This window comes from Lissotriton helveticus, chromosome 6, assembly GCF_964261635.1.
Source record: "Lissotriton helveticus chromosome 6, aLisHel1.1, whole genome shotgun sequence".
Taxonomy (NCBI): domain Eukaryota; kingdom Metazoa; phylum Chordata; class Amphibia; order Caudata; family Salamandridae; genus Lissotriton; species Lissotriton helveticus.
The window spans coordinates 1,748,716,892-1,748,788,980 of NC_136067.1; positions in this window are offsets into that span (position 1 = coordinate 1,748,716,892).

Here is a 72,089-nt window from a genome sequence, read left to right on the forward strand (position 1 = left end):
GGTAATCAGCTCACCATCAACTGCTGCTAATAATACTAGGCCTAGATGAGAAGAAGACACAACTTTGGTGTGTCCAAGGTCACCATGGACCATGTGGAGAAGTGTGGCTCAGGGGTTAGAGGCAGCAGACCCGGAAGCTGAGATCGGTCCTCGGCCAGGGTTCAATTCCCCGCCTCGGCGGGTCTTGGGCTAAAAATTCCACGGACTCGATAATTCTCGCCCCGGTGCCTCCTCGACTCACGGGTTCACACTCTGCGACTCTGGGCAATAGCTTGCTTAATCTCCACAACGGCCCCTCGCGGCGGGATGCCTGACTTTCACCTTGTGGATACCCTGCTATCTCACAGGGGAATACCAGGAAGGGTTCCCTAAGCAAGCGCCGGGAAACCCACTGCGGGTAGCTGTGCGCTATATAAGCTCAACTACATTTACATTTACATTTACATGGACACTCTCTCGTTTTACTGATTGAGCATGAGAAAGTAAAAGAAAGTCTTCTCATCTCAACAAACATGAGTAGAATACCAATCTGCACGACTTAGTAGTAGTACTAGTATGAGTAGTATCAAGGACTAATGGGTTTTCTGAGTCCCACAGTACCACCACTAGGCAGTCCACAAAATATATAAGGGGAGAGGGAAAGATGACTGAAAAACCAGAAGAATGCAAGAACCGACAGAGTAGTACAGAGGCAGTTTTTTGACAGGAAACAGCAATTGCAATACCATTGACCTTTTCTAAATCAGATCGACTAGTACTAGACTAGTATCTTGGTCGTGGACCGTCCTATCTTTATTATTCTACAGTTTCAATTCAATTCCATATTGCATATACAAATTGGTTGGTTGCTAGTCACTATATTAACTACAAAAAAGGTTTCACTAAGGACTGAAGTTATGTTAAGGGGATTTTGTATAGCGCACTGTCACCGGAGGTATCATGGCGCTGAAAGGGTGCTGAGGAAAAAGAGGGGATTAGCAGGATTGTGGGAAGAGCCAGGTTTTTAGTGATTTGCGAAATTGGAAGAGAGTGCCGGAGGTCCTAACTGGGAGAGGGAGAGAGTTCCAGAGTTTGGGGCCGAGGAAGGCGAATCTTCGACCCCCAGATCTACAGAGTTTAAAGGAGGGGACCACCAAAAGATGTAAGTGAAGTGATCTAAGGTTACGTGAAGGAAGTGAGAGGACGGGGCCTCTAAATTAATATTACTAAGTAACTAAGTAACTAACTGCTTAGTGACAGGACCAAGAATAGGAGTCTATCTAGTCTGCATTACCTACCTTAAATTCTTATATAATCAGCCCAAGCAAGCACAAAGTTGCAAACAAGGACAATTAGGTAGCTCTGAGCACCTGTCTAGAATATAAGATTTGTTAACGTAACTTACCTGCATGTGGGCAGCATGCTTGCTATTTGGGAAAACAATATTAGCAATAACATAGACCACACAAGCAATAATAATAATATTAATAATTAGCTACTCACCAAGCCCGCGACCTCAACTCCTAGCAGGTCCAGCAGGTCCTGCTCTTGGTCCAGGATTTTGGACCATCAGTGCGTCAGCTGATTGTGGGTGCGCCATACCCCAGAGCAGTGATACACTGCCTGGCACACCGGTGCCCACTGCTGCTAGTGGTACCGGAGTCCATACTCGGGGCGGTGTGGTGGAAAGTATAAAAATTAACTGTGAGAAGAAGGGAGGAAGAAAAACAATTTGGAAGGAAGGAAGTATAAAGAAAAAATATATAAAAGAACAAAGCACTAAAAAACACAAAAGGTAGAAAAAAATGCAGAATATACATTTAAGAGACATAGATAGATAATAAATAAAAAAAGATCAGAAAAAAGGTTTTGGGAACAAAGGATTGGAAAGATTTAAGGATTCAAAACAGGCCCCAGAACAACGAAAAACAAACTGGCCGTGCCCATGCGCGACCGCGTGGTGCAGTTTGCATGATATTTCCCCGAAACACCCAATCCGTGTAACCATATGGCGGATAACGTCATGTGAACGGGGGAGACAAGAAACTACTCCCGTTCCCAGAACTTCGTGTACCGTGGCAGTTTTTTTGCCACTTTGCAGACTTCCGTTTAGTGCCGCTACGAGAACTCTGCCCAGCCTTAGCCATTTCCTGTCACAGGCACTAGGCCTATCTACACAAGTTGAAGGAAGTGGCGCTTAGGGACCATTCGGGTTACTTACAACCAACCGCTATGCCTTCCCAAGAATGAAGAGTCGGTCCGACAGTAGAGAATACAAACATATTTATTAGCAATACTCTGCAGAGGAGTCCAATCTGACCTGCACCCTAAGATGTCTACCAAGGGACTAATCCCCCAACAGTCTGCAACACGCAATGATTCTTCCCAAGAGCCTTTAACCGTGCCCACAATGGAAAGTTACTGGCCTGGTCAAAGCATGAACAAAGAAGGCACAGAGGGATGAGCTACCACCTGCCAGATGGGTACATGCTATCTGTAACAGAAGGTTACCAGGCTGAGCCTCAGCGTCTCCTAACGTGGGAGCAGAACTACACACTCAGATAGGTATGCAAGGGCAGAATGGCCTATTCATTAGTAAGTCGGGAAGCAGCCTTGAAGAGAAAAGAAAATAATAACAAAGTACAGGGCTCTGCCGAGGCAAGCAATACTAAATAATGAGGCGTAGTTCGGTCATAGCCTAAGCAGCCTAATAGGGACTACGAAATACAAAATGGAGTCACATTTGCTAACTGAGGCCTGCACATTACGGGGATAACTCAGTGGGTTGCATAACGTGAATGCAAATGGCATCTATTTAGCCCCACACTGCTAACCTAATATAGCATGAAACGACTGCGGTGCATTTTCATCTTCGATCTAGCTGTCTCCTTAGCTGTCTGGTCTGCAAAAGAATTTTCCCTTCCAATGTCATCTGTTACTGCTTTAGGCTTGCTACATTTTATTATTGCCAACTTCTCATGAAGAGTCAATGCTGACAACAGTCTATGTATGAATGGACCATGCTGTATTCGCAACCCATGTCAGGTCAAGAACCTTCTCTCCGCCCAGAGGCGCCTGAAATTATGGGCCACCCCAAAGGCGTACTTGCTGTGGGTGTAGACATTAACAGCCAGTACCTCACTCAAATTCAAATTTCAAAGCTTTATTCGATTATTTGTAAACAATCATAAAAGCATACAGCAATAAAAATTTACAAGTTAAAATGCAAAGAAAATAAAAAAACATAGGTCATAATAAATGGAACAACTCGATTAAAGACAAATATTCGATCATACAAGAGAATTTTTACAAATAGGTCAGATTAAAAAACCAGACTTTTCCTATGAGACACAGCTTTTAGAATAAAAGTAGCGGTGGAGAAACTCACTCAACTCACAAGCACTAAGGAGGGCAAACAACTCTACAGCTTGGGTCGATTGGTATGGGATGCGCAATGTCTCATACAGTGTGTAATGTCGTGATTGCATAGGCTGCAGTGGTAGTGCCATCTGGTAGTTTGGAACAAAAGCCATCGATATATAGTTCCCCTTGGGGGTCAGATAAGGGAACATCAGTCAAGTCTACCTGTCCTTACGTTTCTTCCTCTGTCCAAAATAAACAATCATGGACATAATTGTCCTTTTCTTCCGAAGGGGGGGTAGTAGTGTGGCTGGGTTCAGAGTAGCACATCATTTGATGGTAATGTGCGGCGCAAACCAAGTTAATTCTTATCCAGTCAGACGCGCACTAGTAAGGTGCTGCCTATTTGTCTTACTTAACAGCATATCCACAGTACCATTACTGTGAGATCAGTATCAAGGACGAGCCCTGCCGATTGTCTGATAGAAATTTCCACCACCACAGCAGCTCAGAGGAAGCTCAGGGGAGCTCTGGCAACGTAATCGAGAATAGCAGAAAAATAAGCGCAGGGTCTCTGCTAATCACCGAAACCCTTTGTTAGAAGAGAATGCGGGCAACCATCTGCCTCATGTACGTAGAGCACAAAAGGCTTCTGGTAATCAGGAGTACCCAGCACAGGAGCAGAGCAAAGCGCAACCTTTAATTGCTTGAAAGCTTGCTGGCAAGCAGATGACCAAGGGAAGGGGTTCATGTATTTCTTTGGTGGTCAGGTAAAGAAGGTGTTTCGTATGTAAGAAATAGTTAGGGATCCAGTGACGACAATACGACGTTATGCCAATGAAAGTGCACACCTCGGGTTGGGTCTCAGGAACAGGCATATTAGTAATAGCAGCTATACGTTCAGGTGTTAGTCTGCGACCCTCCTTCGACAGTAGGTGACCTAGATAGGTGACCTCCTGTTGTCAATATTGACATTTTTGAAAGTGACACCTTGTGTCCATGGTGGGCCAAATATAACAGTAATTTAACCGTGGCTTTTTTACAACCATCTTCAGTGTCAGAAGCCACAAGCAGATTGTCAACGTACTGCAAGAGCACATTACCAGTGGGAAGTTCCGAAGAATCCAGTTGAGTCTTTAAAGCTTGACTATAGATACTAGGGCTCTCCATAGAGCCGTGTGGAGCACAACAGAATTTAAAGCTCTGGCCGGCTATTGTGAATCCAAACAGATATCTGCTATCTGTATGCTGAAGAAAGCGTTCTTTAAGTCAATTACAGAAAATAATTTTGCTGTTTAGGGAATCATTGTCAAGATCATGGTAATGTCTAGAACCCCAGGGTACTAGGGAACCACTTTTTTGTTTACGTCTCTAAGGCCAATTTCAAAGCGGTAAACATCAGTGTTGGCAACAGGTGAATCCAAGGGTGTCTTTTTAAGAATAGGAAGAATAGGGCTATTACACACATTTGCCACTGTCTCCTCAACCACACCAGACGTAATCAAATCCTGTATTATTTGCAATAAGGCTTTTCTCCTGCCTGGGATATCTTGTACTGGTGAATACGTTGCAATACAACATTGTCCTTAATCTGTATAGAGACTGGTAAGATCTGGAGTAACCCCACCTTTGTGTTTCCTGTAGCCCACAGAGTGGGCTACAGTGTAGCACATCTTTAAACTCAGCATGGAGGGGGTGTCCTTTTTGAGACATACCTTGGCACAGGCCACTTGCAGTACAATAGTCATGTAAAGGTCATCTAGAGAACAGAAAATCATCGCATGCAACCTCTTTAACAAATCCAATCCCAACAAATTCTCCCCACAATTTGACGTTAATAAAAATGGTAAATCGACCGTGACTGGGCCTATAGTGAGAGTAAGGGGCTTGGAAATGGGGCTAACAACCGGCATTCCTGAGAAACCCACGCAAACATTGTTTTGGCCAGACAGAGCTGCCTGCGGGACCAGTGAGCGGGAACAAGAGCTATTCATAGCCCATGTATCAATTAAAAAGTTCTCCGTCATACCTTGTAAATCCGCTGTGAAATAGGGACCGGGTTGATCTACAGGCACCAGAACTGGTCCCTTACCCTGTACCTGGCTATCCTTGATATGAGACATCCCCGTCACTTTGTCCATGTCATAGTCATTTTGATAGTACTGTTGGCCTCGGGGTCGTCAAAATAGTTCCCACTCTGTCAATTGTGTGATGTATTCTATGACAGCATCTCCCCTCGGCCTCCTACTCCTCTAGAGAACACAAAGCCCTCTAAAACATCGACCTCTCGGGGCCTCACCTTTCTGTAACAACTCCGGACACTCATTCCGCTGATGTCCCTCCTGCTTACAATATGCACATTGGTTGAGCCCGATGAGTGCACTCGAAGTACCACCCCTGTTAGACTGGGCCAGCCGCTGGGCCGAACCCAAACCTCTTCTTCTTCCCCTTGCAACTTGCTGCATCAACACCCTCGTCTTCAAATCCTTTTCTCTATGCTTGTGGTACTGTACCATTTCAAAATCACAGATGGAGATGAGGTCGTCCAAGCACTTTCCACAGCTTGCAACCTAGTTGCGATCTCAGAAAGCAAGTTAGTAACAAATTTGTTAACATACAAATGAACACCACCATCCTACGACAGTTCCTGACCACTGCAGTCTAAAAACACCCCTTCAACTCTACTAAAGATAACAGACACACTTTCATCCTTCTTCTAATGACACGCAGTCAACTTATCTCAATCGACTCACCTAGGCGGGATAAGGGAGTGCATGTGAGTGATAATACGCCCTGGCAAAGCTAGAAGCTCCGCCTTCGGCTTCTCCCTGGGCTTACGCTCCTTATTCCAAGCCTTGAGCTCATCCCATGTGCCACCCAACTCCAGTGCATGGTCCTGCGTATGCACCTGCCACCATATATCTACCGGCACCAGCAAGCCGAAAAATAACTCTATAGAAGCTAATGTCTTCACTGTAGAGGAGGCCGCCCCGTCAATTTTTTATAATATGCAGTAGGATTTTTCCGAGGGTCCGGCAGCTGGCTCTTCAGAAATAGAACCTCACTCCTCTTCCAAGAAGTATAGATCCACTGTTTCTGAAACCGAGCGTCGACTAGTAGTCTAATTACAGTGTCCATAGAGTCACGCAGTTCTGGTATTTCAGGATGGTAAATGGGATGGACCTCCCTCATGGGGCACTGGGTCACCATCATCTGAACATTTTGGAGCAATCTGCCTTGGTAACCCACCAATGTTGTTACATTGCTAAAAACCTCATTGAGAGCCATACCTGTAGCATATACCCTGTCCCGTATGTCATAGATATTCCGGGGTGCAACAACCTGAAAATACTGCTCCAACAGTCCTATCAATGTAGACGACATGTGCTTAAGAGCAAGCTGCTGTATGACTGGCTCATAATCTTTCATCACACTCTACGCATCTTCCACACTATAGATCACATTCCGGGCCCACTGAGCTGCTTGATTTGCTACCATTCGCTTTTCCTCATCCCCCACAGCAGAATGCACCAACACTTTCTCTATGCGGTCTCGCGCCGCTCCCAAATTCGCTTCATGCATCCCGCGCATAGGTTTTTCGACATTTGACAATGTTTGGGGTGTCACACTCAAGGGGGAAAGAGCGATACAGAGACAGGTACCATCATGTAGGGCGACTGTGTTTTAGGGGTGAAGGGGGTGTAGCAGTCGAAACAGAACCAGTAGACAGTTTAGTTTAGTTTATTTTGTTAGCATAGTTCATTAAAACCATTGCAATAATAGCACTACAATATTCATAAAACATAATTAAAAAATCATCTAAAAGCTAAAGTAGAAAATTCAATGCAGTTAAAACACAATTGGATTATGCTAGTTGGGAAGAGCCAATGGGTCACTAGATGCTGTAATTTTGTTTCACTCAGGAATCTGTGCTCCGGCAATGCTTGCCCGATTATCCAAGCGAAATTGTCTCTGCTTATTACAATAGTATTCCCGCTGCTACTCCTAGTTCCCATCTGGCAGACTGTTTCACAGTGATGGGCTTTGCGAAGCATTCTTTGATGTTAGCAGCATTTTTTGTTCAGCCATCCTCATGCATTTTACCAGTCTGCAGTTTAATTGAGCATTTGCCGGGTTTAAGCAGGCCAGCACTGCTTGCCTTCTAGTGCGGATACCTTTCTGTTTGAATTGATCTTTTAGAAGTTGTATCTGCCCTTGGTGCAGTTCTTCGCATAGGCAAATTAAATGAAGAATATCACCGTTCTTGATATTACACAGCCTGCACGTATCTTGGCCTCTTGTCCTCAGCCATGGTGGTAGATGCTAAGTGTATGGAAGGATCCCCAGTCTGTACCTTAAGAAATTCATTTTTATCACCCTAGGGTAGCCCTGATTGAAATATAGTTGTGGGGTGAGTAATTTGTAGGAGCTGAGGGTCATCCAGGTATGTGATCTTTTCAAGAAGGTTGCCTTGTCCTCCAATAAGGAGGGAAGTTTTATGTTTTTCCAGACCAATTTTTCGAAATTGAGATGGCCGAGTTGCGCATCCCAAAGTCCAGAGAGTTTGGTGGAATCTAAGGCTAGTTTGAGATAATTTCTTGCCAGGGAAAACTCCCTTTGTTGTATGTCATGCCACAGCAGATAGTTAAGCGTGTTTGTATTGGCCTTGCATATCTTATGCCAACAGATGATATATGCACCATATCTGGCTAAGACTTGTTGTTGAAGGCTAAACTCCAGCCTTATTTGTGCAGCTGACGTATAAGACGGAAGACAGAACATAGTTCTGTAAGCTTTCACCAGCGTCCTATCCAGCTCCTTAGCGTCTCTTCCCCGCATTGCCTTGCTGCCATAGGTTATCGAGGGGAGGAGTTTAGCCTGAACTACCTTCAATAGTGGAGTCAACGTTGGTCCCATCAATTTGTTTGCAAGATTTTTCATTATTAAGGCAGTTAACAGACCTTTCCTTCTTATTTCCTCTTTTTGGCGCCAAAAGGAACCTTCCTTTGTCAAATACGACTTCTAGATACTTATACTCCCTGGCGTGGTCAATTTTAGTTCCGCCAAGGAACCAATGTTTCTGTGTGCTCTTTTCGCTATTGATTGACATTGTCTTCGTTTTGCTCAGGTTTATTTTTAAGTTATTTTCTGTTGCGTATTTCTGCATTTCAGTTAGTAGATGTTGAAGGACGACATAAGTATGACTTAGCAGAACTACATCATCTGCTTACATGAGATTTGTTAGAGTACTCCCTCCCAACCTGGGAGCGTGAGAGTTGCAGGCATCCAGCACATTTGGAAGGTCAGCCATAAATAAATTGAACAGGGTTGGTGCAAGCACACAACCCTGCTTCAGTCCTTTTGTGGTTGGCACTTTCGAGGAGAGATGGGTGCCTCCGCATAGTTTCACCTACACTCTGGTGTCCATATGTAGAAGCATCAGCATGTTTAAGATGGTCTGTGGGATGCCCCATCGTGCCAGTTTCCCCCATAGTCTGCTTCTCTCGATATTGTCAAAAGCAGCGGTAAAATCAATATAACATAGGTGTAAGGGTAACTTGGAGGCTTTAGCTGCATCAATTATTAGAGAAATTGCAAGGATGTTTGTAGCTGTGCTACTCATTTTACGGAAACCGGTCACATTCAGCGGTATCATCTGATTCGTCTCGGCCCAGAGTGTGAGCTTCTCTAATATAATGCCTGCAAAGTATTTCGCTTCATTGTCAATTAGCGCAACTAGGCGATAGTTGTTGGGCTCAACCTTGTCACCTTTTTTGTGAATTGGGACTATTGTTGAGCCCTTCCAGGCTTATGGCATTCTATGTAGCAGCCTAATTTCCAGGAACAGAGGTTGTAAAATATCTGCCCATTCTTTACGCTTCGCTTTGAACAAGGCTGGCGGTATACCGTTTGGTCCCAGGGCACCTTCTTTCCTCCCTTTGGCGATCTGCTTTTGAATTGGGAGTGACAGCGGATGGTTTGCTGCGCCCAATGGTTTACTTCCTGTGGCTGGCCACTCCTGCTCCATTATCTCAGATATACTAGTTACGGCTATTCGCTCTGAGAGCCGTCTGTTGTCCATTTGTTCTCCTGAGTTTTCCATGTGGTTGTTAAAGTGGCTAGTAAGATTATTTTGTCCAGATTGCTTCTGAGATGTGAGACCCGATGTCCTTAAATTTTGGGCGCATTATCCCATTCGCAGTTTTCCAAAACTGGAGCTGTTATTGCAATTTATATCATATAGGAGTTTTGCCCAGATTTCGTTCTCACAGTCTCTATTGATGTTCCATTTTAATCTTTTTAGGGCTACCCTTTGATGATTCAGGGATGCTCGTGCATTGACGTTTCCTGGAAATCTTCTTAGCCTACGCAGGCTCGAATTTATTGAACTTTTCAGTGACTTGAGCTGTACTCTCTGCTTTTTCTGTATTTTGTTCTTTCCCCATTTTTCCTGAAGATTAACTTTAGTGGGGGAAGAACCTGCAAGCTTGTGTGGCAGTATAGCTGTGAAATGCTCCCAGTGAGCAATTAGATCAGCTGTGCTCAGGGTTTGCGAGTTGAAGAAGTTTATTGCGGCTTCAGACAGCAAGTTTGAGTTATTTAATGTGCATTTAATCCTTTTTTGATCTTGGGTGTGAATAGGCCCCAGGGATATGTCTGGCCTGATTGAAGTAGGTACAGTAGCTGTTAATTGAATTTCGTGGGGGCGCTGGTCGCTATCACCTTTGACCCCCATTCTAAACCCAAGGATGTAAGGGAACAGCTCGAGACTAGCAAAGGTGTAATCCAGAATAGAGCTTGTAGTCGTGAACCAGTAGACAGGACAGGAGAGCCAACGACTCCCACCCCTATGGCTGGCGTGGGTAGAGGAAAAGCAAGTGGGGCCGGGGCTGAGGCAGGAGCACTAGAAACAGAATAACTAGAGAGAGCGGCACTAGGAACCGAAGACTGAGACGTTGGAACTGTCAGGTATAACCGTTCAGGGGCATAAGGAGGTGGGGGGTGAGAATCTAACAAGCCTTCAACAAGAACATCTTTCTCTTCTCTGGCGATATAAATGTTATCATTCTGTAATCAAAACTTCATATCTGCACATTCTATTCCTTTCTCTATCTTTTCCCTGTCATAGGCCACTGGTTTCTGCATTATCGTTTGCTTCTGTCTTTTTGGGCCTCTTTCTCTGCTCTCATACGTCCCTGCTTTGCTTCCTACTGCCATTCTCTCAATCAAACATTGACTGCCTACTCTTCTTGGCAAACAATATGACCTGCAATTAATCAATCAATCAATCATAGCATTTGTAGAGCGCACTACTTACCCCTGGGGGTCTCAAGGTGCTGGAGGGGGAAGCTGCTACTGTTCGAAGAGCCAGGTTTTGAGAGGCCTTCTGAAGGTCAGAAGGTCTTCGGTCTGCCGTAGGCGAATGGGGAGGGTGTTCCATGTCTTGGCGGCAAGGTGGGAGAATGATCTACCACCGGCGGTTACTTTTCGGATGTGGGGGACGGTGGCGAGGGCGCGATCTGCGGAGCGGAACTGGCGGGTGGGGGTGTAGAGGCTGAGTCGGCTGTTGAGGTAGTCTGGTTCAGTGTTGTGGAGTGCCTTGTGTGCATGGGTGAGGAGCTTGAAGGTTATCCTCTTTTTGACAGGGAGCCAGTGCAGGTCTCTCAGATGGGGCGTGATGTGGCTGCGGCGAGGGATGTTGAGTATCAGGCGTGAGGAGGTGTTATGGATGCATTGGAGCCATTTCCGGAGTTTGGCCGGGGCTCCTGCAGAGGGCCCTCCAGTAGTCCAGTCTACTGCTGACGAGGGCCTGGATGACCAACCTTCTCATTTTGGTGGGCATCCACTTGAAGATCATGTGGAGTATGCGAAGGGTGTTGAAGCAGGAGGAGGAGACGACGTTAACCTGCTTTGTCATGGAGTCGAGGATGACTCCTAGGTTGCGTACATGGTCGGTGGGTGTTGGGGGTGTTCCTAGTGCAGTTGGCAACCAAGAGTCCTCCCAGGCCGAGTGTGTGGATCCGAGGATGACGACCTCCATCTTGTCCGAGTTCAGCTTCAGTCGGCTGTTCCTCATCCAGTCGGCGACGGCCTTCATTCCTTCGTGGAGGTTGGTTTTGGCGGTGTGGGGCTCCTTGGTGAGGGAGATGATCAGCTGGGTGTCGTCGGCATAGGAGATGATGTTGAGGTCGTGCCGTCGTGTGACGTGGGCGAGCGGTGCGATGTAGACGTTGAACAACGTTAGGCTGAGGAATGAGCCTTGAGGTACCCCGCAGATGATCTCGGTGGCTTCGGAGCGGAAGGGGGGGAGGCGGAAGCTCTGTGTTCTGCCAGAGAGGAAGTAGGTGGTCCAGTTAAGGGCATTCTCTTGGATTCCAGCGTCATAGAGGCGTGTTCGTAGTGTGCGGTGGCAGACCGTGTCAAAGGCAGCTGACAGGTCCAGGAGGATGAGGGTCGCAGTTTCTCCATTGTCTAGCAGGGTCCTGATGTCATTGGTGGCGGCGATGACGGCAGTTTCGTTGCTGTGGTTGCTGCAGCATCCGGACTGGGATGAAGAAGGTACCGAGGGATGAATAATATTGAAGTACAGAGTTCTGCTGAGGCAAGCAATACTAAATAAGGAGGCCTAGTTCAGGCGCAGCCTAAGCAGCCTAATAGGGATTATGAAACGTAAAATGGAGTCACACTTGCTAACTGGGGCCGGCACATTATGGGGATAACTCAGTGGGTTGCATAACGTGAATACAAATGGCGTCTATTTAGCCACACACTGCTAACCTAATATAGCATGAAACGAGTGCATTGTACGAATGAGATTTTCAAGCCTAACACAAGTGATGTTGATTCATAAGACATAGGGGCACATGCATCAAGGGTTTTTGCATTCGCAAACGGTGCGAATCGCAAAATTTGGCCGTTTGCAAATGCAAATCCCTTTTTTGGGATGCATTAAGCTTTTTGCTTTTTTCGCAATTTAAGAAATCGCAATTTATTTGCGATTTCTTAAATTGCAATTGCATTTAAGAAATTGCAATTTTGCGATTTCTTAAATGCAATGCATGATTTTTTTTAAATTGCGAAATCGCAAATAGGTAGTGGTAAATTACCATGAAGTTAACCTTCATGGTCATTTGCGAAAACTTACAGAAGTGCACAAAAGTGCATTTTTGAAAGTTTCATTTTACACACACACATGCCCTTGGGGAATGTGTGTGTGAAAAATGTACTTAAAGGTACATTTCAGGGGTGCAGGGGGGGACCTTTGGACCCCCCTGCACCCTTGAAATTGCATTGTCATTTTGCGATTCCTTAATTGCGAATCGCAAAATGAGAATGCCTTCACATTCATTCCTATGGGCCTCTAGGCCCATGGGAATCAATGGAAAGGGATTCCTTAATTGCGATTCGCAAATTGTGAATCGCAATTAAGGAAAATTAAGAAATCGTAAAGAAAAATGCAATTTCTTGATAGCCGTTTGCGAATTCTTAATTGCGATTCCTTAATTTTCGAAAATTAAGAATTTGCAAACGGGAACATTGATGCATGTGGCCGATAGTACTTAACAAGGCTCCTCTGTAGAAACATTCAAGAGCACAAAACAGAGAAATGGTTTCAAAGCAGATAAAAATTATTCTCTTTGAGGAAAACAACGTTATCGGGTGACCGGATCGAAATTGATTGTCTTTGTTACTATCTTGATACCTGTTAGCGTAGAATGAAATTAGTATGTGTATCAGTTCTAGTATTTCTCTCCTGTTCTAGTTCTTTGATGGTGTGGTAATAAGCACAAAGCATTTGGTCATTGTTTGCATTATTTGGAAAATGTGTTTATATGTTTTTCGAAAATGTGAGTTGATTTGGCCAAGGGACGTTCTGGGAAAAGATTGTCTGTTTCTAAGACATTGTCAATCAATTTTGTATGCAAAGTGGGTTATTGGTCTTTGGTTTAGGATTTTTTTTGTATGATATGATATATGCGATCTTTTAGGTATTATATATGTTTTTGCTGCCCTGAAGAAGTGCAATTTTTCAGTAAAACCCGTTGGCTGTGTTTGATTTTATACAAAAAAGAACAAGATTTTGAAGAAATAAAGAAGATATATGCACTTAAAAAATACAATTGGACTTCTGTTCTTTATTATTTTGAGTGCACCAATATGCCGAAATTCTTAGTATTGTCCAAGTAGTGGTGGTACCTTTGGCAGTGAGTGCGAGATATAGAGTGTGCATCAATTTCTGGATATTTGGAATGACTTGGGTGGTGCGACTAGCAGGGCCTGGCTGTCAAAGTGTATAATGTAATTGGGTTACTAGACATAGTATCCTTTCCAGATCATAGCAATTATTTCTAGTAATCAATGTGAGTTTCAACTGTAATACCACATGGTCTCATAGAAACCCCTTAAGGATCCCAGAGATTAATGGGGAGTGCTAAGCAGTTTTTTGTTGCTATTCATCAGTATTTCTTAAAATCTCTAGCCATGTACTCAATATTTAAATATTGGTTGCCTATAATATGAATGCAGCCTTATAGCCATCTCTATGGGCATAGTCCAGCCATCAAAGGCCACTTCAGTGTTAAAGGCCCGCACCTAAAGCGAGGGCCTTCAACAAGAGAGCAGGCCTTTAATGGCCGGTATGGCAGGCTATAAGACCATTAGAACATTCTGCTACTAGAGGGAAGAATGTTCTAACAAAGAAAACAAAGGCCTCAGTGAGGGTGAGGGGATTTAAATCCTCTCGGATTCTACAAGGCCTTTGTTTACTGCTAACATCTGTGAACTACAAACATTGGAATATACAAGCAGACCTCCAGCACACGCTAATATATAATGTTATTAACAACAATCACATTTATTTGTATTCCTTTTTGATCTAAAGGAATAAAAAGAAAAAGACAACTACTAAGCTTTGATAGTTCTTAATAACATTATATATTAGCGTGTGCTGGAGGCCTGCTTGTATATTGTTATGTTGTCTTAGACCACAACATGGAGATTAGCGTGGCTACCTCATTAGCACCCAATTGTCCTATACAAATATAAGTAACTTTTGTGGATTTGTTTTGAACACTATTTCCTTACAGCCCACCCCATATTCTCAGAAAATTCCAACATTGGAATGTACCAGCTCCTAGCTTTTACCAGCCATTAGAAGCCAGGGCACTCCATTGTATTCAAGGGCGCTCCCAACAGTTCATTGTTTTAATACAGTATAAGACATTTCTGTAATGTGTTCTACATTGGGAGTATAATATTTATTTAATATATATTCATCATTGTTTATGATCTGGACTAAGTGTAGCATCTGTTCTTTTTGTGAAAAATTAATTTGCTAAATTATGAAGTCAGAGCCAGACCATTGTCAGGCCTTCACTTGTAGATCTTTGGGTACGTTGTATTGTCACATGCTGTTAACCATTCTTCAGTGATGTAGCTGAAATTGACCAGTATCTAAACAGCAGTATTACATAGGACTTTAGGCATTGCACTCTGTAATTTACTTACTCTTTTTCTTTTGCGGTTGTTTTTTCTTCAAACACCAGTTTCCAATTTGGCTGATTTTCATCTCTTAATTTTCCTCTGGGTATGAAGCATATGTGGTTTTCAATGATGAATCTAGTAGCTCCTTTTTGTTTATTCATATTTGAAGCACAAATGTTTGCTTCTTCTTCATTAAGTTGTATTAAACTGTTATAATAACTATCATTTACTTCAATTAAATAAGTATCCACTCAGAGCCCACTGTGCTTCAATTTTGAGTCTTCACAGGCCTTTAATCCTTAGGTTTAAACATTATTATGACTACAATTTGGATTGGCAATACCTACACCCAGGGGCATATTTATCAAGTATGTATACAACGTAGCAAGCCACATTGCTGGGCTGCACTGTGTGAGAGGGCAGGAATGCACTGCATTTAACATTAGCCTGCGCATTCCTGCTCTCTGCCTTCTTACCGCCAATGCAGGCACCCTTGCATTATGGTGCAAGGGTGCCAGCATTGTAGGCAGGATTGTTTTGTGTAGCTAGGGACGATTTTCTGCACAAAAACAACTATCAGAAGCTTTTTCCTCTTGCTATGTGTGCTGCAAAATGTGCAGTATATAAAATAGAGGGGAAATACACATATGTCTCCTTGTTACACCTCCCCTGGGGAGCCGCAACATTTTCCCTGCATTTCCAGGTCTACCACTAATGGTAAATCTGGGAATGTGCCACAATCCATGGGTGGATGCATGGGAACACTGACGCTTCACCCATGGAATGCCCCCCTGGGGCAGAGTTTTGCAAGGTAGGAACTTGTGCTGCCTTGCATTACTCCACATTTACCAAGCTACGCAGGTTCATGCAAGGTGGCCTTGCATGGCTTGGTAAATGTCATTCTAGGTTTTGTGTCGCCCTTGCACCCCCATGCATATCACAATGGTGACACAGAACCACTTTATTCAAGCATTTAGATGCAATATCCTTTGTTGGATGGATTACATGGATAGACAATGTAATTATCTATCTTTAGTCAGTGTTCGCTCGTACTCTAGGGGCCAGATGTAGGAGGCCATTTACTGACCGGTAACGGCCGATTTCGGCCATTACCGACCGGTAAATGGGTATTTGGGATGTAGGGGACTCATTTTACAGATTCGGTAAATTTACCGAATCGGTAAATTTACCTATTCTGTAAAATACCGAATCGGTATTTTTACCGATTCGGTAAATCTCAGATGTAGGTGGGACTCTTCTGAGTCCCAAAGGCCTTACAGATTCGGTAGTTTACCACCCAATCCAATTGGGTGGTAAAATACTGAATCCAGGTGTGCATGCACATGTGTGCATGCACACCTAGCCATGTGACAGAGAGACATGCCCTAAGGGCATGTCTGTGTGCCACATGGCACACATGCCCGTCTTTGGGGTGCTAGAGGGTGTCAAAGTGACACCCCCTGCACCCTTGCTGGAATCGGTATTTACCAAATCGGTAAATACCGATTCGGTAATGCCCATTGATTCCTATGGGCTTCAATGCCATAGGAATCAATGGGCATTACCGAATCGGTATTTACAGAATCGGTAAATACCGAATCTTAACGATTCGGTATTTACCGAGTCTGTGTTACCTACATCCCCCCCCTCTATTTTACCACTTCTTAAATACCGAATCGGTAAAATTCGGTATTTAAGAAGTGGTAAAATAGAATTACCTACATCTAGCCCTAGGGCCCTGATTTTGAGTGGCACGCTACTGGGGTAAGGATAAAATGACATGCCATTTCACAGATACCGTGTAGTAATTTCCAGTAACATGTAATTACAAGTAGAACAACATGGAATGGGGATTTACATGAGAGACCAACTTTTCCGCAAGGAATTCATCATTTCATGATGTTCCACTGAATACATTAACCACCTGCTCTGAGCACATGGTCAATGTATGTGTGGACATCTGGGTGGGGTGGAAAGGGTAGGGGAATGAAGGCTGAAGTATGGAAGCTGCTGCAGCCAAAGTCTCATGAAATTTCCCAGATGGTTTACCAACGATTTAGTTTTTCCAACACCCAAAAAATCAGGGGGTTGTAACACCTAACTACTAAGATGATGTGAAGCACAATTTGTTGAGGTAATGCCATACACCCTGACTCACAATCAAATCCTATTTGGTCATTATATTCTTGTTTTTCATGTTTTAATTTAGCCTTATAGCCCACCATAGCGGGCTATACCGGCTATTAAAGGCCTGCTCCAGCATTAAGGGCCCGAGCCGAAGGCAAGGGACTTTAACAAGGGAGAGGGACTTTAATAGCCGATATAGCCCAGCTACGAAGGGCTATAAGGCTATTAGAGGGCAGAATGTTCTAACAAATTAAACAAAGGCCTCTTGGAGTCCAAGAGGATTGAAATTCCCTCGGGCTCCGAGAGGCCTTTGTTTTAACAACATTGGAATGTTGCTCTGCGGGCCTTTACCGGCCTGTAGAAGCACGGAGCACTCCATTGTCTGCAATGGAGTGCTCCACATTCCAATGTTCTAATTGTATTTATAACATTGGAATGTTGGGAGCTTCACTGAAGAAAATGGAACAGCTTTGGGCTTATAATGGCTGGTATAAGCCTCCTGCTCCAGCATTCCAATGTTTGTCTTTCTGTTTCTCCCTTTTTAAATTAGAACATTCTACCTTTAGTAGGTGGACTGTTTGAATGACCTCATAGCCCTTCTGCCTCGCACTATACCCGATACTAATGGGCCTCTTTAGGTATATACCCTCACCTGTGGCTCAGGCTTATAAGTCAGGTTTAGAGCTATTAATAACTAGTATAGTCTTTCACAGAGAGCTATAAGGCTATGATAGAAAATGAGTTTAGTTGAGCAGACGGTTGCAAAGGAGACGGAGGATTGGGGTCATTTCCTTTATTACCGTTGTGGCCCATTCATTCTTTGCTATGCCGCAGTCTGTGTTTTGCTGCCGAACTGCATGGATATAAATAGGAAATTGCTGACAAGAGAAACAACTGTCTTGCTTCTACCCTAGGACTCACTGAAAATGCCCTGGCTCAGCACTTTTAGCAATAATCGGCTCCATGATGCACTCTGATCATTTTACATTATTTCATTCCTAATATGGTAGCTGTTTCCTTGAAGTTTTTATTTTCTGTTTGGGACCACCCTCCACAACATCCAAGTTCCATGATTGAGCACTAATGAGGATTTTCCTAGCTCTAACAGAAAGGAAAGCCAAGACTTCCTTAGAGACCTTGACGCAGATATAATATGGAAAGCTCATTAATTATTGTCTCAACAGACGCGGTAAAGAAAAGAACAAATTATTTTAGTAATTCACTATACATCTCAAGAAAAGAGAGGAGTCCCTCGGCAACTGCCTCATCATAAAATTTGAAAATATAAACATAAAAGAAAGCATTTGGTGAACTCAGATAACCCAATTCATGAGAGAATTATTCAACCACAATTCATGAGCAAAATCTTTTATAAATACTAGGTGAATCAAGATGGAGAAAGAAGTCCCAAAGTAGAAACTCAGTGCTTAGAATGAAGACAAGTGTGTAGTCTTCCCGTGATCAGAAAAAGAAATCTTCATTCCGAAAGATAAGAAAAAGTATTCCTACAATTATGAAGGCATAAAGAAGCAGAATGAAGAGAGAGTGATATAAGAACATGGACCCAAAACCTGATTGTGCAAACATATGTGGTAACCAGTGTAACACACAATCCTTAGTGATAAAATTCACGTGACCTCCACTCCAACATCTCAACTTCCAGATCCATGCCAGCCCCAGAACCACGCTAGGCGGGACCCTCATCTACAGACTGCCGGGACCTTGCACTCAGTCTGCAACCACCATCGCCGAGCTCGCCACGCTCCACACAATAACCTCCATGTACTACATCCTGCTCCGGGACCTGAACTTCCACCTCGACAACTGCAACGACCCCAACTCTATCACTCTCCACGACAACCTCGCCAACCTTGGACTGAAGCAGCTGGTCAACACGCCCACACACAAAGCTGGACACACCCTGACCCTATCTTCGCATGAGGAACAAACATCCGCTTCAGCCACACCACTGAGCCCCACTGGACAGACCACCACTGCGTCCACTTCACCTTCAACACCACCTCCGCACCCAAGCCAGCATTGTGTCCTCCACAAAGGAACTGGAGCAAGGCCACAGAGGACACTAATTCTACAGCCACAGAATTTCACTGCTGGATCCCTCGCTGCGCTAACAAGCGCGCACCCCTCCGCCACTCTGCCAAACAATGCCCTCTGAAGGCCGCCTGCTTCACCACAGAACTACAAGAAGCCAGACGCTTCTGCAGACACGTAGAGAAAACCTGGCGAAACCTGGAGAAGCCACGGAAGCACAGAACAACCACAGAAGCACCCTGAAGGAATACTACCAGCACATAAGAGACACCAAACGGACCTTCATAAGAGGCCAAGTCCAGACCAATGCGTCCAATGCTAAGGAGCTGTTAAACATCATACAACAGTTCACAAAACCCCCCAGCGAAGTCGCAGACTTCACACCTTCCCAGGAACTCTCCGACAAGCTCAGCTCATACTTCCATCTGAAAATCAAGGCCCTCTACGATGACTTTTGCGAACTGATGATGGACAACACCCCCCCCAACTCTGCAGACAAGCCAACCATCATGGCCTCGAAACCCGCCACTGTTGAACACATCTACGCCACTGTGAAGAAAACCCACTTAGGAGTCCCAACAGACCCCTGCCCACCACACATATTTCACAGGGCCGCCTTTGCACCCAAACTATGATTGACCATCAATGCCTCCTTCATGTCCGGCATCTTCCCAGACGTCTGGATGTGGGCGGAGGTTAAACCCCTCCACAAGAAACCCACGGCAGGGCCCAACCAATGTGAAAAATGACAAGCCCATCTCTCTCCTCCCTTTCATGGCCATAGTCACTGAGAGACTCATGAATGCCCAGCTGACCGCCTTCATCGAAGAGAACTCCATCATAGATTCCTCGCAGTCTGGATTCCGCAGCAACCACAGCACCGAGACCGCCCTCCTCGGCGCCACGGATGACATACGAATTCTACTCAACCAGGGACACACCACGGCCTTCATCCTTCTAGACCTATCTGCAGCCTGTGACACCTTTTCTCATCGCACTCTCGCAGCCAGACTTCACGATGCGGGGATACAAGGAGCCGCCCTCAACTGGATCCAATCCTTTCTCTCCGGCAGAAGCCAGAGGAACAGTCTCCCTTCCTTCCTCTTCAAACCCACTGACATCAACCTCTGAGTATTTATTTATTTATTTATTTATTTTTTGCAATTTTTAAAGCGCGCAAATGCCCATACGGGTGTCTCGGCGCTGGTGATCTCAGAGCTCACTAAAGTGTGACGGGGGAGTTAGGAGGAGGAGAAGAGCCATGTTTTGAGGGTCTTCCGAAATGCAAGAAGCGTGGGTGCGGTTTTGATATGGAGAGGGAGGGTATTCCACAGTTTAGCTGTGGCTGTCGTGAAGCATCTGTCTCCCCAGGTGGCCTTTCTTGTCCGAGGGACGTTCAGCAAGAAGGCTGCCGAGGATCGTAAAGTTCTACGTTGCTCCGCAGGGCGGAGGGCTTCTTTTAGGAACCGTGGTCCAGGGTTATTCAAGGTCTTATAGGCTATACACAGAGCCTTAAATTTGATTCGACTCCTGATTGGGAGCCAGTGGAGTTTTTTGATGTGGTGGGAGATGGATGTGAATTTTGGAATGGACAGTAAGGTTCTAGCCGCCGCGTTTTGCACGGTCTGTAGTTTGTTAAGTACTCCTTCCTGGGCATTCAAAAGAAGTGAGTTACAGTAGTCGGTTCTTGAAAAGACTAACGTGCTAATAAGAGTTTTGCCGGCTGACTGTGGTAGGTAGGGGAGAAGTTTCTTGATTTTTTTGAGGGTGTAAAAAGCGGATGATACGACGGCATTGGCATGATGGTGGAAGGTCAGCTTATTGTCAAAGGTGACTCCTAAATTGCGAACCTTTACCACTGGTTGGGGGGGAGAGCCCAACTCAGTTGGCCACCACTGCGGGGACCATGATGGCTGTAAGCTCCCGAACGTCATCACCTCCGTTTTGTCGGAGTTGAGTTTGAGGCAATTTGATGACATCCAGGAGCTTATCGCCCTCATTCCCTCCTGAAAGTTGGCTGCAACACTGGCTCCGTTGTTGTACACCGATAGTACTAGTTGTGTATCATCGGCGTATGTGGTAAGGGCAATTCCATAAGATTTTATCACCCTCGCCAAGTCCGACACATAGATATTAAAAAGTGTCGGACTTAGCGAGGAGCCCTGAGGGACGCCGCAGGGAAGTGAAAAGGTCTGGGAGGTGAAATTACCCATCTTGATAGTCTGGGGGCGGTTGGCGAGAAATGATGCAATCAGATCCTTAGCTGTACCTCCTATTCCCAAGGCTGAGACACGGTCGATCAGAGTGACATGATCGACCGTGTCAAAAGCAGCGGAGAGATCTAGGAGTATCAGGACAGCCGCTCCGCCTTTATCCATGGTTGTTCTAATTTCGTCTGCGGCTTTCAGGAGTGCTGTTTCCGTCCCATGCCCCTGTCTAAAACCAAACTGGGTGTCATCAAGCAAGTTGTTATTGTTGATGAATTTCGAAAGTTGGATGTTCATGGACTTTTCGAAGATCTTTGCTGGAAATGGTAGACAAGCGATAGGTCTATAGCTTGCTGGGATGAGAGGGTCCAGAGTAGGTTTTTTCAGCAATGGCTTGATGATAGCCTCCTTCCAGACTGTGGGGTAAATGCCTGTTAAAAACATGGCATTGCAGATAGTAGACAGTGCTGGGGAGAGTGCTTCAGGGATGCGGTTCAGGATAGCAGGGGGGCAGGGGTCAAGGGGGGATCCAGATTTAATGCTGGTTATCAGGCGTTGAATGTGGTCCTGATCAACAGGGATGAAGGTTGTTAATGTGGGCTGAGTGTCCGTAGGGAGTGTCACTGGTGAAAGAAGGGGAGGTGAGTGAGAGTACCCCAAGGATCTTCCCTTAGCCCCACGCTTTTCAACATTTACATGGCCCCCCTCGCGGTCATCTTTAGACAGCATGGACTCAGCATTGTATCCTACGCTGATGACACCCAGCTCATCCTCTCACTCACGAACAGTCCAGAAGACACCAGACTCTTCTTCCAGGAAGAATGAAGAATGTGGCATCCTGGATGAAGGAAAGCTGCTTGAAGCTCAACTCAGAGAAGACTGAGGTCCTCATCATCGGACCTCACACCTCCACCTGGGATGACACCTGGTGGCCCTCCACCCTCGGAAATCCACCCACTCCTACAGACCACACATGAAACCTCGGCATCATCCTCGACTCCTCCCTCTCCATGAACCGCCAGATCAACGCCGTCGCCTCCACCAGTTTCAACAGCCTATGCATCCTCTGCAAGACTCTCAAGTGGATTCTCACCCCTGACTGCAGAAAGACCGTCACCCACGCACTCATAACCAGCAGACTGGACTACGGGAACGCCCTATACACTGGAATCAACCGAACTCTACTTTACAGACCCCAAACCATCCAGAACGCCGCTGCCAGACTCGTCCTCGGGACACCACATCATGAGCACATGAACCAACACCTACGAGACCTCCACTGGCTCCCCGTCGAGAAGAGGGTCACCTTCAAACTCCTCACCCACACCTACAAATCCCTCAACAACATCGGACCCAAATATCTCAACAAGAGAGTATCCTTCCACATACCAAAGAGGAACCTCCGCTCCACCGACCTCGCCCTGGCTGAGGTCACCCGGATCCGCAGAAACAGAACAGGCGGGAGAGCCTTCTCCTACATCGCAGCCAAGACCTGGAACGAGCTCCCCGTGAACATCACATGCTCCGCGACCCCTGCAAATGTTCAGAAAAAAACCTCAAGCCCTAGCTCTTCGACTGATCCGGAGCTCCCCCATCCAGCTACTTGAGACTCTCACGGGTGAGTAGCGTGCTTTATAAACCCCTGATTGATTGATTGATTGACCGGGACAGCTCCAAGCTACCCCATCACCCCCAAGTGGAAGGACTATAATCCTAAAAGGGGTAAGAGACAGGAGACAGTGTGAATGGAGAAGCTTGGACCGCATGTATTCTATATGTTACTTTCTTGTCACTAATGAATAGCTAAATGAGCAAAATCTTTTTGGCCGGTGGATGACATCTAGCATGTCCTTTAGAGCCTTCTTGCCTCTTCGTACCCTACAGCAGCGGGATCCCGTCATTTTCTAGAGGACATGTTCCAAGGAAATGGAGGAAACGTTCTCTTCAGGGCTTGACCTCTGTAAGAAGCAACCGTGTGATCGGTGCTATCGAAATGCCCTTGAGGCTCTTGTGTCCCAAAGTGTGGGCCTTGTAGAGCAAGCTGTACAAGAGCAGCGCGAGCAAGGGACGACGTGTATACTACAGGGACCAATGTGGCCATTTTTCCAAAATGTAATTTTACACTGTATCATGAGTTTAAATGTTCAGATTAATAGTGTTTATATTTGCATGAGTGCGTGAGAACATGTGCTTTCCTGACGTGCATTGCATATTTCTATCCTCTGACAATTTTTAGCTTTGGGAGACGTGACAGGCTGCAATATAAAAATAAAATAAAATAAAAAATGATTTCATCGCTCAAATAATGGTTTGACAAGTTTCCTATTAATGCTTTTAGTGACTTTCTGCAACGTATTAGTGAAAATAATTTACAAACATATAGCAACCTAGAAAGCTACATGTTTCTAAAAATAGGTGCCACCCACACAAGACATGTATGCTTTGGTTGCTTTAGCTGCACGACGCCGGAGTATGAACAGAAACTGTTGCTTTATTTTACTGGTGTCCTGTCCTTATCCTTTCTTCAGGGCAATGATGAAGTTGGTTTTCTGTTCTTGCTTGTCCTCAAGCTAAAACTTTAATCTGCAAGAGCATCTCAAGGCTGCAGTAAAGAAAACTCTGGTTTAATTGCTTTCATTTTACTGTCCCGTTGTCTATGAGCTTCTGTGGCTACTGACGAAAGTAACATCTTTTTTAGCTGAATGCATTAATTCATCTGTTTTTTAACAGATAAATGATTACATATTCATTCAGTCATTAATTCATGTTGCTATTATTTTGTTAGAATGCGTGATGTGATTGTTAATTTTCAGTTGTATAAATTCATACTGATTTTCATAACCATAGCCTATTCAGATGTACCAGTGGGTAGCAACTTTTTCTGTGCATTTGGTCGTGAAATGTTTTATTTGATTGACTGAAAATAAAAAAGCAACAGAGGTATTGATTAGGCCCGGATGTATTTCTCATTGCACTGGAATTATGTGGTATAATCCCAGCCATTTGCATAACAATAATGTAGGACTTGGCCTTTTTGGCTAAAGTTCCCTAAACTTTTTGCTTTCCCCCTAGACCGTTTTCCTGACCTAGAGTTGCCAATTTAGATGCTTTGGGTACTTTTCCACTGCTGATCAGAGTCAAAGTACAAGTGTTCCCTATGTAAAATTTAATGGTAATTGGTTGGCCATGATTGGTATGTGTGCCTTACTAGTAAAGTCCCTAGTAATGGTCACTGTGTGTGCCAGGGCTAGAAATGCAAGCCGCATGGAGAAGGGAACTCAGACCTGCAGTGTAGGGCCTGCGCGCAGAATGCTAAGATAGCATGTTTTCCTGACAAGTGAAACTACTTGTGAGGCCTGATGTTCCCTTTTACAGACACATTGGGCACCCCGTATTAGGTCCCAGGTAATTCCTGGGTGGTTGCAGTGTGGTAAAAGGCAGGACATGCCCTAAGGTTTGTGTTATGTTCTGACAGTGAAAACACTTAGGGGCATATTACCAAGTAATAGCGATAATTATCGCTATTGCTTGGTTAGAGAGAACATTTTACCGCTAAGCTGCAGCGATTTTTACCGCAGATAAACCTTGGTATTACCAAGGTTTATCGCAAATGCGATAAAAAACGGCCGCAATGCATGAATATCGCTGAAAAGTCAGCGATATTCATGCATTATCGAGCTAATGCTCTTAGCCATGTTATCCACCTCCCATTGGATAACATGGCTAAGAACTGCTCAGGGGCAGGTGTTAGCTTTTGGAGATATTCGCGCTTAGCGGGAATATCTCCAAAAGTTGGTAATAGGAGATAGCGATGTTAGCGACTGTTTCCAGTCGCTAACATCTTGGCACGCCCACTTTGCATGTCATTAGTGATAAATATCACTGACATGCAAAGTGGGGCCCAAGATGGTCGCTATCTCCTACTAGCTGTCGCTAACTGGTGTTAGCGACAGCTAGGTAATAGGGAGATGATTTTATCTCCGCTTTCTTGGCTTTTAAAGCCAAAAAAGCGGAGATAAACCCCCTTGATAATATGCCCCTTAATTTCTTTTTTCATTGCTGAAAGGCCATCCTGCCCATAGGAAAGAACGGGGGAGGCTGGGTGTTGTGTTTGTTAGCCTAGTTTCCTATAAGTTTATAATGGAGAGGTGACGTTTAGTATGTATGAACTCTTTTAGAAAGTGTCTGAGTTGTATGTTCTAGGCATTTCTGTGTGTCTCTGCTGAAATGTGGATTGTCTGTCTGAATCTGAAAGGTGAGAGGAGCTGGGAGAGGTCTTGACCCAGGGAGGGGTTCAGATTGCACCAGGCTGCCCTGCATCTGGAGAGTAGGGGGAGGAGAAGTCAGGGAGGTGAAAAGGCCTGGGCTGGTGTTATAAACCAATTGACCCATCTCCTGCTGAGTGATTAAGGATCCGGCTCCCCCTGTATCAAAGGGAGAAAGGTGACACTGGGAGGGAGACACCCAGAACTGATTTAGGGAGGGGTCAGGGACCCATGAGCACAAACGAACTTCCAAGACGGCAAGGGGTTTAACTGAGAGAGTTGAAACCCCTGAATGTGGGAATGAAACAGAAATGGATTGAGACGGAAAATTCTTGAGCCCATTCTGTGGTCAAGAGGAACCTCTGCTAAAGAAGGAGCAACTGAAGAGACTGCTGTGAACAGACCAATCCCTGCTTCATGATCAGGGCTGGTCTGCAGTTTGCTGTTCTAACTAAGGGAGAGGCTGTTGGGACTGTGCTTGGAGGCGCTGGGTCCCCCTGCTTGAAGAAGACTGTGCGTTGTGCTGTGTCTTGTAACCCCAAGGGCCCGAGGTGAGCTGGCTCCCTGTTAGAAATACAGGATCATAAATGTTTTCAGAGAAGTCCCAAGCAACGCTGTGTGCGCGTGCTTTTGCAGCTTGAGACCCTCAGAAGTTGTGCCTTGTGATAGTGGGAACCCAGGAGTAAGCTGAGTCTTGGATGCGCAGTGTGCGCGTCCTGGTGCAGGCAAAGGCGTTGGTGAGGAGTGCCTGGTCGTGGTGTGCACAGGGTGACGAAGTAAGACTCGGACGCGCAGTGTGCGTGTCGTGGTGCAGGCAAAGGCGTTGGTGAGGAGCGCCTGGTCGTGGTGTGCACGGGGCGACGAAGTAAGACTCGGACGCACAGTTGCGCGTCGTGGTGCAGCCAGGGCATTAGTGAAGAGCACCTGTACATCGTGTGCACCAAAAGAAGAACTGAGTCTCGGATGTGCAGCGTGCATGTCGTGTTGCAGCCAGGTCGTTGGTGAGGAGCACCTGGTCATCGTGTGCACCAGGAGAAGAGGTGAGACTCGGACGCGCGGAGTGCGTGTCATGGTGCAGGGCATTGGTGAGGAGCGCCTGGACATCCTGTGCACTGGGAGAAGAGGAGAGACTCGGATGCGCAGGGTGCATGTTGAGGTGCAAGCAGAGGTGCTGGTGAAGAGCACCGGGTCATTGTGAGCACCAGAGAAGAGGCGAGTTTCAGACGCACAGTGTGCGTGTCGAGGTGTATCCCGTGGCACTGGTAAGGAGTGCCTGTGTCGGGTGTGCACCACATTTGAAGTAAAGTCTCCACAGTGCTGAGGGCGGGTCTCGGTGTTCACTGAGACCACCGGAAGGAGGGTCAAGTCATTGGGCCACTGGAGGAAAACAACAGCGGGCAGGACCGGCAGCCCTAGAGGAGCTGAGCCGCCGGCCCAAGCTCGCCACTCCCTGTGACGGAGTTCCGGATCAAGGCCCAAGTTGCTGATGTCGGAGAGGAAAGTGGGGTCGCACCCCCCAAAGTAGTGTAGATCACCACCTGGGGTGGGGTGCGAGCCCGAAGGGACACTCTCTTGGTCTCTCACTTCTGTCAGCTACAGGAACCTGTTGCTTTGGCACAGATCCCGGCCCGTGCTGACCCAAGGTGGGCCTGTTCTGGGAAGAGTGGGAAGCAGTACTTTTGTGCATCATTGATCCACAATATTGGGGACACTAAAATGGAGCACCTAAACTGTCATATTACCCTTTGTATTATTGCTGCTAACGAACTATCGAACTGTCGTATGATGCTTGACATCATTTGTGCCTGACGAACTACATGTTTGATGCGCTACGCACTGCAATATTTTTCCCTTGCAGATTACCTGATAGTAACATGGTGCATTGCATTAATTCTTCATTGCAGAGTATCTGATTACAACGTGGCGCAGTGCATTATTTATTCATTGTACAGTACAGGATTGTAGCATGACGCATTGCTTAGTTTATTCCTGGTACAAGGCATGCTGGTAGAGATACGCATTTCAGTATTCCTTCCATTGCGAAGTACATGACTGTGGCGCTACATATGGCATTGTTTCTCTGTTGCACAGTACAAGAGAATTGCAATTTTTGTTTTCTTTTGCAACATATGTCATTCTAACAATACGACTGCCCTAACCTTTTGGAAATGATTAGAAGTGATCTTATCTGTTGGTTAGAAGCGATGTTTGGGATTAGAACCAGCAAACACACCGGAAAGAATACTACCCATTCTTGTATTTTGATTTTGTAGTGTGTGGTCATATCGTGTAACCTCATATAAAATGTATACTCATTTTATAAAAACCTGTGTGGAGTCTATTTGTGGTGACATCATTGGATTACTGTGAGCGTGGTTGCAAATACTGTACATTCGTGCCTTAGAGCTAAGCCTGGCTGCTCATGCCAAGCTACTAGGGAGGTGAGCAGGGCTATCTCAGACAGTGTCCTTACTTAGCCTAACATTGAAGCGAGGGGTCAGGGACTACCGCCTCCAGCATTTGGTGGCGGCGGTAAGCGATAAGGACCCCCACTTCCAACAAATAACTATGCATAATACCTGTAAGTAGAAAATTGAGTTTGGGGAAAAATCTTAACGCAAGAGCGCAGCCGCAATGTGATCGACATGGACATGATGCACATGGCTCTTCCCTCAAATGTGGGTTCCAAAAATCACCTTGAAAATATATGTAAAGTTGATATTTTACCTGAGCGAACCGTTTGGTTAATATTTAAATGAGAAAGCTTTTTTTTGCAATTACAGTGGATAATGCCATAGAGACTAGGAGGCTACTGTAGATATGTTCAGTTCATGGTCATGTTGGATTTGGATTTCGAATGAAGCAGCTGTCTCTTTTTTCCTGTCATTTCTGCTGCATCCAGAAGAGGCCTGGTAAAAATTTGAATTATTGGTGTCATGTTGGTAATCTTGTGTAACAAAATGTACACACAATTATAGAGATTATGCAATTATGCCACATCGCATAATTTTCAGGGAGAAATTTTAAAGCAAGACTTACCATTCTGGTACCTTTTGAAACTCGAGTGTCATTTCAGGTCGATTTTGTACGTGAACAGACGGTTTGGGTAATTTTTCACATGAGACTATGAATCCATTAGTGAACGTCAGTGTTTTGAACATGAGTGGCGGTTCCTTTAAATGGATGCAAACACCAGGAAATCAACTCATTGGGTGAGTGAGATTGGTTGCGGGGCCGGATAACAAAGTTGTGCCCTACACTCCACCTCATGACTATGGATAGTTGGGCTTTGTGCTCAGGATGGATGGGTGGGTCTGGGAAACGGAGTTATTATGTTTTTTTTGTAAGACTGGTACCTTAGTGGGAATTGAATAAACCTGAATATTCATCTGAACCCAAATATTTGATCACCCTGAAACTTAATGTAAGTAATTTGACTCCAGCATCTCCAGGTAATTTGGGGCCAGATGTATCAAAATACCCCTTTGAGATTTCTAAATAGGGATTTTTAAGGAATCGCTATTTAGAAATCGCAAAATGGGATGTATGTAAAAAATCGCTATTTTTATCGATTTCTTCATTTTCCTTATTTGCGAATTTGCAATTTGCGAAATCGCAAATAAGGAATAATTTCCCATTCATTCCTACGGGCCAAGAGGCCCATAGGAATGATTGTGAAATAAATCTCAATTTGCGATTCGCAATTTGCTAATCGCAAATTGAGAATAATTTCAAGAGTGCAGGGGTGTCTCAAGGACACCCTGCTGCACCCCTGAAATGTACATGTGTGTGCATATGGTGCACATACATGCCCTATGGGCATGTGTGTGCGTCACATGCCACCTTCAAAAATGCCAAATAGTGCATTTTTAAAAGAATTCGCAAATTAACATCAACTACAAGTTGGTGGTAATTTGCGATTTCTTAACCAAAATTCGCAATTGAAAAATGCTACATACATAGCATTTAAGGAATCGCAAAATTGCGATTCCTTAAATGCTATGGCAAAATAAGGAATCGCAAATTTTTGCCATTCCTTATTTTGCGAATTTTTGATGCATGCCAAAACATGCAAAAAGACCGTTTGCGATTCGCAAAGGCCGAAATTCTGCAAATTTTGGCCTTTGCGATTCGCAAAACGGCTTGATACATCTAGGCCCAGATGTAGGTAAAAAATATTTACCGATTCTTAATTACCGAATTTTACCGATTCGGTAATTAAGAATCGGTAAATATGAAGGGTGGACATGTAGGTCCATCCAGATGTGTATTTTACCGATTCGGTAAAAATCGGTATTTACCGAATCGGTAAATACCGACCGGTAATGCTCCATTCATTCCTATGGGCTTTGAAGCCCATAGGAATGAATGGGGCATTACCGGTCGGTATTTACCGAATCGGTAAATACCGATTTTGACAAGGGTGCAGGGGGTGTCACTTTGACACCCTCTAGCACCCCCAAAAAAGGGTGGGGGCCATATGGCAGGCACACCTGCCAAAAGAGCAGGTCTGCCTGTCATATGGCACAGGTGTGCATGCACACATGTGCATGCACACCTGAATCGGTATTTCACCATCAAATTGAATTTGATGGTAAAATACCGATTTCTTAGGCCTTGTGGGACTCATAAGAGTCCCACCTACATATCAATTTTACCGAATCTGTAAAAATATTTACAGAATCGGTAAAATTACCGATCGGTAAATTTACCAAACGGTAAATTTACCGATTCAGCCCCCTACATCTCAAAATCCTTTTACCGGTCGGTAACGGCCGAATTCGGCCGTTACCGACCGGTAAAACCCTACCTACATCTGGCCCCTAGGCCCTAATGTTTAGAGACTGCACTCCTCTGCAGCGTACCACAATTTGGCAAAGTTCAACAGAAATGAATATTGGAAGTGTAAAGAATTGTGTTCTAGGCCAAAAGTAGAGCAAAGGGTGAACTTTTAATACAGAAAAAGTAAAATGCAAAATCATGGAATGCATTAATCCCTAGTTAACAGAATTCAAGTAAGTATTCTAAGTGTCAAACATATAAAGAGTATAGATACATGCCATAGAAACTCTAAGTCAAATGTATATAGACAAACAAAGTTGTCAATAACAGCAGTCTTAATGACAGCTGTAAAATCCAACAGAACCCTGTATCTAAACCAAAGACTAAGCCCTGCTAAAGTTGAACAGCTCACAAAGGTAATCTTACACTATTGTGTAAGTTTACTACTTTTCAGTGTTCACAAATGTAAGTTACTACCAGTAAAGCTAGACTTTTGCTCTAAGTTTACCTTTGTGAATACAGAAAAGTAATAAACTTACACAAAAGTGTAAGTTTACCTTTGTGAATCATGCCTAATGAGTTGTTGCACACAAATCACACTTTCTAAAAATAGATTCTGCAAAACAGCATAGTACGATCATGGTTAGGGTTGCAATGACAAATTAGAAACATCCACATATTTCAAAAAAGCATTAACACTAACCCACATCTAGAGGTGAGAGAAATCTCCCATCTTCTTCCTCAGCAACCACCATCCAGAGATGATCCACACAAAATAAAAATCCCTCTAACAACTGCTCTTAGAATCTGAACACCCACAACTAACACTTCCAGCGGAAGTCCTTGTAAATAATACTATGGGTACATGGTGGAAGCTTAATTCACAATACAGGCTTTCTAATGATGTTCTACATCACTATTACATTCATGTCATTCACTTGGTTTTCCACAGAGACAATAAATCAATCAATGCATTTATAGAGCTCACTACTCACCCGTGAGAGTCTCAAGGTGCTAAAGGAGGGGAAGTGCTGCTACTGATCGAACAGCCAGGTCTTGGGTCTGTCGCAGGTGGATGGGGAGGGTGTTTTATGTCTTGGCAGCAAGGTGGGAGAATGATCTGCCGCCAAAGGTAGTTCGGTGGATGCGAGGGACCGTGGCGAGGGCGGGGTCAGCCGAGCAGAGCTGGTGGGTCGGTGTGTAGAAGGTGAGTCGTTTGTTGAGGTGTGCTGGTCCGGCGTTGTGGAGTGCTTTGTGAGCGTGGGTGAGGAGCTTGAAGGTGATCCTCTTGTTGCCGAGGAGCCAGTGCAGGTCTCTCAGGTGGGCAGTGATGTGGCTGTGACGGGGATGTCGAGGATGAGGCAAGCGGATGTGTTCTGTATGCGTTGAAGTCAGCTCTGGATTTTGGCCGTGGTTCCAGCATAGAGGGCATTGCCATAGCCCAACCCGCTGCTAACGAGTGCTTGGGTGACCGTCCCTCTGGTTCTGGTGGGAATCCATCTGTAGATCTTGCGAACCCGAAGGAGGGAGTTGAAGCAGAAGGAGGAGACTGCAGTGACTTGCTGGGTCATTGAAAGTGTTGAATCCAGGATGAACCACAGGTTGCGTGCGTGGTCGGTGGGTGTCGGTGCAGCTACTTAGAGAAATATGCAGTCTTACAATCACCAAATACAATAAATAAGCTATATTCACTTTTGGTCTTTGTCAACTGTGGTGGAACATTCATACCATATTATGCACAATGGATAGAACCGTTTTATGGATTAATACGTCCAGATGTTTCAAGCACACATTGGAAACAAGAACATACACAGATGTTGTGTTCAGTACAAACTGACATGCTAGCTTCAAAATACTTACACACAATTGTTAACACCACAAATCACATTTATATTTCAATGCAGAGAAGAGTTTTGCACTTACAGAAAAAAACCGACTGCAGTTCAGACAGCTTTTGTAAAGGAAAGATCATTGGCTCAATGGAAACACATAATTGTTGTTACCCCATCCCAGCCTTAGAGGCCAGTGTTCTGAACGTGAAAGCCTTACATCCTAAATGGATAGAGTTGGACACTTCCTTACCAGCTACCGATGTAGACTACATCTCTGATTTTACACTACAAACAGAAGCAACAATAGCCTGTGCCCAGTGAAGGTATGCCTCTAGATCAGTGCAACTTCATTGCCTACACTGATGGTACTTCTTAGCTCACAGTTTGAACTAAACCACAATACTCTGCTGCTTGCGCAGCAGTAAAGGGTATAATGAGGGATGGAATCTTCCAGCCTCTTAAAACATTTACCCAGTCACCAGGTGATTGAACTGCATAGCTAGATGAAATGAAGGCTCTAATTGTGCCACTAGAGAATATGGATCCTGAATTGCCCACACTGATATTGTTTTCGTATTATTGTGCCCAGTCCTACAATGAGTCCTCATACTATAGGAGCCAGAATGGATTCACCAAACTCTAAAGGGTATACTATCAAGCACAAGCTGGTTCAGGGAAAGGTGGCAAATCTTAAATCAAGTTTTATACAGCCTCATGTAATTCATACATTGAGTCGTCAATGTGTTGGAATACACCTTGCTGGGAATTCACTGGGTGATGAAGCCGCAAAGGCAGCAGTGCAAACTGATATCATAGCTGAAATTACTCGTTCACATTCGAGATTAGAATAATACATCATGGTTGCAATGCTTTGTGTGCTGGCGCAGCGTTACCTAAAATTAGCCAGCAAAGAACTCCTACTAACTGACTGTTCAAAACATACCATTTGCTCGCCTTCCCAGATTGGGGGATAGAGTAATTCCAAACGCAGACCAAAATTAGTCATGGTTGTTCCTGAGGGGTATGCTTCTGCCCCTGCTGGTGTGGTGACTACTGTTTCACTACTACATCAATTCTATTGTAGCCAGGTCTATACATAAAAAAGTTCCACAGCAGCACAGCCACCACTGACACCTCTCTTTTTTTCTAACAAGCCTTTGGCCTGTGTATATTTGGACCACTTCAGACCGTTAAACAGTGATGGCTCCTTTAAATACATCTTGTTAGCATTGGATTCATGTTCTATATTCATATGGGTGTGACCACAATGATTAACTGATACTTGAACTGTTATAAAAGATATGGAATTCTGCATCAGGATACATGCTGCTCAGACCAGGGATCAGCCTTTGCCTCCAAGGCTTACCGGGATACAATGGTTGCCTAGGATGGGTCTGTGCTCTATTCTTTCCCATTTCATTCTGGGGGAAATTCAATCGTAGACAGGAAAAACCATGACTTAAAGCAGTATTTAACATCTAGTGTATTAGGTTCAAGTCATAGTTGGATCCATCACCTGTATGCAATACAAAGAGCCTTAAATGATTTTCCTAGAAGGTTCTTGGGTGGCCAAACTTCCTACGAGGTCCTTTTCTGCATCCAGATGTGGGTTCCAGATCTTGGTAGTTCTAGAAAAGTAGTGGCGGAAACACCTTTTTACCCAATGAATGTTTGGCTGTCTTACAGGAACTCAAAGACTTCCGAGATGATCGTTCTAAAAAACAAGAAAAAGGTTCTGCCACTGGAGAAGTGAAGGTGCAAACAGCAACTCGTGGCAACTCCTGGCTGGATTCCGAAAATTGGGCATCTAGTCTGAGAAAAGATTGTGGACAAGAAGGAATTTGACCCGTCCTACAGAGCATCGGTGCCCATCCTGGCAATTGAACTTACCAGAACAGTACTTTTACTGCTACTTGCTGGTTATAAACACAAGATATTTATAGTCATTGATCTCATCAAACCACACCATGTGGCCAGTCCTACACAGTAGGCCATGATGTCTCCTGGGTAGGTACGTGCCTCCTCTCACTACAGTACAGGACATCCCTTTACAAGCATTAACTATTACAGACGTTTCTGTTCCCCAGCAGGGGATATCTGACACTGAAGTTTTACTGTTTCCAGTTACATCCACCAACACCACACACACACTGTATGGGAATTCACAGTCTTCAACTACCCATTATGATCCACCTTTGGAGTTAGCTACCAGTTCTACAAGACCACGTGCGGTCCCTGTTCTTGCCCAGGCTGCCTCTGCTATTTTGCCAACATTGATGACTTTTCCTCAGGTTTGTCATGCCCACAATTGCATGGAATTAGTAGATTTTTTTTTGGCTCAAAGATTTGCATTTTGTTGCTTTTCCTTTTTGCTTGAATTGTTTTTTTTACACTGTTCTTGTGGTAACAGAGGTTTTGAAGCCTCATTCTTCATCATATAAAGTGTGAAGAGACTTGTTCCTTGTGAACATTCCTGCAGCTCCTCTCCCAGATGGCATTGTTTGGGATGAGGTCCCATTTACTACTTAGGGGCCGATTCCAATCTCGGTCGGAAGGGCGCCAAATCGGGTTCGGGATTAGCGGTTTGGATTCGTAGGCTGAATTTCCGTCCGGTTTGTACACAGGTCCGGACGACGAAGTACGACGTGAACAAACGTGAAATCTCCGGCCGAATCGTTTCCAGGTCTGAACCGCTCCGTACGTCTCGGCCGTAAGCTAACCGTGGCGCGCAATGGAGGCGAATTTCGACCGAGCCAGTACGATGCGTGATTCGGACAGCCGGATCGAGTTGGAGCTTCTGGCTCACAATAGCTCTCGGAGCTGGACTTTGGGGGTCCGCATCAGACCCCCTGTTACCCGCAGCCTTAGAGCTCGGAAACAGGGGAGACCCATGGGTCTCCCCAACACAGGCATGTACGGTGCGGATGGCACCGACGAGTACACACTGTAGGGGGCGCACTTGTCCAGAACGTACCCATTCAGTCAATGGGAGCCCATGTACGTGTTGTACGACCGGCTCCCATTGACTTTAATGGGATTCTGACCGAAACGAGTCCGACAGCATACGGCCGCATCGTACTCGCTCTGTTGAACTGCAGGAGTCTGGATCGGTCGGAAAGCACCCCAGATCTGACACGGTCGGAGTGACTTCCGACCCAGATCGGAATCGGCCTCAAGCTGGAACATTATACTGTATTTGAAAGTGAACATATGTATAGTGGTACAACTAATTAGAATGTAATGTTTTGCTATCATCACTATGCACACATCATTATTTACACAGAGCTAGTACTCCACATACAATATTTTATTTTACACAATGGGAAAATTGCCCAACACTACCTTTGCGTAGCTCAAACACATACATACAAAAGTTTGCATATTTTCTGGCAACAGCCCTGTAGACCCAGTCATATTATTTTAAACTTCTCCCATCCACAGCAAAGTAAAACATGTTGACCGAAACAAAATTAATTTATTCAGCTTCCTTTATGTACCAGTTACCTGCAGAAGGTTACAACTTTTGGATGTACAAATATTGATTTAAATCAGTGTGTGAATCAAAAGATTGGCAAGTACAGTGCAATGACACTTTCTTTAGGACGTGTCTGATACGAATATATGTTTTTTTACCGTAAGTCATCACCCGGCATACCATCACCCCGCAATTTTTACAATGCAAGTGATGTTAGTTTAGTTTAGTTTAAGGGCGTATATAGAGCTTGAATCACCCCCAGAGGGATATCTCAGCGCTCGTGGACTTGCAAAAGAAAGTTGTCACTGTGGGCTGGTCTAGAAAAGGGCAGTTTTTTAAGCCTTCCTGAATTTTAAGTGGTCTGAACACTGCCTTAAAGCCATGGGAGTTGGTTCCATAAGGATGGTGCCTGATAAGAAAAGGCCTAAATTGCCGAAATTTTTATATTTTTTCCGCTCCATTCCTTTTCGGGTTAATAATTTATTCTTTAAAACATTAGATGGAATCCTCAGCAGCTTTATCTGGGGCTATAAGAAGGCCAGAAGGTCTATGTCTACATTAAAATTACCACTTGAAAGAGGGGGTTTGAATTTCCCGGATTTTAGAGCTTATTTTTTCGCATCTTTTTTAGGCCGGCTTCGTAGTCTGTTTATAGTTAATGATCAATACTTTTTCTATCAGTTCATGCTTGGTACTAACTCAAAACAGTTCTTGGCAAAAGTGCAAGACCCAAACTATTTTAAACGTGTAAAATTTAAGACCGCAAGAGATGCAGTACCTATTTGGAACTTGATCTTGAGCAACTGTGACACTTCCTTTTTTCATACTGAGCTACCACTCTGGGACAATCCAGGGCTTCCTGATATTTTCAGTGATAAAACTGGGCGGGACTGGGCTAAGTATGGAATTAAGATGTTAGGAGACTTATATGGTACAGATGGTTTTCTACAATTTGCAACATTGCAAATTCTGTATAACTTGCCCAAAGTAATTGATACATAAGATGAATCTGAAACAAATGAATAGCTCAGGTATCTGGACTTGCTTCTATTCTACGAAAAGGAAGTCACTAATTAGTCTGGGATAAGAGTGTCTCAGCCAAAACAAATTGGATGATTGCCGTAGATTGGCGTCAAAATGGACTGCTGATTTGGGATGTAATGTGACATCCCAGAATGTTTCAGCCGCTTTAGTTAATATTAACAAAGTAGTTCAATCTTCTAGTCTGAAACTACAACTTTATAGGACGGTTAGTCAACTTTACTATACTCCATTAAAAATATCTAAATGGTCACAAAACATTTCAGGTAGCGATCGCACTAAATGCCCTAAATGTGGTCTGGTGGCAGCAGACCTCATACATATGATCTATTCATGCCCATTGTTAACCAAATATTGATCAGAAATTGTTAATACTTCAATTACTGCACCTTTGGTATTACTATCTATATATTCTTCGGGCACCATTAATAGGAGTTGGTTAAGTATAGCTCTGTCCTGCGCCAGATTGGTGATAGCTAGGGCTTGGATCTCGCAGAACACCCCTCACACGATCGAGTGTTGGAATCTTTTACACAAAATTTACACTATGGAAAGGGCACTGGCCAGGAGCAGAGGCTCAAAAGCAATTGCTAAGTTTGGAAAGATTTGGGACAACTTTTTGTAAATTGTATACGGATCTGGTCAATGGAATCTTTGTGTTTTAGCTGATACTATTGATTTTGCCAAGAAGTTCTATTTTATTGGTCCGTCTGTTTTCTACTACCGTATGTTGATCTGTACCACCTGCAATAACTGAAAACTTTTTCTTTCTGTATGTATATGAAAAATGTTACTCTCCTTGACTTGCTTGTCAAATAAAAATAAAAAAATAAAAAAGATAAGAAAAGGCCTTTCCTCCAGTCCGTGCTTTTTTGAGCAGAGGAATTTTGAGAAAAGATTTTGAGTCAGATCAAAGGTTCCTATGGGGAATATATTGATGGAGTCTCTCCGCCAAATAGGCCGGTCCATTTCCCCATATTGCCTTGTGCATCAGGCAACAGATCTTAAATTGCACTAGTTTATCCACAGGTAACCAATTTAGTTGTTGTAAAAGAGGGAGTGAAGCTGATCTGTGAGGGGCGTTCAAGACTAAACATGCTATAGTGTTTTGTACCACCTGAAGGTGGTCCAGAGAAGTACTTCAATTTACTCAGCACTAGGGTTTGGACAAGGGTCTTACGCAAGGAGTCGGGGAGATAAGGAAAAACTCTTTTCACCAGGCCCAGCACGTGAAAGCATGGGTCGACGGTATGTGTTACATGCTCTTTCATAAAGTCTAAGTTCTCTGCGTTGGTTTTTGGAGCTGGGGCTGTTCCTAGCTCTTTGCTAGTGGGGCCTCACCAAAGAGCAAGATTTCAGTCTTTCTGGCATTCAGCTGTAAGATGTTGTTTCTCATCCACTGTGAGATGGTCAGCATGTCGGAAGAGAAGGAAGCTTTGGCTGTCAGAGAAGTCTCATCAAAGGAGAAGGTAAGTTGATTGTCATCTGCATAGGATATTCGGATGAACCCATATTTCCTCAAAAGTGATGCCAAGGGGGCAAAGTAGAGGTTGAACAAAGTTGGGCTTAAGCAAGAGCCTTGAGGCACTCCCTTGGTCAGTTATTTCGTATTAGACCGATATGGCCCCAAGATGATGGTCTGGGTATGATTAGAGAGGAAACTAGTCATCACCTGCAGTGCTATCCCCCAATCCCAGCTTCCCTCAATCTCCTGAGCAGAGTCTGGTGGTTGACCGTATCAAACGTGGAGGAAAGATCTAATAAAACCAGGAAGATAGGTTAGCCATTATCTAGTTCAAGCTGGATGTTATCAGTAACGGCCAGCAGGGCAGTTTCTGTGCTATGTTTTGGCTGGAAGCCCGATTGAGATGGATCCAGGTAGCCAGCCGATTCGATATGGTCAGACAGATGTTTATTTACGTGTTTTTCCAGAACTTTCCTGAGGAATGGTAGGAGGGAGATAGGGCGGAGATTTGAGAGATCATCCATTGAAGCTTTGGTGGTTTTTCAGGTTTGGGATGATCTGAGCCGCCTTCCATGTTAGAGGTAGGTGGCCTTCCTTTAGTGATTGATTCAATAGGGAGCAGATGGGATCTGATAGCACTTTGGCAAGAGTAGCTGAAATCCTTGCGGGTAGGACATGGAGAGGCGAGCCAGATTTTACCTTGCACATTAGTGTTTCTGTCTCTTCCCAAGATAAAAGGGGTAAATTCAAAAGCAGTTTTGCCCTGGTGTTAGGTGGGGATACTGTTATGGTGTCTGATGGCAGAGGACAGCTTGTCGCCGTGATCTTATTATAGATAATGTCAACTTTCTGTATGAAAAAGTCACTTATTTTATCGCAGACTGAGAAAAGTGTTCTTCCTGTTCACAAGCTTTAGGGCTAGTGAAAGCTTTCAAAATCTAGTATAGGGCTTTGGGGGTGTTCTCTGCTTGGCTTAGTTGTTGATCTATGTGAGTTTTCCGAGTCTGCTTAATGTTTTTGTAATAAAGGGTGAGGGCCAATCTGGTGAACAGTCACAATATCAAATTTTTAATATCAAAATGGTAAAATATCGAGTTTTAAATATTGAGTGGACATAATATCGAGTCACAAAAATATAGTGGTGCAGAATATCAAAATTCAGGTAAGAAATATTGATTTTCATTATATCGAAGTTAGTAATATCGACAATCATAATATAGTTGTTAATAATATCACATTTTTTATAGAGTTTTAAGTGTTAGTATGTATTATTTTTGTAATGTATGTTGGAATTTTTTTAAAGTAAGGAATTTTATGATATTTAATTTTTGCATAATTTTATTCTGTAGTGGGTTGTGGGTTTATAGGGGAATAGGGTGGGAATGAAATAATTATAGTAAATTAAATATACATTTTTTGAAATTATTAAATATTTTTAATTTAAGTTTGCGTTCTCGTTCTCTAGCAGGTTGTGAATTTATAGGGTAATTGGGTGGGAAGTAATTTAATTGTAATTAAGTAAATATATATTTTTATTAATTGATATTGATAATTAATTTATTGGTAATTATTTTTTATTCATTGATTAATTGATAATTATATGAATTGTATTAATTTATTATTTGGAGCGGGTTGTTGGTTTATAGGGGAATAGTAGGGGGAAGTAATTTAATTGTAATTAGGTAATTAATTATTTTTATTTATTGGTTACTTTATTGTTAATTAATTATTAATCAGTGATAACTTTTTTATAATTGGTAATTAAATTGTATTAATTGATTACTTGATAATTATATTAATTGTATTAATTTATTTTTGGGAGCGGGTTGTGGGTTGATAGGGGAATAGGATGGGAATTAATTTTATTGTAATTAAAAAATTATTGAAATTATTTTTGAGTATTTACAACTAATTTACTGTTATTCATTACTAATTGGCAAAATATTTTTCATTTCATATTACTTTTTGGTATTGAAAATGAATTTGCTGTTAATTAATTATTAATAAGCAATTAATTTGTAATAAGTGATATTTATTGGTCTTTATAATTAATTAATTATTACATAATTTGTAATCGGTAGTACATTTTTATTAATTTTTTATTGGTATTGGTAATTAATTTATATATATGAATGTATTAAATGATTGCTTTCCCTACTGTTGCACTCACAGGGGGAGTAGTCATTTTTACACCTTCGCTATCCAACACTTTCTCTACTGTTGCACTCAATGGAGTGGGAATAGTAATTTTCACCCCTATGCTCTCCAACACTTTCTCTACTGCTGCACTCTCTGGAGTGGGAATAGTAATTTTTACCCCTACGCTATCCAACACTTTCCCTACTGTTGTACTCACTGGAGTGGGAATAGTCATTTTTACCCCTACGCTACCCAATACTTTCCCAACTGTTGCAAACAAACAGCGCTGAAAAGATTTTAAGGGTAGGAGTTTCTCAAACTTGAATCCGTGATAGAATAGTTTGTTGCTTTTAGATAGTGAGACCTTGACATTAATATATCTACAGGGGACAATTAATCTAGTTTGTCTCCATTCTTTTGTGATTTTTTCTTAGGAATGTTGACATGAGTAATCGTGTAACGAAGGAATATTATTTTGTGGCAAGCTGACTGAACAAACAGCGCTGACAAGAATTCAAGGGTAGGAGTTTCTCAAACTTGAATGTATGATAGAATAGTTTGTTGCTCTTAGATAGCGATATCTTGACATCTATATATCTAGCCAGGTAAATGCATAGGAATAGGAAACTTTTCTCTCTTATTTCCTTACATAGATCTCGGAGAGGATTGAAATAATTAATAAAAATAAAGATCCCTTGGCTAAATACATAAACTTTCTTTTCTCAGATTAGTTGATTAGAAGAGATTCTGTTTCCTTTTACTGAAGACTTCTCAACCGCGCTCGTGAATAAACTACCTGATTCTAAACGGAAGAATTTCCCAGTTTTTGGATAAATCTAGGTGAGCGATTCTACATTATATAGTTAACAAGCAGGGGATAACTGTATATAAATAGGCGCATACAGAAATTGAATGAATTAGTTTGGGTTATTTTTAAGAAGAGTTGTTCTGTTTAAGTTTCTCAATTAAATAGTTTCATTTGATAGAATGTTATATAGGCAGGCACTGCTTACAATATGAATTTAGATTGTTATATAGGCAGAACTAAGAGGTTTTTTAAAGTTAATCATTTATTGACTGATAGATTGATTATGAAAGTTTCAATGATTGGTTAGTCATAGATTTTTTTCTTTCTTCTTTACTTTCTACAGCCCTGATGATGTCCTTTTGAGGACGAAACATGTAGGCTGTATTGGAATGTATTTGTTCATCAATTGAACTGGCTGTATTTGATCATCATTTATTCTCAAGCTTCTTTGAAAAATAATACTTGAAGTGAAAAATAAAAATAAAACGAAAAGAAGAAGCAAACCTGCTGTAAAGATTTTCTTTATTATTGGATGAACTGTGCCTACACATGGCTATTGAAGGATTTTATGTTTAATACGAGATACTCCTTGGTTTTGTTTATAATCTTCAGTTATAGTGGCCTTGGCGGTGGACCATTCCAAGTTGAGTTTCTAAAAATTATTACACTTTGATTGTGCTAAGTATAAGATTTCTCTAAGTGCATTAATTAGGTGACTTTCACCGCATTGCTTTGTTGTATTTTTAAGTATGTTTTACTTAATTATAATAATTATTTCATTATTTTACATTACTTTTAAGATATTTAAAAAAATCAACATTTTAACAAATTACATTATTAACAACAATATTTTGGATTCAATATTTTTGTACTTACTTGTTTGTAGACGGGAAGGTGATATTCTGTCATTCTATATTTTTTCATCGATATTTTGGCAGGTCGATATTTTGCTCCTCGATTTGGCAGTGATCCAGCTGATCTATCCTTCTCTTTATCATCTTTGAGATGGGTTTGGCGCCATCTTCTTTCTAGGTTTTTACAATGTCTTTTTTCCTTATGGAGTGCAGGAGTAAAGCAGACTGCCTGGGTTTGTCTATATTTAGTTGATCATGTTTTCCGTGGGGCGATGAGTTCGATAGCGGCTAAGGCTGTTTTGTTGAAAAGGACTAGACTCTCTTCTATGTTACTAAATGCAATGAACCCATGTGGTGCAAAAGCCATTGAGAAAGTTTGCGGATTAATTTTGTGCCACTGTCTATATGAGAATTGACAGTGTGGGGCGGATGACTCTAGTTCTCTGAAGGCCTATGGACAAGTGGTCCGACCAGCTTAAAGGATTTGGGGCTTCACATGTGAAGAGAAGATAACTGGAGAAGATCATGTCTAGGGTGTGCCCTGCTTTGTGAGTTGGATCATCATTGATTTTTGTAAGATTCAGTGTGGTTAGATCAGCCAGAAAGGATGATGTTTCTGCCTTGTCAAGGCATTCACTGTGTATATTACAATGCATGCGATTACTATGCAAAGGCATGTGTGGTGAAGGCATAAACTCTGAAAAAGTGGTTAAGATAAAAATATATATATGTGTATATATATATATATATATATTTACTCCCAAAGGGATCCTTTGTCAGCCATCTAGCGCTCCACAGCGGGTGCTCTGCGTTTGTGGCCGGATCCTGGCCACCAATTCCAATTATTCCACAAATGACACGGCACTCCAGATCTGGTTGCTTATGGTATTATTTATTCATTCCAAACCAAACACCAACTCAACCTCGAGTTTGTTTTTGGTTTGGTATGAATAAATAATACCATAAGCAACCAGATCTGGAGTGCTGTGTCATTTGTGGAATAATATATATATATATATATATATATATATATATATATATATATATATATATATATATATCGCACCACTCCACTCCCACGAGCAGTAGCTTGCGCTTTTCTCCCTGAAAAGAACGTGGAGCACAGACCCAGATAAGTGCTCAGAATCTTCTTTTATTAGCTGTTCAGGATGTCGGCCATATATATATATATATTTACAAAGGAAAATGGCAACATTCTATTCCCATTAACTTTGGCGCCGATTGACGAATCTTCGCAAAATTTTTAAAACTCATTTTTTGTTGAGATCAGCTCCTAAGTTGAATGATTGGGGGTGATTCATTAAGGGAGGTCCGAGAAAAAAGGGGGTTCCCAAAACGAGTTCTTTCAATGTTAATTTCCATAGGAAACTTTAGACAAGGCTACAGGTCGAACGGGTGAACAGAATTATCCCAAACGTAGCAGGGAGAAGGGTCTTGTTCTAGAAAGCACACTTTTGTTTATTTAGTGTAAATCCGTTTAGTATTTTTTTGAGAAATATTGAAATTTACAGATATCAATATTTGGGAATTCTGCCATCTGATTGGCTGAGGCATTACGAGCACAAGCTTGCTGCTGATTGGCTGCGAGCGGTGCGAGCAGTTGTAACTAGTGTTGGCCCCCATTTTGTGATTCCGTTGAAGCGAGTAAGGGTAAAAAAGGGTGAAAATGTGGGAAAGAGGAGGGTAGGAGCACTGTGAGATTTGAAGGGTGGTTAGGGTGTGGTGTAGAGGGAGTGTGAAGCAAAGTATTTACCCCTACCTGTGTGAAAGTGCTGTTTAGCCCACTGTGAGATGGTGCTGAGGTGAGGTGCCGGTATCCTCGGGGATAAAACCGTGCGTTTAAACTGTGAGCTGAGTGGTTTGTAGCATACTGGCAGTTGGAAATGAAGTTCTCATCCTTATTGGTCTGAAGAGTTGTATGTAGTGTTTTAGGAAGCAGGAATAAAGGAAAAATTGTGAAGAATACAAAGCAGAATGTTGCAATGCCAGAGAAGTATAATGGTAAAATGAGTTGTGTGTAAGAAAGTGGTTGTATGTAATAAAGGGATGTAGTTTGAAAATTATTTAGAAAGTGTCTTTATTTAAGTGACATAATTGGACCCACTGAATTTTGGGGGTCATTATGATGGCGGATTTTCCGCATACTCCGGGCCGGCGGAAGCCACCGCCGGCCCGGAGTATGCGGGAAATCCGCCGAGGAGGCCTGAAAGACCCACCGCCAAATCAGGATGGCTGGTGGGTCTCACAATGTGTCCGCCGCTTTTCCGCCGCGGTCGGAAGGCGACCACGGCGGAAAAGCACTAACATGGCTGGCGGTGTCTATCAGACACCGCCAGCCATATTAGGATGTAGGGAAAGTAATGCTTTTCCGCGGCGGCTTTTCCGCCGTGGAAAAGCATACGGACAATCACTTTGGGGGCCCGTTGCGGGCCCCCTGGGTGAAGGTTGCGTGGGGGGTGCACATGGGGGGTACCTATGGTACCCCCCTTCCTTTGCGTGCACGAAGCGGCAGGCACCGCGCGGTGCCTGCCGCTTTGTGCATGCAAATGCACAGCTTTCGTTTTTTACATTGCGGCGGGTGCTGCTTCAAGCAGCACCCGCCGCAATGTAAAACATACAGGATGTGACCGCCAGGGTGGCGGTCACATTCTAATTGCCATGGAGGGACCGCCGCTGCCCATGCGGACGGTCCCTCCTACTCAGGGGTGGCGGACGGACGCAAGTCCATCCGCCATCCTAATCGGCCCCTTAGTCTTTATTGTTTCATTAATTAAAACCATAACAAATTTCCTTAACGATCAGCCAATATTAAAAGTAAGATTACATAAAAAGAGAAATCAAATAAGGATTAATTTCAACAAAATAAGTTCCAAATGATATCTCTCCTAAAAAAACTAAAAATAAAAAGTTTCCTTCAGAGTTAGTCCTCTGCCCTAATAAATCTTAAAAATGTTAAATTACAATTAACACGCTTGCTTTCAAGCATTTTAAAAAGGCCAGCAAAAGCTTTACCATCTTACAGTTCATTTGGGGAGCTGTTGGGTCGAAGCCACCAATGACTGCAGTCCTACATGTGCGTAGTCTCTTAACCAAAAAGATGTTTTTTTTTTAAAAACGCTCGCTCCCGGTTCAGCGTCTTACAATGGCATATTATATGAATTAAATCTTCCTTTGGGTTACAGCAGAGATGACAATCAACAGATTCAATGTGTTTCCAGGAAGGCTCGCCAGCAAGAGTTGGAAATTTGCCGAAGCGCAAGGCCATTAATCTTTTTTTGATACAAATTGAGTTTGTTGAGTCCAAATAGGCTGCCGTAGTAAGTGTTTTGTGACCATTGATCACGGTCCATGATTGGGAACGATGTGAAAAGATTCCTTTATCTGTGATCAATGAATTGAATTTGGCGGCTTTATTTAATGCCTGTTTAAATGAAGTAATGGCAGATTTTTATCCCATAGGTTGGAAGAGCATGTTAGCTCCAGTGCATGGGACAGGAATTTATTTGCCTCAGATTTTCTTTGCATTTCTAGTTCCTGCCATAGAAATGTATTGAGGTTGTTATCACCGGCATTTTTCTTAATTCGATACCACACCTTGATGCATGTATAAAGTCTTCCCAATGATTCATTCATTAGACCAAATTCTAAGCGCACTTGCACTGGTGAGGCTGAACTGGGGAGTTGGAAGACCTTTTTATAAGTTTTGGTAATTAGGTTGTTTAGAAATTCAGAATTCTTACCCTGCATTGCAACAGTAGCATAAGCTAAGGTGGGAAGCGCTTTGCTAGCAATCACAGTTAGAAGAGGTTTTAACGATGGACCTTCCAATTTTTTTGACAAGGTGCTAAGTGCAAATATTAAGGCTCCTGCTCTTTGTGTCAAATAATGCTTCTGATCTTTTAAGGCAAGCTTATCGTCAATATAATATACCAGGTATTTATAATTGGATACCCTTTCCAAATGTTTTCCTTCTAACCGTTTAGTATTTTTTGAGAAATATTGAAATTTACAGATAGCAATATTTGGGAATTTTGCCATCTGATTGGCTAAGACATTACGAGCACAAGCTTGCTGCTGATTGGCTGAGAGCGGTGTGAGCGGTTGCAACTAGGAAGTTTTGGCCCCCATTTTGTGATTCCGTTGAAGCGAGTAAGGGGAATAAAAGGGTGAAATATGTGGGAAAGAGGAGGGTAGGAGCACTGTGAGGTTTGTAGGGTGGTTAGGGTGTGCTATAGAGGGAGTGTGAAGCAAAGTATTTACCCCTACCGGTGTGAAAGTGCTGTTTTGCCCACTGTGAGATGGTGGTGAGGTGAGGTGCCGGTACACTCAGGGATAAAACTGTACATTTAAACTGTGAGCTGAGTGGTATGTAGCATACTGGCAGAACCGAAGTATTTACCCGTACCGGTGTGAAAGTGCTGTTTTGTCTAGAGTGAGATGGTGCATAGGTGAAGTAAAGCTAGACTCGGGAATGAAACCGTGTGTCTAAACTGTGAGCTGAGTGCTGTAAAGTGATGTGCCCTGGGCGGTGTAGCATACTGGCTGCTGTAGCATAACTGTGCAGGTGGTGTTGGCATGCGTTTAGAGTATGGTGGGAGTGGGAAACAAAGAACTCAGTAGTACCGGTATGAAGGATCGGGGATGAAACTGAGTGTAAGTCATGAGTTTATTGCTGTGAAGTGAAGTGCTGTGGGCACTGTAGGATTCTGGCCGCTGTAGCATACCTGTGTAAGTAGTGTTAGTGTGCGATTATTCTATACAGGGAGTGGGAAATGAAGTACTCATCCCTATTGGTCTAAAGAGTTGAATGTAGTGTTTTAGGAAGCAGGAATAAAGGAATAATGGTGAAGAATATAATGCAGAATGTTGCAATGCCAGTGAAGGATAATGGTAAAATGAGTTATGTTTAAGAAAGTGGTTGTATGTAATAAAGGGATGTAGTTTGAAAATTATTTAGAAAGTGTCTTTATTTAAGTGACATAATTGGACCCACTGAATTTAGTCTTTATTGTTTAGGTAATTAAAACCATAACAAATGTCCTTAACAATAATCAGACAATATTAAAAGTAAGATTTCATAAAAAGAGAAATCAAATAAGGATTAAATTCAACAAAATAAGTTCCAAATGATATCTCTCCTAAAAAAAAAAACTAAAAATAAAACGTTTCCTTCAGAGTTAGTTCTCTGCCTGAATAAATCTTAAAAATTTTAAATTATTATTAACAAGCTTGCTTTCAAGCATTTTTCAAAGTCCAGCAAAAACTTTACCATCTTACAGTTCATTTGGGGAGCTGTTAGGTCGAAGCCACCAATAACTGCAGTCCTACATGTGCGTAGTCTCTTAACCAAAAAGATGTTTTTTAAGAAAAACGCTCGCTCCCGGTTCCGCTTCTTACAATGGCATATTATATGAATTAAATCTTCCTTTGGGTTACTGCAGAGATGACAATCAACAGATTCAATGTGTTTCCAGGAAGGCTCGTCAGCAAGAGTTGGAAATTTGCCGAAGCGCAAGGCCATTAATCTTTTTTTGATACAAATTGAGTTCGTTGAGTCCAAATAGGCGGCCGTAGTAAGTGTTTTGTGACCATTGATCACAGTCCATGATTGGGAACGATGTGAAAAGATTCCTTTATCTGTGATCAATTAATTGAATTTGGCGGCTTTATTTAATGCCTGTTTAAATGAAGTAATGGCAGATTTTTATCCCATAGGTTGGAAGAGCATGTTAGCTCCAGTGCATGGGACAGGAATTTATTTTCCTCTGATTTTCTTTGCATTTCTAGTTCCTGCCATAGAAATGTATTGAGGTTGTTATCACCGGCATTTTTCTTAATTCGGTACCACACCTTGATGCATGTATAAAGTCTTCCCAATGATTCATTCATTAGACCGAATTCTAAGCGCACTTGTGCTGGTGAGGCTGAACTGGGGAGTTGGAAGACCTTTTTATAAATTTTGGTAATTAGGTTGTTTAGAAATTCAGAATCCTTACCATGCATTGCAACACTAGCATAAGCTAAGGTGAAAGCGCTTTGCTAGCAATCACAGTTAGAAGCGGTTTTAACGATGGACCTTCCAATTTTTTAGACAAAGTGCAAATATCAAGGCTCCTGCTCTTTGTGTCAAATAATCTTTCTGGTCTTTTAAGGCAAGCTTATCGTCAATATAATATCCCAGGTATTTATAATTGGATACCCTTTCCAAATGTTTTCCTTCTAACCGTTTAGTATTTTTTGAGAAATATTGAAATTTACATATATCAATATTTGAGAATTCTGCCATCTGATTGGCTAAAAACGATGCAGAAAAGGGGGTGGTGATGAACAGAGTGTCTGAATTAAGCAGACCGCTCTTACCCAGTCCAAAGATCAGGGCTTGATCCATCACCGTTATTTAGCTCACTGCCCCATCCCAGCTCAGAACCTGGCTATATGCAAATTAGTCTGTCCCTGGCCCAGTGCATCATGGGAACAGGGCAGACCAAACTACCAAGCCAATTCTATACCAGAAAGGATACAAGCTACCGGGGACCGGTTTCTGGCATTTCAGCCTCGTCGGCCCGGCTTGCTTGAATCCTGATGGAGCAGTGAGCAAGGGACTCATGTCTGAGTATACCCTGCGACACCTATAGTGGCCAAAAACGATTCAGAAAAGGGGGTGGTGATGAACAGAGTGTCTGAATTAAGCAGACCACTCTTACCCAGTCCAAAGATCAGGGCTTGATCCATCACCGTTATTTAGCTCACTGCCCCATCCCAGCTCAGAACCTGGCTATATGCAAATTAGTCTGTCCCTGGCCCAGTGCATCATGGGAACAGGGCAGACCAAACTACCAAGCCAATTCTTCACCAGAAAGGATACAAGCTACCGGGGACCGGTTTCTGGCATTTCAGCCTCGTCGGCCCGGCTTGCTTGAATCCTGATGGAGCAGTGAGCAAGGGACTCATGTCTGAGTATACCCTGCCACACCTATAGTGGCCAAAAACGATTCAGAAAAGGGGGGGTGATGAACAGAGTGTCTGAATTAAGCAGACCACTCTTACCCAGTCCAAAGATCAGGGCTTGATCCATCACCGTTATTTAGCTCACTGCCCCATCCCAGCTCAGAACCTGACTATATGCAAATTAGTCTGTCCCTGGCCCAGTGCATCATGGGAACAGGGCAGACCAAACTACCAAGCCAATTCTTCACCAGAAAGGATACAAGCTACCGGGGACCGTGTATACTCAGATGTGAGTCCCTTGCTCATTGCACCATCAGGATTCAAGCAAGCCGGGCCGACGACGCCTGAAATGGCAGAAACCGGTCCCCGGCAGCTTGTTTCCTTCCCAGTATAAGAATTGGCTTGGTAGTTTGGTTTGCCCTGTTCCCATCATGCACTGGGACAGGAACAGACTAATTTGCATATAGCCAAGTTCTGAGCTGGGATGGTGCAGTGAGCTAAAAAACGGTGATGGATCAAGCCCTGATCTTTGGACTGGGTAAGAGTGGTCTGCTTACCTAATTCAGGCACTCTGTTCATCACCACCCCCTTTTCTGAATCATTTTGTCCACCATAAGCGTGGAAGGGTATACTCAGATGTGAGTCCCTTGCTCATTGCACCATCAGGATTCAAGCAAGCCGGGCCGACGACGCCTGAAATGGCAGAAACCAGTCCCCGGAAGCTTGTTTCCTTCCCAGTATAAGAATTGGCTTGGTAGTTTGGTTTGCCCTGTTCCCATCATGCACTGGGACAGGAACAGACTAATTTGCATATAGCCAAGTTCTGAGCTGGGATGGTGCAGTGAGCTAAAAAACGGTGATGGATCAAGCCCTGATCTTTGGACTGGGTAAGAGTGGTCTGCTTAATTCAGGCACTCTGTTCATCACCACCCCCTTTTCTGAATCTGATTGGCTAAGGCATTACGAGCACAAGCTGGCTGCTGATTGGCTGCGAGCGGTGCAAGCGGTTGCAACTAGGAAGTGTTGGCCTCCATTTTGTGATTCCGTTGAAGCGAGTAAGGGGAATAAAAGGGTGAAATATGTGGGAAAGAGGAGGGTAGGAGCACTGTGAGGTTTGTAGGGTGGTTAGGGTGTGCTATAGAGGGAGTGTGAAGCAAAGTATTTACCCCTACCAGTGTGAAAGTGCTGTTTTGCCCACTGTGAGATGGTGCTGGGGTGAGGTGCCGGTACACTCAGGGATAAAACTGTGCGTTTAAACTGTGAGCTGAGTGGTTTGTAGCATACTGGCAGAACCGAAGTATTTACCCGTACCGGTGTGAACGTGCTGTTTTGTCTAGAGTGAGATGGTGCATAGGTGAAGTAAAGCTAGACTCTGGAATGAAACCGTGCGGCTAAACTGTGAGCTGAGTGCTGTAAAGTGATGTGCTCTGGGCGGTGTAGCATACTGGCTGCTGTAGCATAACTGTGCAGGTGGTGTTGGCATGTGTTTAGAGTATAGTGGGAGTGGGAAACAAAGTACTCAGTGGTACCGGTATGATGGCTCGGGGATGAAACTAAGTGTAAGTCATGAGTTTATTGCTGTGAAGTGATGTGCTGTGGGCACTGTATGATACTGGTCGCTGTAGCATACCTGTGTAAGTAGTGTTAGTGTGCGTTTATTCTATACAGGGAGTGGGAAATGAAGTACTCATCCCTATTGGTCTGAAGAGTTGAATGTAGTGTTTTAGGAAGCAGGAATAAAGGAATAATGTGAAGAATATAATGCAGAATGTTGCAATGCCAGAGAAGGATAATGGTAAATGAGTTATGTGTAAGAAAGTGGTTGTATGTAATAAAGGGATGTAGTTTGAAAATTATTTAGAAAGTGTCTTTATTTAAGTGACATAATTGGACCCACTGAATTTTGTCTTTATTGTTTAGTTAATTAAAACCATAACAAATTTCCTTAACAATAATCAGCCAATATTAAAAGTAAGATTACATAAAAAGAAAAATCAAATAAGGATTAATTTCAACAAAATAAGTTCCAAATGATATCTCTCCTAAAAAAAACTAAAAATAAAAAGTTTCCTTCAGAGTTAGTCCTCTGCCTTAATAAATCTTAAAAATGTTAAATTATCATTAACAAGCTTGCTTTCAACCATTTTTCAAAGTCCAGCAAAAACTTTACCATCTTACAGTTCATTTGGGGAGCTGTTGGGTCGAAGCCACCAATGACTGCAGTCCTACATGTGCGTAGTCTCTTAACCAAAAAGATGTTTTTTAAGAAAAACGCTCGCTCCCGGTTCAGCTTCTTACAATGGCATATTATATGAATTAAATCTTCCTTTGGGTTACCGCAGAGATGACAATCAACAGATTCAATGTGTTTCCAGGAAGGCTCGTCAGCAAGAGTTGGAAATTTGCCGAAGCACAAGGCCATTAATCTTTTTTTGATAAAAATTGAGTAAGTTGAGTCCAAATAGGCCGCCGTAGTAAGTGTTTTGTAACTATTGATCACAGTCCATGATTGGGAATGTTGTGAAAAGATTCCTTTTATCTGTGATCAATGAATGAAATTTGGCGACTTTATTTAATGCCTGTTTAAATGATGTAATGGCAGATTTTTATCCCATAGGTTGGAAGAGCATGTTAGCTCCAGTGCATGGGACAGGAATTTATTTGTCTCTGATTTTCTTTGCATTTCTAGTTCCTGCCATAGAAATGTATTGAGGTTGTTATCACCAGCATTTTTCTTAATTCGGTACCACACGTTGATGCATGTATAAAGTCTTCCCAATGATTCATTCATTAGACCGAATTCTAAGCGCACTTGCGCTGGTGAGGCTGAACTGGGGAGTTGGAAGACCTTTTTATAAATTTTGGTAATTAGGTTGTTTAGAAATTCAGAATCCTTACCCTGCATTGCAACACTAGCATAAGCTAAGGTGGGAAGCGCTTTGCTAGCAATCACAGTTAGAAGCGGTTTTAACGATGGACCTTCCAATTTTTTTGACAAGGTGCTAAGTGCACATATTAAGGCTCCTGCTCTTTGTGTCAAATAATGTTTCTGGTCTTTTAAGGCAAGCCTATCGTCATCAATATAATATCCCAGGTATTTATAATTGGATACCCTTTCCAAATGTTTTCCTTCTAACCGTTTAGTATTTTTTGAGAAATATTGAAATTTACAGATATCAATATTTGGGAATTCTGCCATCTGATTGGCTGAGGCATTACGAGCACAAGCTTGCTGCTGATTGGCTGCGAGCGGTGTGAGCGGTTGCAACTAGGAAGTTTTGGCCCCCATTTTGTGATTCCGTTGAAGCGAGTAAGGGGAATAAAAGGGTGAAATATGTGGGAAAGAGGAGGGTAGGAGCACTGTGAGGTTTGTAGGGTGGTTAGGGTGTGCTATAGAGGGAGTGTGAAGCAAAGTATTTACCCCTACCGGTGTGAAAGTTCTGTTTTGCCCACTGTGAGATGGTGCTGAGGTGAGGTGCCGGTACACTCGGGGATAAAACTGTGCATTTAAACTGTGAGCTGAGTGGTTTGTAGCATACTGGCAGAACCAAAGTATTTACCCGTACCGGTGTGAAAGTGCTGTTTTGCCCACTGTGAGATGGTGCTGAGGTGAAGTGCCGGTACACTCGGGGATAAAACCGTGCGTTTAAACTGTGAGCTGAGTGGTGCCTGATAACACTCACTGTCAAACCTCCATGGGCTATCCAAATGCGGTGAGTCTGCTGGGGCAGTTAAAAGAGCAGCCACTGACTTCGCAATGGCCTCAAAGCAACTAATTACATCTCCCTCTGAGGGTGATATATCTAGGTGATAGAGCGCGCGAGGCCACCCGGCCAATAGTTTTCGCCGTTTCCAGCTTCAGGGCCCATATACTTTCCAAATCACCATATACATCGATCGGGTGACTTCACGAGCTCTACCAGGTTGAATGTGTGTGTGTTCCCTGCTACCAATTTTCGGTGCACCCGACTTACCATCCACCGATGCGGGTGCCTAATGACCACAATGAATCAGGGAGCTAGCTGTAAAGGAAAGGCAGCAAAATACAAACCCAACCAATAACATTCAAATACTGTTTAAATGACCACGGACAACTGGAAGTTTTAAAATGTTTATCTAAAGTTCAATATTTTCTTGCATGAGGTACAGTAAAATAAGGCAATCAATAACCAAGATAACGTAAATCACATAAGCAGAAAGAAATAATGACAGAGTAATCATCAAAGTACTAATAAATTGTAACGAGAAAAATACTATGCAAGTCAGTATTATCTAGACAGGGATAGACTAAATGTGGGTGACTATAGGAGAGTTTATAATGAATACCACGCTTCACTTAAGGTAAATGGGCCTTTGAACAATCTAGGCAACGAAGTTCTAGACCATATCAGGAAATGACACACTGCTATGCAAAATATAATTTCTAACAAATGAGAAGACATAGGAATAAACTTTAGGGAAAATATAAATGACTTTCAATAGTTGCAGAAAGGCATGGAAAATATCACATATGCAATGTTGAACTTTATTAAAGCAAAAGTTAGAAATTCAGAAGGTGCAAGAATTTCAAGAGGTTCAGAGCAATATTTACCTAGAAAGGTGTGGAAACCAAACCCTGGCCACGGGTCAGTTAAGGACAGGAAACCCTCAAGGAAGGATACCCCTCAAAGGACAGCAGGTGCAGAATGGACACCCAGGACAGGACAGGATACCCTCGGAAACGAATCAGGACAGGACCCTCAGGACAGGACAGCAAACCCTCAGGACAGGACCCTCTTCAGGACAGGACCGGAATCCACAGTTCGGAAGCAACGCCTGCGCTCCACCCGCTCTGCAGCTATCGATCAAGACCCCGATTGGGTCAGCAAACTCCCAGCTAAGTGCCTTGCCAGCACTTTAAGGTTCAGTAGAACCTCAGTCTATGGTCAAATTCGGACAGAGTGCTCCGCAGCGCTCTGTATCTTCAGTCACCTATTGAGTGCGTTGGGTCAGTGACAGGTCAGCTAAACCAGACAAGTCGGACGGTTCACTAGGTGAACCCAGGGTAGATATACAGTTTGGGACAGTGTACCACCCCCCAAATGTTGCAAAGTGTCAGAATCCCTCAATTTCGATTGGTCCTAAGGTAGGGTTTGGGTAACACACCAATCACATTACACGATTTGAAGCCTTCATTAACATATTTGGGTACCGCCTAGCAGGTTTGGGGTTTCTCATGAGAACTGTGCAAGAAATCAACAATGTAACACATAAGGAGCAACATTCGCCGTTCTAGTAGCGCAGAGGTGGCTTTCCCAGGCGCATCTTGACTGTGGCTGCCAGCTGGCTGTGTTCCACTGTCGAAGGTGGCCACCTTTCAGTGCTCCCTGGTCATGCGCAGAAGAGACCGTCAATATGGCTCCCAATCAGTTTGGACCCCCATTCCCCGCGGTACATGAAAAGTAAGCGAAAACAAATTAATACATAATAATGTCATCATGAAAACACATCACAGGGTTTGTACTTTTAATTCATCTTCAAGAAATAAACTTATGCATTTAAATGTTAGCTACATTGAGACGAAACACAAGAGCAGTGGCACGAGCAGTACCACATGATAAGCACAGCTATGAATTACGCATGCGCATAACTTTCCCTCCACTTCTGCAGACGCGTCAGGACACGTGAGTGTGGCTGACGCATGCGCAGTAACTAAAATACAAGCGACGGCCATTTTAAAAGGACACGGATTAATTTCATTAGAAATACACATAGGCAAGCTTCGAGACTTTGTTTTAAACAAAATAAGTGTTAGTAAAACATACTTTGTTACCTTATTACACATAAATGAGGTTCTTGATTTCGGCAAGCCGCAAAATATGCGAAGCTTTGCTTCATCAATCCCCTCTTTGATGATATCTACTATCATCACAAATTATAATGGAACCAGATGCCAACTTTCTTTCACACTTTATAAAGTTCTATTTCTTCCAGCAACCGTTCTAACTTTTCTCTTTCAGTTTTAGCAGGGTGAGAAGTCTTCACCTTTTTGTATATCTGATCATTCACTTCCTCTAATTCAATCTCATCCACACTTCGTTTCACTCCTCTTGCATTTACCTCGTGCTTTTTGGTGCGCTTGCGGTATTTACAGCATAAGAAAATGGAAAGTATAATAAGACCTATAATACCAATTGGCATCAGAATTTTGAATAATAAGCTTTTACCTATGCTAGCAAGCCAATGACCTACATTTGAGAGACCATCTACCAGTCTCTTCCAGGCACTATCAACCTCGAGTGGTTTGAGTTCCCTTGCCAAATTAGTAATGTTTTTCACATATCTTTTGATCTGCACACTTTTATCCGGAATATAAGTGCAACAATGTTGCGCCTTCAACATCCGGCAGACTCCGCCCTCTTTTGCTAATAAGGTGTCAAGAGCTAGTCGATTTTGTAAAACCATTGATCTGATCGCAACCATTTCGGTATTGACCAGCAGAAATCCATGAGCTGTTTCAGTAGACAGCACATCTACTATAGTAGACAATTTGCAAATTCTGTGAGTATTCAGAACCACTCCCACTCCAGGTATCAGTGCACTGAAAATACTACCCATAATTTCACCTATACTTTCTCTTTTACTACGCACTAAGCCATTAGTGTCCTCATTGCTTCCAGCTTTTCCATTCACATGGTATATTTTCGGGAAAACAATGCCAAAGTAGCAGCTCCCATACCAGTGATCCGGCAATTTGAAATAAGCCTTGTCCCCACAAATATAATAAATTCCAGGAAACACAGGCTCTGACCCATTTTTGAAACCCCAACCTCCAATTACCTTGTAATTATGTTCGCATTCACTGGAACCAATGAAAACATTATTATAATAGCTAGTCTTCTCGCGGTGAAGACATAGCTTGCCTTTCTTTTCAAAATCCAGCAACAGAGCAGGACCCGCTCCACCAGATGAGGTGCCTTCCATGTTTTCTGCCCACTTTGGCTTTTTCTGACTTTCGTCATTAGCCTTCTTCTGAATTTTAATTCTCCTTTTCTCTGCCATGTTCAGGAACATCTTTTCCTGCTCACGCAAAGAACAAGTCAAGTTATCTCTGTGTGCGTCTGCTATGTCAATGTTACCTATAGTCAAAAAGTAGTCTCCCATATATCTTATGGTGTCAGTTTTGGTATGTACAGGATTCAAGTTCCCACGTATAGGAAGTTCAGAAAAGATCACGTCATTGTTAGAGTAATAATACTGTAACGGTCCCCTTTTGTAAAATAAACTAGCTAAAATGCTACAGGAAATTCCATATGTCAATGGCAGATGATGGTATGTCACGCCTTCAGCCACAGAAGTAGGTAGCTTCATGCAGACATAGCAATCTTCAATTTCCATAGTCTCTACATAGTGTATTAACAAGTTTGCGAAAACATTTAAATGTGTCCTGTTCTTCATTCCATGATAATGTAGTCCTCCCTCATCTGATGCTTCTAAGTCTCGTTTAGTTTGTCTCAATGCTCTCTCATGTCTTTCTACACTCTGTGTTGTTAGCTCCTCATTGTCAGTATTTACAACTTCAGTAGAGACAATGTTAGTATCTTTACTTCCAGCAAAGGGAATGAAAATTGTTAATCCTATCCAGATAACTATCAGTACTACTACACTACATATACACACCTTGCAACACGTCTTAAAACGGCTGCAACTAGGACTACCATTCACCGTTGAATCAGACATTTTGGCTCAGAAGGAGTCTCTCGAACCCCTCTTTTTGGCTTTTCACACTTAGCTTACTTTGTGCAAATTCACGGTGGTTCGTCTTCCTCTTCAGCTGAGTACTCTGGGACGGGTTCTCCGTCGCTCACGTCAGTTATATCAAGATCTTCAAGTTCTTCCAAAACCAGTGTCCATTCAGGAGACTTGTACTTTTTGTTTTGTCTCTTTATTCGCTCACTCCTTCTTTTGGAAGAATCTTCTTCTTGCTCTGCTATTCGTGCACTTCTTCTTGCTTCTGCACGTTTTTCTTCCACTGTCTTTATCCTTAGTCTCAGTCTTTTTACAAACCTAGGCTCAAGGTTGTTTCTTTTCTTTAGTCTCTTAGTCGGTACTTGGACTTCACTTTCTTTTCTTATTCTCTTGTTCTCTTTATCTTGTGGTAATTCTTCTCCACTTTCTTCTCCTACTTCCCTTATCTGACTAGTTCCAGGGCTAGCATCAAATTCTTCTGCCTGGTCGCTGATCTGGCCTTGTTCAGGAATATTTTGTTTTTGGCTTTCGATTGTTTTTATTTCTGTTTCTGTTTCCTGAACCCGCTCTTCTAACCCTCTCTGATCCTGTTCAAGCACTTCGATCTCTTGATTTTCTTCTGCTCGAACTATCACTCTTTTTCTACTCTCTCCCTTATCTGCATCAGGTGTGCGCGGTGGTGTATCAAATACCTGCTCTGTCCCTGTCTGACCTTCTCCTTCCTCAGTTTTGATGTGAATCTCAAGCGGCTGAGGTTCTTCGCCTGTGCCTTGCTTTTCCTGACTAGTCCACTCTCTACCTTCACTAAGTCGTTCTCTTGTTCTGATAGGATCTTCAGTCAGATCAATCATCGGTATCCATTCTTCTGGCCATATGCTTGGCAGCTCGTCTTCAGCTACTCCTGGCTCAGTTTCCTGGACCTCTTCAGCAGGCTGGATTCTTGGCAGTTCGTAGTCAACTACTCCTGGGCCAACGTCTGCTGTTCCTGCAACCTGACTGGTGCTGGGCTGCTCGTTGTCAGTTGCTTCTGGTCTGGCTCCTTCAGGGTCCTCTGCTGGTTGCCCTGCTTCTTCAAATCCTTTGTCTGGCAATACCTTCTGGGTGTGTCCAGCGTGGATCCACTGGGGAACACCTGCGACCTTCACTGCAGTGGTTGTCACCAGGATTACTTGGCGTTTCTTTCCCCACCTTGGTGCCAGACAGCTCGATCGAGTGTGCTTCTTTATTTTGACCCAATCTCCTGGAACCAAGCTGTGGAGAGGAGTCGTTGGATTGAGGATGCCGTCGTCTCCAATCTGGCGAGAGATAGAACGCACTTGGTCACCCAATCTTCTGCAGTATTCAAGCACCAAATCATCAGTAATACTCAACAGTTTGCTTCCTGGCACCCATGCTTGTCTCATCACTCTTCCCATAATGATTTCATGGGGACTTAGGCCTGTCTTGCGGTCAGGAACACTTCTCAGTCCCATCAGGACCAGGGGCAGGGCCTTCACCCAGGTCATGCCAGTAGCATCTGTCAGCTTTGCTAGTCTGTTTTTGATAGTTCCATTTACTTGTTCCACTATTCCAGAAGCCTCTGGGTGGTATGCACAGTGCAGTTTCTGCCTTATTCCAAAGGCCTTACAGAGTTCAGCCAGTATGTCATTCTGGAAATGTCCACCCTTATCTGATTCAATAATGCATGGTATTCCGAACCTAGGTATCAGTTCTTTTAGTAAACACTTCGCTACTGTCAGTGCGTCACTTTGAGGAGTAGGGTAAGCTTCTACCCATTTTGAAAATACGCAAACAATGACAAGGACATATCGTTTCCCTTCACAACGGGGCATGGTGATGAAATCAATCTGTATCTTTATAAAGGGACCCCCTGATCTCCCAATCTTGCTCAGTTCAACCATTGTCCTCTTGCCTGGGTTCATCTGTTGACATGACAGGCACCTCTGGCAAAGGGACTCTGCTACCTTCCTGAACTTTTTACTGTACCAAGTCTGTTGAAATACCAGAATCATGGCATCCCTACCAATGTGTGATCCTTCATGTATTAATCTTGCCATTGTGCCAAGCAAGTGTCGGGGTAACACAGGCATACCAGTTGGGCCCAAGATGACACCATCCACACGTCTCGGTCTACATCCATCCTCCTTCCATTTCTCTCTTTCTTGCCAAGGAGCCGACTCCTGCCACTCTCTCACCTCATCCCATGTAGGCACTTCCTCAAACACCTGAAGCTGGCAGCTGGTTCCTGGCCCCCCTCGTTTTGGATTTACAATATACCGATCTTTGGCACACCATTGAGCCACTCGATCAGCATAATCGTTTCCCAGTGATACTCTGTCCATGCTCCTTTGATGAGCAGTACATTTTACCACTGCCAGTTCTTTGGGCAACTGGATGGCCTCTAAAAGGTCATGAACAACTTTTGCATTCCGAATGGGAGTACCTGAGGAAGTCATGAATTCCCTCTGCAGCCATAATTGGCCAAAGTCATGCACAACGCCATAACAGTACTGACTGTCAGTATACACTGTTATGCGTAAGTCCTTCCCAATTTTGCAAGCCATTATCATGGCTATCAATTCGGCTACTTGTGCAGACTTGATGTTATATAGGTAACCTGCTTGTTCAATTTTTGTGAAAGACACTACTGCATAAGCAGCACTCAAGCCTCCTAATTCATGTCTTAGACAGGAACCATCCACAAAGAGTTCTTTATCATGCTCAGGCAATGGTACTTCTTTTATGTCTGGGCGTGGCTTAGTACTGAACTCTGTCAGATCAATACAATCATGTTCATCATCATCCCCACCTTCCATTTCCAAGGGGTCGGGGAGTAAGGTGGCAGGGTTCAGAATACCGCACCTAACAATGCTCACATTTGCTGCACCCACAAGAATCCTCTCGTATTTAGTCAGCCGACTAGGGGTGAGATACTGTGTTTTAGTTCTGGTCAATAGAATCACCACTCCATGTGAAACATACACGGTCACAGGATGTCCCATGACAATGGACTCACTCTGTTCCAAACTTGCACAGGTAGCAGCTACTGCTTTCAGACAGCCTGGTAACCCAGCAGCTACTGGGTCCAGTGTGGCAGAGAAATAAGCCACAGGCCTTCTGGTCGTGCCATGTTCTTGAGTCAGGACAGACAATGCGCAATTATCGCGAGTGTCACAGAAAAGGGCAAACTCTTTGGAATAATCTGGCATTCCCAACGCAGGGGCTGTACACAGACAGTTTTTCAGTCTTGTGAAAGCCATTAGACTTTCATCGTCCCACTGTACAACATCTGGCATTCCTCTCGTGGTCATTTTTATCAAGGGCCTGGCTAAGGCTGCAAATCCCAGAATCCACTGCCTGCAGTACCCTAATACACCCAGGAACATTCTGACTTCTTTTTGAGTACGGGGCAACTGCATCTTTTGAATTATTCTCACTCTTTCTGATGTGACTTTTCTGACACCCTTTTCTATTTGGTGTCCCAGATATTTCACTGATTTCGCACAGAACTGTAGTTTGTCAGGGGCCACTTTATGCCCTTTCTCACACAGATGATTTAGGAGGGCAATGGTGTCAACTACACAGTCCCTGTGACTTTTAGACGCCAATAGAAGGTCGTCTATGTACTGCACTAACACAGAGTTCCCAGGTAAGATCAAAGTCTCTAGACATTTTTTCAAGATCTGATTAAAGATAGAGGGACTCTCTGTATACCCTTGAGGGACCCTGTTCCAACAATACACGTGACCCTCGAAGGCAAATGAGAAAAGAAATTTGCTGTCGGGGTGCAGGGGTATCGAAAAGAATGCATGACACAAATCAATCACAGTGAACCATTCAGCATCCCAAGGAATCTGGTACAATATCACTGCAGGGTTTGGGACAATAGGGCAGCAAGGAACTACAATTTTGTTAACCTTTCTCAGGTCCTGCACTACCCTATACTTGCCACTAGGCTTTTTGATGCCCATAATCGGTGAGTTGCATGGGCTGCTCATCACTTCCTGTATGATGTTTCCTTCCAATAATTTTTGTATTTCCAGAGTGACACCTGCTTTCACTTCAGCATTCATTCGGTAGGGCCTAGTGTTAGGATATACTGCATTGTCCTTGATGGCTATTTGTATGGGGTCCACATCTTTCATCAACCCCACATCCTTTCCAGTGAAATCCCACACCTCTGGCTTTACAGCTTCCTGTAGTTCTTGGGGCAAGTCCTGCAGGGTCAATCTTTTAATTTCTGAGTCAGGTCTAAGCAACAATAATTTATAAATGCCGTCTTCATCTGGGGTCTGTATTTCAACACCTTTTGGTGTGCAAAAGATGGTACAGTTCATTTTGCACAGCAAATCACGTCCCAGTAGATTTACTGGACTGGTGTCACAGACGACAAATCTATGCATCTGTTTAAAATTTCCAATTGAAATCTCCATTGGTTCGGTAACAGGAGTACTAATCAATTGATTAGATACACCTACTACTTGGATATTTTCTCCCGAGAGGGGTAGGTTTGGAACGTCCACTGTTCTTACAGTAGAACGGGTAGCGCCAGTGTCCAACAGAAAGGTGACATCATTTCCGTCAACCTTTCCTTCAATATATGGTCCAGACTGGTCTACCGGCAAGGAAGCGCCAAGTACGCACTCCTCGTCCTCCCCTCTCAGGCCCCGTCAGTCCTGATCATTACAAAGGAAGGTATCATTCAGCAGATACTGCGAAGTTGCTGTATTTCTGTTCTCCCCGCTTTCCCAAACCTCTATCTCTTCATTTTCTGCCTGTCTTCCCCTGTATACCTGCTTGGGTGCTCGAGGCACCTGAACTGTTTTTACCTGGGGTTGAGTCTTTCTTGGTCTTTCTTTCTGCGTCTGTGGAATTAAATCAGGAGTTTTCTCATTAACATCGACTAATTGGGGACACTCGTTTCGCCAGTGTCCAATTTCGCCGCACTGATGGCAGGGAAATTTTTTCATAGCCTCTTCCCTGCTAAATTTGGGCCGGGGCTTTCCTCCACCCCCTCCCCCAGGACCTTTGTTCTCAGCATTTTTAACCATGTTACTCAATTGTTTTTCCTGTTGTTCTGCGAGCTTCACCTGCGCCCACATAACCTTCTCCTTAAGGGCCTTTTTCTTTTCTGCCATCTCGTCCTCGCAGTACTTAGCGTACCGCAGGACCTCATCCATTTTCTTAGTATGCCAACAGATTTTATTGTCTTTTATCCACTGACAAATTTCAGGTCTTAAACCATTTACAAACCTGTAAATAAAGTGCGTCATATCTTTCAGGTCGATGTTGTCAATACCACTGTATGTTTTAAATACCTGCAATAACCTCTCATAGAAGGAGTGCACTGTCTCGTCCCTTTCCTGTGTTGTTCTATCTATTTTTGTCCAATCAGTTTCCTTTGCGGGCACCTTTTCTTTCAAATGCTGAATTACCTGCTCATACTTTCGCATGACATCCTTTGATGGCTCTCCAGTTTCCTTGTTTCTGGGGTACTCCTCACTCGGCCAGTCTATGTTTATTTTACACTGGGTCCATAAATCTACTGGAACCACAATGTCGAAAAACCCATCCAGGTCTTTCCACAGACATTTCTGTACCTTCACGAACCTTTCCACCTGCCTGTACCAGTCAACTGGTTTCTCTCGTAATTTTGGAAAATCGTTCGTGAAGGACACAATATCCTGCCTAGACCAGGGGACATGCACATATTTCCCTCCTGGAACTTCGCGCATGGGGCATAACTGCTCAGGTTTTTCTACCTCTCTTAAAGCAAACTCAGGAGTCACTTGTCGGGAGCGAACCTCTTCCCTCTTTTTCGCCCACCTGCTTCTCCATTTTTCCACATCTCCCCATTTCTGCAGTACCCCCATTAATTCTTTAATCTGCAACTTCTTCCCTGCCACATTCAGGTGTTCTATATCTTTGTCTGAGAAGTCTGCTCTGTACGGTTTCTGTAAGGGCTTGGATTTTGAGATATCTACCCCCATACTAACTGCTGTTTCGGTCAGTTTTTCGTGGAGTACTCTGGTGTTCCTTGTAAAGCTTTTACATATGAACGACAATTCTTCTTCAGAGTAGGTATTCAATCGATCCAACCCCACATTTCCTGCCATTAATTCTTCTATTTCGACCCTCAGCTTGTAGAGGTCTAAAGGTTTTGTTTGCGGAGTCTGCTTCTCTAATTCACGACTCCAACTCTCAATTTCATCCGGAGTTACCAGAGAGACATTCCTAGTACCTGTTGCTGTCTCTAATTTAATTTCTTTTGTATTAAAAGGGTTATACCTCTGCTGTATTCCCTTTCCAGTCTGTTTGTTTGGCAATTCCAAAAACGCAACTTCAGACTCGCACTCACTGGACTGATCATCTATAATGATCGGTTCCTGTCTCGGGGTTGCCATGACTGGGGTCATAACTGGAGTAATCGGATTTCCCTGACCATTTCCGTATAACGGGACCACCGGTCCAATAGTTACTGGAATAGTCAATGCCTCAGGACTGGTATTTAACTGAGAAATTTTCTGAATTATTTCTGTTCTTTGTCTAGCTAGAGCCTCGTGCTCCTTTTCCACTAGTACCCTTCTTAAAGTTGTGTCATGTAATATCTGGGGGGTCAATGGAGGAGTAAAACTCGGGGCAGTAGGATGCGTTTCACTTGGTCCTCCCCCATAATTTGGTTTCGGGAATAAAGTTCCAGTATTAAAGGACCTGCGCTCTTCCCCATATGGAGGTTGAACAAAAGGCAGTCCTGAATTCGAGGGTTTCTCTTCGCTTTCATACAAGGGTCTGGGAAAAAAGGTTTTCGTACGTGAATATTTTTCTTCCTGGCTTGCGGGCACTTTTGGATATATATCCCTTGTTTCCGTCGGTTCGGGTTTTTCAGGATAGGGCAATACTTGACCACCCCCTCCCAGTCCCAGGGACCTGTCTTCTTCCTTTAGGGAGTGGCGTCGGGGAGCATCTCCTACACTGGAAGGTCGGGTTCCCTCATTGTAAGGTGGCGGACTTCTGGTACAGATGTCATCTATTAATTCATCATCTGAATCCCCCAGGGCCCCCCAATGCTTACATTTTTCAGTACTTTTCTCACCCGCTCCAATGTTATGACATGCCGGCATCATGGGAAACAGACCCTCAACAATCATGCTCTGTCTCCACTGTTTCATCCTTTTATCCCTGGACTCCTGTTTCTGCCTGGGGTACCACTTGGTCAAACCCTTGTCCATTCGGGGTCTTTCTCTTTCAAAAGCCTCAATCTCCCATTCCTCTAAGGCCTCATACTGCGTTAGTCTTGGTCTGGGATGCAGTTCATTCATTCGGGTTCTTAAATTAAATAAGATTCTACCATTGAAAGTACCATCTAACGGAAAAGCCAATACTCCGTCATCTTTTGTGTACTTCACCCAATTCTCCAGCCACACACAGGTATTGTACCCTCGGTCAAACATCATGAATGAGGCGGGAGTATTGGGTGCTGGGACAAGAACACCTTCCCTAGATTTTATCGGTTTGTCCGTTTTAAAATAATTTTTCACCTTACTTACAAGGGACATTTTTCTCTTGGTTCCGTACATAATATCGTATCTATTAGCCTTCCACTGATCCCTTTCAAACCCTAGATGCCTTGGATCAGGTCGAGTCTCTGTAGTCCGCGAGTGCCACATACGACTTCTGCGCTAACTTTGTTTACAAACTACCTCCAATCAGAACGCGCTTCAGAAAATTCGTGCAACCAATGGGTGCGCGACACAAAATAAGCTCCGCCAATGGGTGCGCGGCCCCTTCGTGAGACAGTTCCCACGCTCCGGCGCTCACCCCTCCTTTACAATTTCAGCTCCGCTACCCGCCCGCTGCTTCTACCAATCCCAGCGCGGCACAGAGTGACGTCAGAGGCGCTTCGCGACTGACTCCCTCCCTTCACAAGGTAACGGAAACTTTCTTTCTTTTAAAGTGCTCAGTGCTTGGTTATTTTACAACAAATACACATTCGCCACAGTGCTCAAGTGTCTAGACAGAGAAAGAATTCTATTACTGCAAGTAAACTACTTCCATTTACTTTTCACTCGCTGCGGGCAGATCTCTTCCGCCTACCCTTCACTCTAGCATCGGTGAACCTGTTATTCCCCTAAACTCATCCACTTCTTTCCGGGATATGTTCCGAGTTTAAGGTTTCTCAGCGGACCCCTCTGCTTTCACGCTAGCTCCGAGGAACCTGCTACTCTTCCGATGTGACCCTTACTAGGTTACGCCACTATGGGAATTTTGCCAATGAACCCCGTTACTGTCATTTATTCACACATGTATTCAGAAAACCCTAGTTAGTGCTTCCCGGTTATCCTAACCTGCACCTAACTTTCCTTGAACCTGTGACCTCAGGACAATGGATTCTATTCACCACTTGCCCTTTCAATTCCCCGGGGAGTTCGGACAACACTTAACTAAACGATTGACAATTGCATGGATTAGTACATATAACAATATAAGAACAAGAATAATGGCAATACAGTAATTCATGAATTTCAGCAGCGTATTCACAAGAGAGTGATCAGTTCCCTCAGAACAGCCGCTCTTATAGCAGCATTAATATAATAGCAGCTTCCGGCTTAACTAGTCCAACTAATCCCTGCCTGACTCTCAACTAGTCCCTAACCATCCTCTAGCTACCAGAAAACTGATAGAGCGCGCGAGGCCACCCGGCCAATAGTTTTCGCCGTTTCCGGCTTCAGGGCCCATATACTTTCCAAATCACCATATACATCGATCGGGTGACTTCACGAGCTCTACCAGGTTGAATGTGTGTGTGTTCCCTGCTACCAATTTTCGGTGCACCCGACTTACCATCCACCGATGCGGGTGCCTAATGACCACAATGAATCAGGGAGCTAGCTGTAAAGGAAAGGCAGCAAAATACAAACCCAACCAATAACATTCAAATACTGTTTAAATGACCACGGACAACTGGAAGTTTTAAAATGTTTATCTAAAGTTCAATATTTTCTTGCATGAGGTACAGTAAAATAAGGCAATCAATAACCAAGATAACGTAAATCACATAAGCAGAAAGAAATAATGACAGAGTAATCATCAAAGTACTAATAAATTGTAACGAGAAAAATACTATGCAAGTCAGTATTATCTAGACAGGGATAGACTAAATGTGGGTGACTATAGGAGAGTTTATAATGAATACCACGCTTCACTTAAGGTAAATGGGCCTTTGAACAATCTAGGCAACGAAGTTCTAGACCATATCAGGAAATGACACACTGCTATGCAAAATATAATTTCTAACAAATGAGAAGACATAGGAATAAACTTTAGGGAAAATATAAATGACTTTCAATAGTTGCAGAAAGGCATGGAAAATATCACATATGCAATGTTGAACTTTATTAAAGCAAAAGTTAGAAATTCAGAAGGTGCAAGAATTTCAAGAGGTTCAGAGCAATATTTACCTAGAAAGGTGTGGAAACCAAACCCTGGCCACGGGTCAGTTAAGGACAGGAAACCCTCAAGGAAGGATACCCCTCAAAGGACAGCAGGTGCAGAATGGACACCCAGGACAGGACAGGATACCCTCGGAAACGAATCAGGACAGGACCCTCAGGACAGGACAGCAAACCCTCAGGACAGGACCCTCTTCAGGACAGGACCGGAATCCACAGTTCGGAAGCAACGCCTGCGCTCCACCCGCTCTGCAGCTATCGATCAAGACCCCGATTGGGTCAGCAAACTCCCAGCTAAGTGCCTTGCCAGCACTTTAAGGTTCAGTAGAACCTCAGTCTATGGTCAAATTCGGACAGAGTGCTCCGCAGCGCTCTGTATCTTCAGTCACCTATTGAGTGCGTTGGGTCAGTGACAGGTCAGCTAAACCAGACAAGTCGGACGGTTCACTAGGTGAACCCAGGGTAGATATACAGTTTGGGACAGTGTACCACCCCCCAAATGTTGCAAAGTGTCAGAATCCCTCAATTTCGATTGGTCCTAAGGTAGGGTTTGGGTAACACACCAATCACATTACACGATTTGAAGCCTTCATTAACATATTTGGGTACCGCCTAGCAGGTTTGGGGTTTCTCATGAGAACTGTGCAAGAAATCAACAATGTAACACATAAGGAGCAACATTCGCCGTTCTAGTAGCGCAGAGGTGGCTTTCCCAGGCGCATCTTGACTGTGGCTGCCAGCTGGCTGTGTTCCACTGTCGAAAGTGGCCACCTTTCAGTGCTCCCTGGTCATGCGCAGAAGAGACCGTCAATATGGCTCCCAATCAGTTTGGACCCCCATTCCCCGCGGTACATGAAAAGTAAGCGAAAACAAATTAATACATAATAATGTCATCATGAAAACACATCACAGGGTTTGTACTTTTAACTCATCTTCAAGAAATAAACTTATGCATTTAAATGTTAGCTACATTGAGACGAAACACAAGAGCAGTGGCACGAGCAGTACCACATGATAAGCACAGCTATGAATTACGCATGCGCATAACTTTCCCTCCACTTCTGCAGACGCGTCAGGACACGTGAGTGTGGCTGACGCATGCGCAGTAACTAAAATACAAGCGACAGCCATTTTAAAAGGACACGGATTAATTTCATTAGAAATACACATAGGCAAGCTTCGAGACTTTGTTTTAAACAAAATAAGTGTTAGTAAAACATACTTTGTTACCTTATTACACATAAATGAGGTTCTTGATTTCGGCAAGCCGCAAAATATGCGAAGCTTTGCTTCATCATAGGCACTTAGGAATCTCCTGTTGCCTCACTTTGAAAAGGGATAAATTAAAAGCATTAATGTCCACCTGCCACCACCACAGATGTCTCCCCTGATTGTTTGCCAATATTGTCCCTACCATCCTACTACCTTGTTCTAACGTAGGACCCTGTATACACAGCCACAAAGTCAAAGGGTTATGATAGCTGAAGGAACTATCTAAAGTCCTAGAGAATGAAATCAATGGTAGTAGCATAGCCCCTTCATTTATAAGTAGGAGGGTAGAGACTATCGGGGGCAATCCTGTATTTGGTAAGGTAAACATTAAATCATGGGTATTTAAGAGTGCATTTAAAACATGACCATCTGTGGATTGCTCCATGTGCCAGTCTTCTACTGCCGGCATGATTTTTCAAGTGTGATAAATGTAATTAGGCCACTTTTAGCTTGAACTATCTATCATCTTCAAATTTTGAAACTAGTCCTGCCACGTTCCAGGAAATCAAATTGATCGCTCTACCTCCTTGGGTACTGGGTAAAACAGCTACTGTTATCTCATCCCCCTGATAACCTATCTGACAGTTCTGGTTAGAATAATCTAGATGGTGGACTACATTCTCCCTCTGGCTTTACTCACTAGTCAAAGCATCCTGTGTTTGAGAGTCAGTCACTGATGTCTCTGCTACCTGACCGAAAATTGTCAATCCAAGTCATTAAGATGCGACAAGGGGACCATAAATATTCAATGACAACCACAATCCCCCCCGAGTGTGTGCTCCCCCCTCCATCCCAAAGGCATTATTACTATTTGCGGCAGCAGAACTCGTCTGTAGAAAAAGCCTTGTGGTAGGGGTTTAATTTCTGATGCATAAAAAGGGAACTCAGCCGAGTGGCTCAAGATGTTATGTGCCAATTTTCTAAAGGTGACAATACCAGCATCGCCCTTGAAGATTTTCCTGGATTGTCCAATCCAAGAAACCCTTCTAGCCATCAGAAAGTGAGAATAATCTATTACATTAAATCTGCAATGTTTCCCTAACCAATGAGACACTTTATTAATCAGATTGTCTGTTGATTCCTCGGTACCTACTCCCAAGCTTTGAACCTCAACCAGAACCACAGTATAGAGACAACAAGCCGGAGGAAGATCAATCACTGGTAGACTTGCTGTGTTTGTGTTGTTAGAGCTGGCCCTCCCTTTCTTGTACTTATGTGGGGAAGAATGTTGGTCCCTGTCACCCCCAACTCCTCCCTCCAAACCACATGTTTGAGAATTAGGCCTACTACCAGATGCCTTACCATGATCTATTACGTGCTCCAATGGCCCGTTCCCCAGTGAACTACTATAATTTAGTTGTCGACTTTCTGGCTTATTTTGCCTGAGCAAACTAGGATGTAAAATGTACATGTATTTATATAGCGCAAATCACCAACACGGTATCTAAGCGCTTGCTTAGGGAACCAGTCCTGGTATTCCCCTGTGAGATACCCCGGCAGGGTATCCACAAGGTGAAAGCCAGGTATCCCGCCGCGAGGGGCCATAGTGGAGATTAAGCAAGCTATTGCCCAGAGTCGCAGAGTGTGACCCCGTGAGTTGAGTAGGCACCGGAGCAAGAGTCTGTGGAATTTTTGAGCCCGAGACCCGCCGGGGCAGGGAATCGAACGCTGGTCCACGGCCGATCTCAGCTTCCGGGCCTGCCGCCTCTAACCACTGAGCCACGCTTCTCCACACTGGAAAATGGTTGGGTTAGGTACTTTAGAGATAGTATTCAGCATATCCTCCACTTTCCCAAGTGTTTCTCTAGAGTTGTTAAGTTTATGCTTTCCTTGGGACACCGACATCTTTAGTTTGACTTTTTTATACACACATTTGACTCTGTGTCTGTTTCCCTTTAATGTATGTTGGCATTCCCATATTTTTATGAGTCCCTTGATATTCACTGCGCTCATTGTATGTATTTTGTTTTTCTTTGAAAACCAATAAAATATTTAAAATAAAAAAGAGGTTTGTTAAATAAGCCCAGAGGTTTCACCTGAAATTATCGTTCGATGCTGTCAGTTAATATAGATAAAATAAAGAAAGAAAGATGGCACAAATGTAAAAATTCGCCTCTTTATTTATCTTCCATGGTTTACCCTAGTTAATTTATCCAATGCACACACTGTGATTGATATCATCGCCTTAAATAATCATTCGCCATTCAACTGCGCAAATGTCAGGTGTGAAAAGTAATTATCAAGCCCTATATTTATCGTGCATAACACGTATGTCAATGAAGCATTTCTAAGTAGAATTCAAACGTCTTTCCATTATATGACGCATGGGTAAAAGGTGAAATACCCTATTTAACTACCAGATGTCTACTGAGAAAAAATGATCAAATACACTGACTTCTGAGTCTCAATCCAGTGAAAAAGCCTGCAAGAGACGTAACATGAACCGTGTGGGTATATGTATTAAAGATATTACAAATGTATGTGCACTTTTATTAAAATAGGTGCTTGCTATGAATAATTTCAGACACTTTAATCACCAATTCGTCCGAATTCACCATTTCGGGATAGAGTTCAACTCCTCCAGACCTCTGCCAGGCACTCTGAAGCAACAGAAAGAAGACACTGACTGTGGGAAATTGATTTACTGGTTGAGGGGTGGAGATCCCTACTCAAGCAGCACCCACAATTATTGTAATAGTGAAACACAAGAAAACCTCAAATTAAGCTGTGCACTACAGTCTGGTAGGTTGGAACAGAGCTGTCAGGCTTAACGTCGAGGCAATGTAATTGTAATTGCATTGATATAGTGCTTACGACCCATGGCGAGGCGTCGAAGAGCTTTACCTCGGGCAGCACGCTGCTCTGGAACATAAGGTTATAGGTTACTTCAATTTTAATAAAGTATTTCTGCAGCTCTTCAAACAGTAATAAAGTATCTTGAAAGTTATTTTTTGTGCAACTCCCATGCATGAGCTAACTAAATTGCCCCATTCTGTCACATGTGCAAAGCAACTAAATCAGCATATTCATAATAAAGGCTCCCACCTTTCTGTTTTTACCGGTTTTTACAGATAAATACAGACAGCGATCATCTATTATCTTGTCTGTATTTATTTTTAAATATTGGTAAATACAGAAAATAGGTTTTCTTTTGGATGATTCTCATTACTGTCAATCACGAGTGCTAGGTACTTAGCTGTGCAGGTTGACAGGTAGGGAAAGTTAGGAAAACATAACGATTTCTAGAGCTATATAACGGCAGCAGTACAATTGTTTAAAATGTTCTCCAATGCAAATGGTTTTAAATGGATGTATTTTTCAGTAAACGGCTAAAAACACAAAGGACATTCAAACATGATTAGATGTGTTTCGATAAAATAATATAATTGCAGCTTCATTTTTTACAGTAAGCACCACAAAAATGTGTAACACTACATATTAAATTAGCAAAAACTAAATATGGAGAGAAGTGTCAATAAATATGAATTGTATAAAAAAAACTGAAAGCCCTGGTAATAATAAAAATATATTGTGTCTTTTTTTAATTACTTCAGCAGAACCACTTCAAAATAAGTAAGGTGGATTGAGCAATGGCGCTTTCAATGTGAATGAGTTGCCCTCTTATCATTCATGACATTCATGGCACTAGTACCCACTAGAGGGTGGGTTTAACTTCAATTTAATCTAGGAATGTTTTTGTACGAGTGACCTAGCCCCAAGAGCATTACTGCAGAGTTTCTTTCACAATACATGTAGGCCTGGGCCGAGTTTGCTAAGTTCCACTCAACTGAGTTCCACTCAACTGAGTTCCACTGAGTGACCAAAAAACTCTGCCGAAATCCAAGGAGTTCTGTGGACAAGCAGATATTTGCTGAGTGTGAGAGTAGCCACAAGGCTGTGCACAGGGAACTATGCTCTGCCTGGGGTGTCCTGGGGTGTCCAGCTGCAGAACAGTAGTACAGGTTGGAGCCAAGGGAAGACGGGCTGCCCGGGTGCTGTGGATGGGCAAACCCGAGCTGGAGGTAGCAAGAAGGGGGGTATCCGGTGCCGTGAGTGAGTGGCAAAGGCTGGCACTTGTGAGGTGACACCCATGGGTAGCAGGAGAGGTTGTCAGGCTGAAGTGCAGTGCTGATGGTGCCAGAAGTAGTCACTTATCATCAGTTCCAATGCTCAACACAGACTGGGTGTCAGTTTCCTGGCTTGGCCCACCCTGCTCTTCTTCTTGTCCCCATAGGCACTCAATCTATATGCACTCAATGGCAGGAGATGCAATGTGAGTGCTGGCGCCAGCTGCCCCCCTAGCAGCCAAGGCAATGAGGTGCAGACCTAAGACGCCCCCTGCTCAGCCAATCAGGGTCCCACCTGGCTGCCTTTCTTTGGCTGCCAGTCCATGTGACTCCCTGTCACAATACAAGATAAACCAAAGCAGTGAGGAGTAGCCCTAAGAAGCCCCTGCCCAGCTAATCAGGGTCCCGTCCAGCTGCGTTGTCATTGGCAGCCAACCCCTGTGACTCCCTATCACAAAACGCAAGATATTTTATTTTCAAAGATTCCATTCTACCATCATCACATCGTCAATGTCAAGTGGCTCCTTGTAGGCTACTGAAAGATAAATTTTGACTGGCGGCCCATTGACTGGCGGCCCACACTCACTACTCATTGGTTTAAATATATTTTTACTAAGACAGACACCCTATACTCCCTTCTGCTGCAATTGGAAAAGGCATGAGCACATCTAACCCTTTTAAATGGTGGCACCCAATATAAATAAAAAGGGTGAGGGCCGCACCAGTAAACTCCA